At 38.7% G+C, this 72,089-nt stretch overlaps 1 protein-coding gene across 1 annotated transcript; it reads right to left on the reverse strand.

The window, feature by feature from the left end:
• Positions 1-23,719: 23,719 nt before the first annotated feature.
• On the reverse strand, positions 23,720-50,373 carry LOC134311567 (cytochrome P450 26B1). The gene is made up of 6 exons (XM_062993201.1): positions 50,081-50,373; positions 32,841-33,065; positions 26,274-26,549; positions 25,972-26,127; positions 24,681-24,962; positions 23,720-24,562 (listed from the first exon to the last, which is right to left on the reverse strand). The coding sequence occupies exons 1-6, from the start codon at positions 50,282-50,284 to the stop codon at positions 24,170-24,172; spliced, it is 1,536 nt and encodes a 511-aa protein (XP_062849271.1). The 5' UTR covers positions 50,285-50,373; the 3' UTR covers positions 23,720-24,169.
• Between the last annotated feature and the right edge of the window lie 21,716 nt (positions 50,374-72,089).

A 72,089-nucleotide genomic window follows, 5' to 3' on the forward strand; every position in this document is an offset into this window, starting at 1 on the left:
CTTTAGCAGTCCAGCCTGCTTGGAGTTTGCTAAATGGCATGAAAGACTGCAAACACAAGGAAAAAAATGGTCTGAATTAATAACTCTAGCCTAGTGAAAAAACAGACAATGAACATCACCTGGCTAATACCATCCCAACAGTGAAACATAGTGGTGGCGGCATCATGCTTTGGGGGTGCTCCTTAGCAGCAGGAACAGAAAGACTGGTAACAATTGAAGGATAGATTAATGCAGCCAAATACAAACAAATATTTGAAGAAAATTTCTCGCAAAGTGTACAGGAACTCAGACTATGGCAACAGTTCACCTTGAAGGGCCCAGCCAAAGTCCAGACCACTGAACATCTGTGGAGACCTGAAGATTGCATTTCACAGATGCTCACTATCCAATCTGATGAGGCTTGAGACAATTTGGCATGAAAAATGGAAAAACTGTCAAACCCTGTTGTGCAAAGTCTGTTGAGATGTATCCAAGAGGACTTGCTGCTGTAATTGCTGACAAAGGGGCTTCCACAAATAGTATTAAATAAAAAGTCCAAATACTTTTGTGAATAACTGGTTGTACCACAACATTATCTTTAATTTGACATACAGTTTGAGCCATTCATTTTAGTATAAAACACATTAGTAAGTATTTATTTATAAATCACATTCAAAACCTTGTACTGTTCATAGTAATACATAGTAAAACAAACATAAAATTTAAAACAAAGCAAAAAGTCAGTTTTGAGCTTTAGCTGAGCAATGCTGATGAAGTTTTTAAACATCTCACTGTCACTGCTGGACTGAAAATAGTCCACCAACCAAAAATATCCTATGACCACTGATGCAGGTCTAGAAGATGACCAACTCAAACAGCAGCAATAGATGAGCGATCGTCTCTGACTTTACATCTATAAGGTGGACCAACTAGGTAGGAGTGTCTAATATAGTGAACAGTGAGTGGACACGGTATTTAAAAACTCCAGCAGCGCTGCTGTGTCTGATCTGATCCACTCATACCAGCACAACACACACTAACACACCACCACCATGTCAGTGTCACTGCAGTGCTGAGAATGATCCACCACCTAAATAATACCTGCTCTGTGGTGGTCCTGTGTGGGTCCTGACCATTGAAGAACAGGGTGAAAGGAGGCTAACAAGGTATTTAGAGTACAGTCAGTAATTGTAGAACTACAAAGTGCTTCTAAATAGTAAGTGGAGCTGATAAAATGGACAGTAAGTTTAAAAACAAGGAGGTGTTTTTAATGTTATGGCTGATCAGTGTATATTTACAAAATGTGTTGCATTTTTTTAGGTTTACTATTGTGGCATATAATGTTTTGTTTAATTATATAAATCATTTTTATACAAGTGACAGAAAAAATGCACTGTTAAATTACTGCACCCATTAGATTTTTTTTGTTTTTGTTTGTTTGTTTTTTGAGTAGGTTAGACCGAGCTGGTAAAGCGAGAGCAGGCAGCAAGAGGGAAGGTTCATAGTAATATGAGTAATTGAGTGTGTTTAGGGTCAGTCTAATTCTGCTGACCCGAGTCTGCACCCCCTCTGTGACCCCACCACCATATTTTACAACATTTAAGTGAACGTCTCTCCGGGCCAGATAGATTTCCGCTTCTCTCCAAGAACACCTGACCCACACACTTTCTTCACTTCCCTTTCACCTAATGACTCCATAAAATACACTTACTGTAAATTCACATGAAACATATTCCACTTCTTACACTCTGTATTTCATACCTTCTGTACCTCTAACTTTCAGGGTGGCTATGCACTTTAATCATAAATTTTACATATTTAAGCTGTCTCAATTTCATCATCAAGGCAAGACAGTGTACTGACATCATTAGGTCCTCGCTTTCTATGCAACATGTCAATTTATATTCAGTTTTAATGCATTCTCATCTATTTTTATTAAAAATTTATGACATAATGCAGTCTTATTTTGTGACTCAATTACATCATGCATCTCAACATTTTACTGCCTTTTAACACCTTATCACGGCAATTAATCATGCGACATGACAGCTATGACCAAGTGAAAATGTTTAAGGTCCCCACCCTGTGCAATTTAGGTTTATAATGTCTGAATCACAACTGAGTGTTTGACATGTTCCCCTAAATTCAATACCACAAAACTGTGGGTGGAAACTTAATCCCTAAGACCGTCACTGTTATTATTTCCTCTTTGTATGCTCAGCATATGATTAATGGTTTGTCAGATGAAAGTATGAAGGACATTTTAGTCAGAAATACAGAAAGTGTTACACTGACCACAGACCTTGACCACATATTTATTTACACTTTACATATTCTAGAATTTGCAAACTCTAATGAGGTTACTAGAATTGTTTTTCTTTTTTCTTTGGAGTTACAGTTAAAGTCAAAAGTTTACATACATTCATAAGCAGTCCTGAAATTCTAATAATTTTTGCATTTTTTTCTGTGATTGAATAATAGGAACAATGTACACACTCAAGAAACTTAACAAAATTACACATGACAAACACCAGCGCCGAGATTCTGAACTCCTCAATTCGAAACTCTGTGCTGCCACGGTCGGCTGGGTGCCATCTAGCGAGCATAATTGGCAGTGCCTGCAGGGAGGGATGCCACACTATGTGGGTGGGGTCTTCAAATGCTGTGTAAGGACCCTGATTGGCAGATACAGACGCACCTGTGCAGAGTGCATAGATAAAAAAGGGTTCAGCAAAGGGCTGAGAAGGCATGAGCAGCAATATACCCACCTCGACTGCAATCAGGGATCCCCCAGCAGTGGAAGACAAATTGACAACGCTAAATTGGGAGAAAATGCATAATAAAATAAAAATTACACAGACTGCTGTGCAAAATTTAAACCTGTGCTTTAAATTCAGCATTGTAAAGTGTAACTAAATATTTTTACTGGTCACATGGCAAAGTTTTTCTTTTATTTAACCTACAAGCGTTCTTCAACAGTGACACATAAGCCATCTGCAGATAATAAAATTAAGCATACACTGATCAGCCATAACATTAAAACCACCTCCTTGTTTCTACACTCACTGTCCATTTTATTAGCTCTATAGAAGCACTTTGTAGTTCTACAATTACTGCAATTACTGATTGTAGTCCATCTGTTTCTCTACATACCTTGTTGGCCTGCTTTCACCCTGTTCTTTAATGGTCATGACCACCACAGAGCAGGTATTATTCAGGTAGTGGATGATTCTCAGCACTGCAGTGACACTGACATGGTGGTGGTGTGTAAGTGTGTGTTGTGCTGGTATGAGTGGATCAGACACAGCAGCGCTGCTGGAGTTTATAAATACCGTTTCCACTCACTGTCCACTCTATTAGACACTCCTACCTAGTTGGTTCACCTTGTAGATGTAAAGTCAGAGACGATCGCTCATCTATTGCTGCTGTTTGAGTTGGTCATCTTCTAGACCTTTATCAGTGGTCACAGGGCGCTGCCTACGGGGTGCTGTTGGCTGGATATTTTTGGTTGGTGGACTATTCTCAGTCCAGCAGTGACAGTGAGGTGTTTAAAAACTTGGTTTTAATGTTATGGCTGATAAGCGTTGATAAATCTTCCATACAATACTTTATTTGTGTGGTCATTGTTCCTTGCCAGCTGATGAAAATTAAAGAGCCAATGCTCATGCTCAATGAGAAGTCCATGGTGATGTGAACTGTGTACCAGCAGCTACTAATTCATTTTAGTTTTTTGGTTTGTTTATTTGTTTGTTGTGCCCTTTTTGTGGTTCCTGGCTATCCGGACAAAATTTTTACACACACACACACACACACACACACACACCAACATTTACTAGATATTAAAATGGTTTATATCATGAATATCACGATTTTTGCCCTGATTTTCGCTCACCGACTAGATTTGCTAGATTTACTGGCTCAGGAGCAGCTCGGCGTTCACTCGGGGATCGAAACTCGGCTCTCAATCGCTGTGTGTGAACTGCTCAACAACTCGATCCGAGCGCTAGATACGGGGTGAGGGGATACGCAGGGGAGGAGTTGTAAAAAGGTGGGACAAGGACACACACTCAAGTTTTACAGTATTTCTGACCTTATCGTTCTCTACAAAACATAACAACAACGTTGCATTGCAAAAATATTTATTAACCTCCAACTTACTATAGAACAATCCATCCCTTCTGGCTACGTAGCCCAATCCACTCAGATTCATTTATTTTTCCTTCTTGATTTTACTCTGCACATCAGCGCACAAACTTTGATCGCTCGCTACTTGTTGACGTGCATTTTTGGACATGGTATCATTACACCCCTCGTCACTTCTCGCGTTTGTTTTCGTGACAAAACGTAGTTTTGGAGACCAGAGAAGCTCACTTGCAATTCCAGTTGGTGATATATCGTGTAGTGTGAAACCCCCTATCGCCGATCAGTCGTGTAGTGTGAAAGCCTCACCGAGTGTGAACTGTACAGCGACCTGACAACTTGAAAGTCGTGTAGTGTGAAGTTGGCATTAGGAAAAGTAAAAATAAATAAATCCCCATTTTAAAGTCTTTATCAGCACTTTGGTGATCTTTGTATTTTGTTTGAAGTTGATTTTTAAACAGCTGTTTTCCATATTGAAACTGTGAGAAAAGACTATTTATTGTCTAACATAAGCAACCACATACTGAACAAAAAAAATAAACAGTTATTTGTTGTCAGCAGTGTTGAAAAGTAATATTGACAGTCGATAAAAGTACAAAGCCTTACAACCTCACAAAGATTGATATATGCATGCAAAAATGCATGTTCTCGCCCTCATTTTCCTCTTTCCCTAATTATTTCTCGCTTGCTGGTTCTTTGGTCTCTACTTGCTTCTCAGTTCTGAGAAATCCCTCCTCTCGGCACTGCCTCACAGTGGTTTGACTGGATGTAAACCCCCTCAGGGCTCTGAGAGACATGAATAAACCAAACCAGCACAGCCGCCAAATTACTTACAGATTAGCCCAGCGTTTTTCACTATACTTTCCTTCAGTTGTTCCCTTTCTTTCCTCTCATATGGTACACAGTTAAAATTTACTGTTAATTATGTTAATAGATAGAATATGTGATCAGTAGGCATCAGCTATTCCGAGCCGAACATGCCGAACATGTATACTATAATTTCATTAAAGGTTGAGAGCCGTTTTAAGGGCCTCATGGTGTCAGTTTGGAGAAGCTGGGATTTGAACTCAGAACTTTTCAAACAGTAATCCAAAGCCTTAACCAGTACCAGTACAAGACCAGTACAATGTTGTTGTCATAGGCTTGGTCGCAACCACAGGCTCTTATTAAGGCACAGAGGCTAACATATTGCTTTGGTTTAAAGAACAATCAGATTGGGAGAAGGCCAACATGTTTGCTGATCACTGTGTTGGGGACATGAGCAAATAATATATTTATTTATGTGGAAATTGAAAACACACAAACAGGATGTAAGCCTTCAGAAGGATTTTTCTATGAAACATCTGCTACAAAAAGACCACAACTGGTCATTGGTGCAGCACTGGGATGGGAACCAGTGACGCTTTCCACTTCAAAGAATATTACACAGATGAAAAAAAATTCAATAAACAGTAAATACACCAAAGCTTGTCTACCTTAAAAAAGTAAAGATTATCTGATTACAGTTTTCATTGTATTTATTATCTTATAGATATGCTTTATCTTTTAGGTACTTTATTCAACTTTATCACATTGACATAGAACTGCATTTAATAGATTTTACCCTCCTTTTGCTACTCTAAATCTTCTGTTTATCAGACATTATAGAATCTCTTTTTCCATTGCTGTATGTATGGACATTAGAGGACACAATTTAACTGGTAAATGAAGGTCAAACACCACTTGGTCTGCATTCAGTTCTTACAAGTGGCTATGTTAGTAGCAAGACACCATCCTTCAAGGTGTCCTGTAAAAATGTAAAAAAAAAACAGCTTTACACTGTGTTTTTTGCTTCTACCTCCTAAGTTATTAAAGCAGAATTAGAGGGTAACAGAGATTAGTTCGTTTAATTTCAGGGCATCATCTGGATCCAATCCCCCAGACTGGTTCTTGTGATGGAAGCCTACAGGCAAGTGTACATGTTTAAGTAGGAAGGATCCGTGATGGTTGAAGTTCTGTGGAGGTGATGCAGAGTTCCTGTACTGCCCTTTGGGAGGTTTCTAGTATCAGAAGCTCATCAAGGATCAGGGGCACTTTCTCAGAATCAACATTTGCCTCTCTTGTTATTCCTTTTCTCTCTTTTCTGTTCTTTTTTTCTTTCCTCATCACAGTGGCAATTGTCAATGCATGCTGAGCATGGCAGCTTACTACATATCCATATTGGAGTACCATATGCACCAAAATATGCATTCAATTACAAGTTTAAAAAATGTATTGGTATGACTAGAGAAAATAGTCTTTTCCGCCACAATTTTCTCCACATCCCCTGGTTACTCCAACAGTTCTTAATTCTTTATTTAGCATGCATTCTCTTAAGTTCTTCCTTTGCTCAATCTTTCCTGTCTTATTCTCATCCTTTTCTAATTTTCAAGTTTTTTTTCACTATTTTAAAGATGCCTTGGCTCCCGCCCAAAACCACAGAAAATTTTAAATAACAATTGGGAAGCAACTATATGAAATGTGTTTCTAGTACAGAAATAGAAAGCCTCTTTGTTAAAGATACCTGCCAGCAAAGAAGTCAACCACATTAATAAAAACGTAATTCATCCAAGGCACTAGCGCAGCATCTGAAAATTATACTAATAAATCAAAATCCATAAGGCCATGAGAGTTTATTTTTAACAAACAGGGTGACTACTAAATCCAGAGCCAGAGAGGAATAAGTCATCAAATCCTTTTAAAGAGCACACATCCCAGGCTAGCCTCCAGACATTTTGGCTGCTGGCTTTGAATGTTGCATAGCTGTACTTTAAATGTTTGTCTCACAGATGTTTTTTAATCAACCAAACTAAGTTCATTTTCAGTTATGAATTCCTCCAAGGTAGGAAACATATTCACTTTTCCATCCTTAACCTGGCAACTCGATTTTGTCAGAGACTGTTAGCAAATTAGAAATTGAGCCTTGAGGTGACGAATAAAGGGTATTAAGCCTGTCAAAAATGTCTGACATGTAAGCAAAATCTGTGAGTCACTTTGAGTTGCTCAGATACACCACATAGAAAGATGCAAAACTGAGAAGAAAATAGTTAATCTCATTCATTAAAGATTTTTTCCTCTGGAAAGCCATCTCACCTCCATGTGCAGGAGTAACTATTCGTGTTCTTACCCCATTTCTTTCCACATCAGTGCAAACAGTCCTGATCTCACTGGATGAGTTTCAATTATTAATTATCTACATAGCTTTCTGTAGCACACTGCACAACTTTGAAAGCAGAGGTTTGGTTGCCAGGGCCTCTCTGTGAATTATACACTAAGTGAAATGCACATGAGGACCAGCATCACAAACCATTACCATTAGTCTTTTGTTTTCCCCCATTATAGCACCTGCTCTGTCTGTGCTATGTAATAATGAAAATAATAAGAGAGAAAGAAGGTTGGATGATATAGAGCCAGGGAGTGCCTCAGATTAGCAAGGAGGAAGTGAGGGCAGCTATAAAGAGTGGAAAGGCAGTTGGCCCAAACAACAACCACTATAGGTACTGTGGTACATAAAGGTGCACCACAGATGCGATGTTTGCTTTAAGAATGTGCAGTACAAAGGACAACTGGGTTTAAAATGGAAGTGGGACTGCATTAGTCTGAGTCCTTTCTTGTTTGCAGTGGTCATAGACAGGCTGACAGACAAGGTTAGGCAAGAAACAATTTACCTCGGGATTAATAAAGTTATATCTATCTATCTATCTATCTATCTATCTATCTATCTATCTATCTATCTATCTATCTATCTATCTATCTATCTATCTATATATATATATATATATATATATATATATATATATATATATATATATATATATATATATATACAGGGGTTGGACAAAATAACTGAAACACCTGTCATTTTAGTGTGGGAGGTTTCATGGCTAAATTGGACCAGTCTGGTGGCCAATCTTCATTAATTGCACATTGCACCAGTAAGAGCAGAGTGTGAAGGTTCAATTAGCAGGGTAAGAGCACAGTTTTGCTCAAAATATTGCAATGCACACAACATTATGGGTGACATACCAGAGTTCAAAAGAGGACAAATTGTTGGTGCACGTCTTGCTGGCGCATCTGTGACCAAGACAGCAAGTCTTTGTGATGTATCAAGAGCCACGGTATCTAGGGTAATGTCAGCATACCACCAAGAAGGACAAACCACATCCAACAGGATTTACTGTGGACGCAAGAGGAAGCTGTCTGAAAGGGATGTTCGGGTGCTAACCCGGATTGTATCCAAAAAACATAAAACCACGGCTGCCCAAATCACGGCAGAATTAAATGTGCACCTCAACTCTCCTATTTCCACCAGAACTGTCCGTCGGGAGCTCCACAGGGTCAATATACACGGCCGGGCTGCTATAGCCAAACCTTTGGTCACTCGTGCCAATGCCAAACGTCGGTTTCAATGGTGCAAGGAGCGCAAATCTTGGGCTGTGGACAATGTGAAACATGTATTGTTCTCTGATGAGTCCACCTTTACTGTTTTCCCCACATCCGGGAGAGTTACGGTGTGGAGAAGCCCCAAAGAAGCGTACCACCCAGACTGTTGCATGCCCAGAGTGAAGCATGGGGGTGGATCAGTGATGGTTTGGGCTGCCATATCATGGCATTCCCTTGGCCCGATACTTGTGCTAGATGGGCGCGTCACTGCCAAGGACTACCGAACCATTCTGGAGGACCATGTGCATCCAATGGCGGTGCCGTATATCAGGATGACAATGCACCAATACACACAGCAAGACTGGTGAAAGATTGGTTTGATGAACATGAAAGTGAAGTTGAACATCTCCCATGGCCTGCACAGTCACCAGATCTAAATATTATTGAGCCACTTTGGGGTGTTTTGGAGAAGCGAGTCAGGAAACGTTTTCCTCCACCAGCATCACGTAGTGACCTGGCCACTATCCTGCAAGAAGAATGGCTTAAAATCCCTCTGACCACTGTGCAGGACTTTCCAAGACAAATTGACGCTGTATTGGCCGCAAAAGGAGGCCCTACACCATACTAATAAATTATTGTGGTCTAAAACCAGGTGTTTCAGTTATTTTGTCCAACCCCTGTATATCTCCATCTATATGTCTCCATCGAATATGATGTTGGCAGGTGACATTTAAAGTGTAGTGAGAGTAGGGAACAGGTTGAGGAAAGCCTTGAGAGATGGATGGATGATGGATGTCCGCATTCTCTTTATTTTCCTGGTGGTTTGGGGTCTCATGCCATGCTTGTTTTAGGAGAGCAGAATGCCCCAACTCACAACGAGATGTCCCGGTTTCTGGAGGTGATTTGCCCCGTAAATGCAGCACAGTGGTGGATGTGAAGCGTGAGTCCAAGGCCAAACCAGGAAGCATCCATCTTTTATCTCTTTGTTGTCCTTTGAGATTCTGCATTATAGCATAAATTTCTTCTCTTCTAAGTGTGGGCTTCTCTGTTACAGGCCCGAGGTCCTTTCTGTGTGGAGTTTGCATGTTCCTGTGTCCGCTTGGGTTTCCTCCAGGTGCTTCGTTTTCCTCCCACAAAGACATGCAGTCTGGCCAATTGAAAGGATTAACCAGTGTTAAAAGAGACAATAAATTAATTCAATGACAGAAATAGCTGTCATATAATCAAGTTATGTTTGTGTTAATCATTTAGAGAACGTAGAGAAGTAGACGGAAGAAACAAATGATTAAAAAAATGGGTTAGAAGTGTATTTCAAATTTGCTACAGTTCCATCAACCAAGTCAAAATAAAATTTGTGATGATTAAGATAACCACAGCAGAAATCAGTTGAGAAATAAAACATCAGAACATGCTCGGACAGAGCATGTTCTGATGTTTTATTTCTCAACTGATTTCTGCTGTGGTTATCTTAATCATCACAAAGTTAAATTTTTTTGGATAGACATTATAAAGTTGTCACTCATCTGAACTGTTTGAGAGGGGCAGCCAGGCTCCTTCTGCATGTTTTTTTTAGACGCAGCTTCGCAAGAATGAGTGCTAGGCTAATTAGCGCTACACCATAATTTCCCCCTTTTTTGTCTAACTAGCACTAGCACTCATTCTTGCGAAGCTGCGTCTAAAAAAAACATGCAGAAGGAGCCTGGCTGCCCCTCTCAAACAGTTCAGATGAGTGACAACTTTATAATGTCTATCCAAAAAAATGTCTGTACTTTTAGTTCATAACCATTTTAGTTTTAATTCTGGGAAATCTGTCTTTTGTTGAAAGCCAGTTCTTGCTGCCCAGTCATCAGTAGAAAGCTTAGAGGAAGAAGAGGTACACACATCTGAAATGTATTTTGTGCGGATCATTTCCAGAAAACTGTGTTGATTTGGGTTTGGACTGTGACCTGACGTGACGCTACTAAACATGAACTTATGAACCAAAAGTAGCAGATATTTATTGAAGCTGACTTAATTAGCTATAAACAGCTGTGTGTGTGTGTGTGTGTGTGTGTGTGGGTGTGTGCGTGCGTGTGTACGTGTGAGTGTAAAAGAGAGCTAAGTTACGATTGGTAGGCATCTGTAAAATCATTAACTACAGTTCTTTTTAATTTAATAAAAAAAAACAATGAAACTAGTATCAATTAAACTGATTTTGCTGAGAGTGTTTATGTTTACCTTACTGTCCTACCTTTTAAATGAAGCAGAAAAGCTTAATGATATAAAACCCGATTATGGATTTAATATTTTGATATTTTGATGGAATACTATGAGCTTGTCAGTTATAGGTTAACCATCGCATTTACGCTTTTAATAACCCAAAGACACTTACAATTTTCAGTGCACAAAGCATCACAGAAAACAGGTGCATAGGGCATCACAGACAGCAAGTACATAAAGCATCACAGACAGCAAGTACATATAAATAGACAATAAGAAGAGTACATACAAGAAGACAATAAGGAAAGACCTGATGAAGGGGTAGTTAAGGCTTATGGCAGATTATATGCAAGTGTGAAGAGGTACGTTTTAAGATTAGATTTAAATATAGACAGAGAATTGGACTGTTTGACCAGTGGTGGGAGAGAGTTCCAGAGTCGAGGAGCACATCTAGAAAATGCTCGGTCACCAAAGCCGTGGAGGTTAGATAGAGGAATTGTGAGTAGCCCGGCTGAAAATGAGAGGGTTTGTAAGGAAGAAGAAGATCAGACAGGTAAGAAGGAGTGAGACTGTTAAGAGCTTTATAGGTTAGTAGAAGCATTTTGAACTGTATGTGATGTTTTTCAGAAAGCCATTGGAGATGTTGGAGAAAAGGGGTAAAATGGTCATGTGGGCGAGTGCAGGTGAGGAGATTGGTTGGTTAAAGTGGTTAAAGTAACTTTCTTTTATACAGTATTCTGCAATTATGTATATGAACAACACCTTAGATTATTAATTGGTATCAGAGCAATTTCTATAATATCATTCAACTCTTAAGGGAGGTGCCAGATATAACCCCGAAATTTGGTAGTGGATTGCAATTGTACTTTCATTACTTTTTACTGCACTGCTTGGACTGAAATACAAAGATTGTACTGCGTTTTGTTTTGCCACATTTAAAACAGCACACAGTGAAATGTAGTATGGCTGCGAGCTGATTGCATTTTAAGCTGATTTTTATTCATTTCTAACATAAATACTGCATTTCATTCTTTTAAAAGCAAACCTATATGTATTGTCAGGCGGTCATTTGACTTTTAAATCAATGCAGTGCATCTTTTACTCTTAATTTTGGCACATTTTCTTATTGTCTTATTTGCATTGCATTTAACCTTTTTTTACTGTCATGATTGCATTTTCACGAGACATACATGTTTGAAGCACAGCATAGTGGAAAGCAATAAAACTGTGCCCTGATTTAATTTCACAGTTGAATGTATACACCGAGGCATAACATTATGACCACTGACAGGTGAAGTGAATAACACTGATTATCTCTTTATCACTGCACCTGTTAGTGGGTGGGATATATTAGGCAACAAGTGAACATTTTATTCTCGAGGTTGATGTGTTAGAAGAGTTTTACAAGGGCCAAATTGAGATGGCCAGACGACTGGTCAGAGCATCTCCAAAACTGCAGCTCTTGTAGGGTGTTCCCGGTCTGCAGTAGTCAGTATCTATCAAAAGTGGTCCAAGGAAGGAACAGTGGTGAACCGGCTACGGGGTCATGGGTGGCCAAAAACTTAAATTGCTGAAGAAGTTAATGCTGGTTCTGATAGAAAGGTGTCAGAATATACAGTGCATCACAGTTTGTAGCGTATGGGGCTGCATAGCCGCAGACCAGTCAGGGTGCCCATGACTTGATGGGTCAGGGCTGTTTTGGCAGCAAAAATGGTCCAACACAATATTAGAATTACAATTAGGTCATAATGGTATGCCTGATTGGTGTAAAATTCTAATATGAATTCAACATTTTGTTTTTTAAATGCAAATCATCATTTATTGTATTTTAGGAAAGAGGTCAAGTGACATGTAAACTACTACTATGGAAAAGCAATGACTTAATGTATTGCATTTGACATTTTTCCACTGTAGTAATTGCATTTCAATTTGGCACTAATTCCACACCAGCGGCTAAACTTTCAAAAAACAGATCAAGGGGGCCGGCAAAAGAACTGGCAGAAAAAGCCACACGTCAAAACTTTAAACCAGTACAGCAGCAGTTCATGCATTTGCCTAAAATCAATTTCTGCAAAATTAAAATGAGCCATCTAAGATGTTTTATTTATTAACCAATACAATATATGGACAAAAGTATGTTCATGTCTGACCATGATCTTGTTGGACTTCTGCTAGCTAAGAGTGAACATGGATTTGGATTGTGGATTGTGAAAAAATGGTCCTGGGAAGGTTTAGGGTTGCCAGATTACAGCCATGCCAAATTAAGGCCTTGCATAAGATTTTTGTAGACTTTACTTAGCGTTTCATTGCAAGCACATCTGTACTGTAATTTGTTGACCAAACTATGCACATAAACATCTGTAGTTGTGTATGAAAACTGGACTATCTAGTCAAACACCATATACCTGGCAATACTAACTAAAAATGTTAATGTGTATGTCTATGTGATATAGATATTCTATTGTGCCTGTTTATTTGTCTCTGTTTGTGTGTGGTCCTTGTCCACTAATAAATACAGAGACAACATTCTCAGTATGACACACACATACACACACAGTGCAGTGAAAAAGGCTCTCCATGCTTATTCAGAAATGGAAAAAGAAAATGAGAGCAAAAGACTAAGTGAGAGGCAGATGTAAACTTTATAGATGGAAACTTCTGGGTTTTTTAGTGGTTCTGTTTGTGAGAGCCCTAATAGAGATGGGAAAACCAGTGAGTGTTGTTGTGTCATTAGTGGTCATATATAATGGGTTTAAACCTGTTTTGCATGCCCCTTGCTTAATCAGGGAAGGAAATTACTTGCCATAATGAAAGACTGATTTGAGGTGAAAGGTTCATTCTGATTTAAGTTGGGTAATTCTTTGATTTTCAGTGATTGTAGTAGTGATGTGTTTGCCTTTTCCACATTAGAACTAATAAGCGTCGATTTTAGCATATGTGCTAGCATCTGTGTATATAATTTTATGCTGTTGGCCTTCTTGTTTACTTATAAGGTGTAGGTCTCAATAAATTACTATTTACACTCTAAAAATCAAACCCAAATCAGAAAAAGTTGGGACAATATGTAAAATGCAAATAAAATAAAAATGCAGTGTTCCTTACATTTACTTTGACTTTTATTTGATTGCAGACAGTTTGAACCCAAGATATTTCATGTTTTATCTGCTCAACTTCATTTTATTTGTTAATAAACATCCATTCCTGCATTTCAGGCCTGCAACACATTCCAAAAAAAGTTGGGACAGGGGCAATTTAGGGCTAGTAATGAGGTGAAAAAACTAAATAATGATGTGAATCCAAACAGGTGATGTCAACAGGTGATTGTAATCATGATTTGGTACAAAAGCAGCATCCAGAAAAGGCTGAGTCTTTGATGAGCAAAGATGATCAGAGGATCTCCAGTTTGTCAACAAATGCGTGAGAAAATTATTGAAATGTTTAAAAACAATGTACCTCAAAAAAAGATTGGAAGGGATTAGCATATTTCTCCCTCTATGGTGCATAATATCATTAAATGAATCAAGGAATCAGGAGGAATTTTAGTGAATAAAGGCCAAGGGTGCAAGCTTAAGCTGAATGCCCGTGATCTTCGATCCCTCAGACGGCACTGCATCAAGCACCGCTACTCAACAATAGCTGATATAACCACATGGGCAAGGGATTACTTTGGCAAACCAATGCCACTTAAACAAACACCACTTAAAACTTTACTGTGCAAAAATGAAGCCTTATGTTAACCAAGTCCAGAAGCGGCGTCGACTTCTCTGTGCTCGGAGGCATCTAGGATGGACCATCACACAGTGGAAACATGTATTGTGGTCAGATGAATCAGCATTCCAGGTCTTTTTTGCAAAAAAATGGACGCTGTGTGCCCCAGACCAAAGACGAAAAGGACCATCCAGACTGTTATCAGCAACAAGTCCAAAAGCCAGGGTCTGTCATGGTATGGGGCGGTGTCAGTGCCCTTGGCAAAGGTCATTTACACTTCTGTGATGGCAGCATTAATGCAGAAAAGTACATTAAGATCTTAGAGCAACATATGCTGCCTTCAAGATGTCATCTTTTCCAGGGACTTCCATGTATTTTTCAACAAGACAATGCAAAACCACATGCTGCACACATTACAAAGGCATGGCTGTGGCCTGTGGCCTGCCTGCAGTCCTGACCTGTCCCCAACAGAGAATGTGTGGAGAATTTTGAAATGAAAAATTCAACAACGACGACTCCGTACTGTTGCACATTTTAAGACGTGTTTGCAGGAAGAATGAGACAAAATATAACTTGAAACACTAAATCACTTGGTATCCTCGGTGCCAAAACGTCTTTTAAGTGTGGTGAAAAGGAATGGCAACATTACAAAGTGGTAAATGCTTTACTGTCCCAACTTTGTTTGGAATGTGTTGCAGGCCTGAAATGCAGGAATGGATGTTTATTAATAAATGAAACAAAGTTGAGCAGACAAAACATGAAACATCTCAGGTTCATCCTGTCTGCAATCAAATAAAAGTCAAAGTAAATGTAAGAAACTCTACATTTTTATTATTTGCATTTTCCATGCTGTCCCAACTGTCCCCACTTGGGGTTGTAATTATGGAATTTTCTCAGTTCCTAATGACAATTTTTGTTCTCTCTGTGGTTGTGTGGGCTTTTTACGCTTGCTCTGTTTTTCTCCCATCTATAATGAATATGCAGAAAATGGATTGGACACTAATTTCATTTTATTTGTTTACTTAATTTTACAACTCAGTGTGCAATTTATGTAATCATTTTATGCCACATCCCAGACTATTTATCTTGAAGTGTGAACATTTTTATAAATAAACCAAACCGCCCCCTGCTTTTAATAGTAAAATGAATTCACTGTAAGGACTGGTGTGATTTTCATCTTCAATACTTCACTGCAGTGTTGGATACAAGTTTTTTCCTGGTGAGTGTTTATGAATCATGTAGTAGGTTTCCAACTATTAATCCCAAAAACGATCCCAGATTGAATCATTCTAAAAGTGGACCGCAGACGATTAGCAAAATTCAGTTTCTTTTCCTCTGAATGATCTTGTTCATAAGCAACTTTAAACACACACGCACATATATATAAATGTGTATATACACACACACACTTATACAGACTTGTGCAGAGCCCAGTCGCTGTCAAAATACAATTAGAGTTAGAGGCTGGACACTTCGTCTGCCAGATCTGGAGGACAATGGAAGAATTGTGCATTGTGAAGTTGTACAAGGCCTATTTTGAACTTGTTGGTGTATTTTATATGCAGATTTACACTTCTCTATATTTCCTATTTTAATTCCTTCAAAGAGCTTTATGGATCAGCTGAACAATGTTCATCAAGAAAATTGATTTGGGTTTTCTGTCCTAGTTTCAGAACATTGCTGGTCTGCAATGAGGGTCCACAGGGTAAAGAGTTAGACAGAGCTTATGGAGCAGGATTTACCTTAATAGTACCTCCTTAGGGAATGGCCACGATTCAAATATGGTTCAAACATGGACTTACATCTTAAAGTCCTGTCAACACTCCTATCTGCCATTTTAGCTGAGCGTTTAAACTTCAAATCAGCTTGTAGCAATTACTTCCAAATTGAAAATTGCTATTGCTTTGTGTTGATACATAATTATTCTTTTTTGGAATAAGCTTAATTTCTGGGGTCTTGATACATGAACAGTATCAGATTACAGGTAATACACAAGGCAAGTAAATTAAAATACTTAGAATGGCTCCATATCTAATCCCTCATTTAAACAACAAAATTATAAATATATAGCCTACATTAAATTGCGAAATGGCCACATCTTTTCCATTTTAACTCTTCTTAGAGGAAGACATAAGTAAGAATTTCAAATATCATAGTTTAAGTTATTTAGTATTAACCAATCATAATTAATAGTAACTAGTTATGTTAATAATTACAATACAACAAATATACTTAAATGAACTTGAACATCCATTTACCTGCCTTTCACATGGCAATCAAATTTGCTTAATAGTGTCAAATTGGTACACTACTGTCATAAATATTTTTTCCTCCCATTTTCTCCCAATTTAGTGTAGTCAATTTGTCTTCCACTGCTGGGGATCCCTGATTTTTTGCAGTTGAGGAGGGTATATTGCTGCTCACGCCTCCTCCGACCCACGCACAGCTTTTAACGGGACCCTTTTCCACCCATGCACTATGCACAGGCACCTCTATCCACCAATCAAGGTCCTTACACAGCGTTTGAAGACCCTGTCCACATATTACGATCGTCCCTCTCTGCAGGCACTGCCAATTATGTCCGCTAGATGGCGCCCAGCCGAGGCAACGTCGAGTTTCGAACCGGGGATTTCAGAATCTCGGCGCTTGTGTGCTACCGGAATATCCTGGGCGCCCTGTCATAAATCATCTGAATATCTTACAGACAGTGACCCATGGCCATATTCAAACCCAGGTTCCCAGAACCATGAGGTTTTGCAGCACCCACAGTACCTGCTGCTACATTTTGCCCCCTATTTATTTAATTTACTTATTTTTATTAATAGATGTTAAAGTTAAGCTTAAACAATAACAAAATCTAAACTTACTTTCTGGCTCTAGTAAAATGCAAAAGTTAAGATGCTCATTTATTTTTTTAAAGATAGAGTTAGTTTAACACAAATTATACTTATTTCTGGATTTAAAACTATTTTCCCTACATCAGTCTTATGCCTGGGTGTATCTTATTACAAAAGGTACATCCATGAATAACAGAACACAACATTATTCCCTCATCATAATGCTGCACTTGAAAGCGTAAGGCCAGCAGGCCCAAGGATCTCTATATCTGCTCAATGAAACCTTTGTGTGGCTAATTGAGGAAAATTGGCAAAACGTCTGCAGAAGAAATACAAACATTTAAAATCTCCTCAAGAATGTAATGGAGATGAGGGACTCGCTAGCTCAGAGGGGTCGAGGCTCGGCAGGGACCATGGCTTCCTTCAGGAACAATCTCCTTTGAGAACAATGAAAGAATCTAATCGTCCTAAACGCATCTACCCTTTGTCCAAATAGCTGCTTGTAGGCATACTCCCAAACACTGCGGTCGGAAATCACATTCCTGGCATGGAGGTGTAGGTTTGTGGGGGGGAGGCTGAAAGGAGTTCATTGTTCTTCATAATAGCTGATAGGAAGCATAGAGCGAATAAAGACACTGTGGAGAATGATACTGATAAATACAGGGGTTGGACAATGAAACTGAAACACCTGGTTTTAGACCACAATAATTTATTAGTATGGTGTAGGGCCTCCTTTTGCAGCCAATACAGCGTCAATTCGTCTTGGAAATGACATATACAAGTCCTGCACAGTGGTCAGAGGGATTTTAAGCCATTTTTCTTGCAGGATAGTGGCCAGGTCACTACGTGATGCTGGTGGAGGAAAACGTTTCCTGACTCGCTTCTCCAAAACACCCCAAAGTGGCTCAATAATATTTAGATCTGGTGACTGTGCAGGCCATGGGAGATGTTCAACTTCACTTTCATGTTCATCAAACCAATCTTTCACCAGTCTTGCTGTGTGTATTGGTGCATTGTCATCCTGATACACGGCACCGCCTTCAGGATACAATGTTTGAACCATTGGATGCACATGGTCCTCCAGAATGGTTCGGTAGTCCTTGGCAGTGACGCGCCCATCTAGCACAAGTATTGGGCCAAGGGAATGCCATGATATGGCAGCCCAAACCATCACTGATCCACCCCCATGCTTCACTCTGGGCATGCAATAGTCTGGGTGGTACGCTTCTTTGGGGCTTCTCCACACCGTAACTCTCCCGGATGTGGGGAAAACAGTAAAGGTGGACTCATCAGAGAACAATACATGTTTCACATTGTCCACAGCCCAAGATTTGCGCTCCTTGCACCATTGAAACCGACGTTTGGCATTGGCACGAGTGACCAAAGGTTTGGCTATAGCAGCCCGGCCGTGTATATCGACCCTGTGGAGCTCCCGACGGACAGTTCTGGTGGAAACAGGAGAGTCGAGGTGCACATTTTATTCTGCCGTGATTTGGGCAGCCGTGGTTTTATGTTTTTTGGATACAATCCGGGTTAGCACCCGAACATCCCTTTCAGACAGCTTCCTCTTGCGTCCACAGTTAATCCTGTTGGATGTGGTTTGTCCTTCTTGGTGGTATGCTGACATTACCCTGGATACCGTGGCTCTTGATACATCACAAAGACTTGCTGTCTTGGTCACAGATGCGCCAGCAAGACGTGCACCAACAATTTGTCCTCTTTTGAACTCTGGTATGTCACCCATAATGTTGTGTGCATTGCAATATTTTGAGCAAAACTGTGCTCTTACCCTGCTAATTGAACCTTCACACTCTGCTCTTACTGGTGCAATGTGCAATTAATGAAGATTGGCCACCAGACTGGTCCAATTTAGCCATGAAACCTCCCACACTAAAATGACAGGTGTTTCAGTTTCATTGTCCAACCCCTGTAGATAATAGCTGATTGGCTATTAACATTGTTTTTATATAAGCTGATGTATAGTTTTTCATACTATTCTGCTTAATAGATTTTCTTGTACAATAATTAATTTATTTTTTTAAAAAGCGGTATCCTACACTGAGATACACCCTGGACAGTCTACACTTAGGCACAATTCAAAGTAGTCAGTTCAACCTACCCTTTGCCTTTTCTTTTTTATAGAGGTAAAAAAAAAAAAACAAGGTCTTAAAATTAGAAAAGAGGCTAAAACTTGGACCTTGGACCCTGGTGTTGTGCAGCACCTACACTATATTGCCAAAAGTATTCACTCACCCATCCAAATCATTGAATTCAGGTGATCCAATCACCTCCATGGCCACAGGTGTATAAAACCCAGCACCTAGGCATGCAGACTGCTTCTACAAACATTCGTGAAAGAATGGGTTGCTCTCAGGAGCTCAGTGAATTTCAGCGTGGTACCGTGATAGGATGCCACCTGTGCAACAAGTGCAGTCGTGAAATTTCCTCGCTACTAAATATTCCACAGTCAACTGTCAGTGCTATTATAACAAAGTGAAAACGATTGGGAACAACAGCAACTCAGCCACGAAGTGGTAGGCCACGTAAAATGACAGAGCGGGGTCAGCGGATGCTGAGGCGCATAGTACACAGAGGTCGCCAACGTTCTGCAGAGTCAATCGCTACAGACCTCCAAACTTTATGTGGCCTTCAGATTAGCTCAAGAACAGTGCGTAGAGAGCTTCATGGAATGAGTTTCCATGGCCGAGCAGCCGCATCCAAGCCTTCACCAAGCGCAATGCAAAGCGTCGGATACAGTGGTGTAAAGCATGCCGCCAATGGACTCTAGAGCAGTGGAGACGTGTTCTCTGTCTGGCAATCCGATGGACGAGGTCTTCTCGTCCAACGTCAGTGTCTGACCTCACAAATGCGCTTCTGGAAGAATTCCCATAAACACACTCCTAAACCTTGTGGAAAGCCTTCCCAGAAGAGTTGAAGCTGTTATAGCTGCAAAGGGTGGGTCGACATCACATTAAACCCTATGGATTAAGAATGGGATGTCACTCAAGTTCATATGCGTGTGAAGTCAGACGAGTGAATACTTTTGGCAATATAGTGTGCACTGGTAATGTTAATTCATTTAAAATAAATTAATATGAAATAATACACTATTGCAGGGGTTTTCAACCTTTTTGGACATGCGCCCCCCTTCGTGTGCCATCCGTGAACTTGCGCCCCATCCCCCCCTCCCCCAACCTGCCCACGCCCCCCTCCCCTTCGTCAACCACCGCACAGAAATCATTGAGAAAGCTTCTGACAAGCTAAAAGAACGTAATTAATGTTGTGCACATTATATAATTTTGCTGATTGAAAATATTATTTTAAAAAGATAATACAGTCCGACCCCATCTGAGCCGATTCTATCAGCACATTATATAAATTCGTGGTTCACTTTGGTAAATCATAAGCGGTTCTTGCTTTTTGATGTAGATGAGAGCAGAAAACGTTACTTCACAGAGCATAGACAAAAGTTCATCAATTACTAAGTGGGTTAGTTCGGGATCATCTGCTCTGACTGAAAACGTTTAGCTCCACAGGCAGAACGACTCTGACTCTGTGGTAATACTCAGTATAATTAAGCCTGAGCTTTTTAAGGTAAGCGAGTCACACAAAATGTTCTGTAGTAGTTGGTGTTTATTTACAACCGCAACATTCATTATAACAGTAAACACGGAGAGATGACTGAGAAAAGAAACTTACGCTGCGCTTAAAATGAATTGACTCCCGAGTCACTTATAATCGATACTGTGAACAGAGCGTCTCTCTTAAAGACACAAACACGTCCTATAACAGCGGTCGTTGCTTTTGACACCGGTTATCTTCGCTGTTAGCTCTATTTTGAAGGTTTTTTTCAGACGGAACTAAATAACATTAAACGTGCGTGTGAGCGTGGTCAGTTAGAGTAATGAAATATGTCTCCCGTGGGTGAAAAATGAATTGTTTTAGAAGTAAAAAAATCTCGTAATGCCACGCATTTATTAAGGTTATCTAACTGGAAATAAACTGCAAAATATTATATTGCAATATGTCAATATCAGAGTTGTATTTTTTATAGAGTGATTGTAATTATAATCTCAGTCACAACAATGACTTTTATCCACAGTTAGAAGGCTGTTAGTCTTGTTATAGACAAGCTCCAAGGGTTCTCACTTCGTACATGCAAGTATAGCAAATCCCTTTGCGTTGCCTGCTGAAGAAGTAAATACTATTACATAATTTGTAGTTTACCTTCACCTTGTGACCACTGCATAATACAAATTCATGTTTAAAGGTCTTAATCCATTTTCTTGGGTGCAACTTTTTGACTACCTATGGCAGTCATATGTGCACAAAATGCTACTTTATTTATACTTTTTATAACAGTTAAATATGCAGATACATAGATATTTTTTATTATATGTTTTTAATATATGACTTAACTGATGAAAAACCAGTCTTTCTTCTATTGGATTTGGTTTGCTGAACTGAGTTCAGTGGCTGTTCCATTCATCTCAAACATGAAAGCAAAGTGTTAATTGAACAAATGATTACAGGAATACAAGTTTGATGCTGAGAAATGTTAACCTCCCATGCATGAATGTTTCTGGTTTATTATAATGACACAGCACAAAAGGAAGCAATGAATTTAAACTAATTACTTCTTTCTTTGTCGCTGAACAAGAATGAAGCTTAGGCGTCGTTTCACCACAGATCATCAGAAGACTTGTTCTGTGGTCTCCACATAATGTGGGACAATGACAAATAGCTGTGGTTTACAAATAAATGTGTTTAATCATAATCAAAAACTGAATGAAAAGTGGTGCATTGAAAAAACTTCCGAGAAACTTCAGCTTTAGTTGTGCAGTTTGTAAGTTCTATAAATATTTTTGTTGAAGGAAAATCAGTCAGAATAGCAAATAAAAGTCAGATGTTGAAGTAGTGGTTTTTCACATTATAGTTTATTACAGGGGTTTATAAAATTGCCAAGTACATTTAGGAATCATTGTAACAAAAAGGAAAGGGGAGAAAAATCATATTTTAACTAAGTGAAATGTGGATTTTTAAGAAGAAATAAAATATAATGTACAGACCATCTTAACAATCAAAATGTATTCAAATGGCACTCAATATAAAAATACCCCAGAAGTGCTTCCGTTTTTATTAATATTAACTAACTGCAAAGATGGAATTATTGATAACAGAATAATTACAATAACATAAAATATAACTGTCATTCAAATCAATCTAAATACAACAATATTTACCAACAAACTTTCTTTATACTAAAACTCTATTCTGAAATATAACAAAAATAACACTTAAAATAATTTTATTACAATAATATTAATAGTAATAATATTACGATATTAGACAATGCAAATAGCCGTTACCAAATGGCTTTCTAAATTGATTCCCAAGACTCTCTTTGCTGAAACAACCAACAGGCAAATTAAACTACAACTGTAGTTATCTACTTCTTGTTAGAAAGCGGTACATTTAAAGCAGCAGACTTATTTTTTTATATCAGAAAGATCAGTGGCATGTTTTATCAAAAGAAAATTCCTTCACATGCTTTGTGGAAGAAAGTGACAAAGGTCCTCCATAGGGTTTCATGTTTCACCAAAAACTTTTAGTCCCCTCTATTAAAATCTCATTTACATAAATAGTTTGTGTCAAGTGGCATTGAAACTTCCATTCATCGAATTTCTGACATACTGATGACTGTATTGTCAATTTTGTATTTTTATTGTCCATTGGCATTAGTGTTGCAAAGTGGAGCAGCTGGGAAAAAGAACAGTCGTCCTCAACAGAGAAAGAACTGGTATATGAATAATAATAACCTGATGCTCAAGCAGCAAATATGGTGTCCCACAACCTCTGTGTTCTGTAGTGATGATACCCTCCCTGTGTTAATATTCGGAATATACTTAGCAGTATAAATGATTTTCTTTTTCAATACAGCTAAGAGCCTATACAAGCACGCACATCCACACACAACCTAATATAGCATCACACAAAACTTTAATAAAAGAAAAGAAACACAGGTTGAGTGTTTTTATGCTATCTCTCTCTCTCTCTTTCTCTCTCCCACTGTCAAACACACACTCACTCACTCACACACACACACACACACAAACACACACACTCACACATACTGCCTTATAGAATAATATTATAATGAATTGTGACTTATGTGCAGGTACAGATAGAACATAGTACTGGGTTAGTCTAAACGATCCTTCTATTCTACATACACACCTGAGTAATCATACTTTTCTTTCATTTTTTCTAGCTTACACTGATTTCTACATTCCTAAATGCCTAAATGAACATCCCACCCCTCCAAATACATACACACTAATTCACACATACAGTTAGCATTTGTTTACACACACACACAGCACACACAGACATATATATATATATATATATATATATATATATATATATATATATATATATATATCACACACAATAACCCTGAAAATACCCCTGTACTGAAACTCTGGTTTCAGACCATTTTAACAATGACTCTTTAACTCCACACTCAGCATTTGTGACTTTCCTTGCCCATACCCTGTGATATTTATGCAACTGGACACATTTAACTTTTCTCTTTTAGTTTGAACCTTCCAGTCCTTCTTCAAACATTCAGAAACAGCTTTTTTGTTTTAATATTGTGCCCTTCCTTTCACAGCATTGCTTAATGGTCTTAGCCTTACATTTATGTTGTTTTTAACACTTTTACATTTTCGTAAAGAAAAAAAGATAGACTGTACATTTTTGGCAGACAAAGTGACATCTTGAAAATGACAAAGAGTGTCTCTTCCAACTCACTCGAATTTTGCCACTTGAGAGAACGATATATTAACAGAAACTGTCATAAAATTCCTCTCATCCACCACCTCCACTTCCCACACAAACAATCACACAGTGGCACCCAGCATCTCATCTGACTTGGCCATGATCTGATTCTGGTTGGAGTCCAAGCCAAAGAACTTGACTCGGAGGCCATCGGTGGGGTGCACAACAGGGACGGAGACCATGCGGGGGTATGTCCGTGTGGCCAGCTCAAAGCGGTTTCCTCCAGCCAACTCCACAGCCAGTAGCTTGAGGAAAAGAGTGGCCAGCTGCTTGCCCAGACATGAGCGCACACCACCTCCGAAGGGAAGGTAATGGAAGCGGCCTTCGCGGTCTTCACTTCGCTCTGCGCTAAACCGGTCAGGGTCGAAGGCTGCCACGTCTTTAAAGACGGCTGATGTGTCATGAGTGTCTCGAATGCTGTACATGACACTCCAGCCCTTAGGAATTTGTAAGCCCTGTTTAAAAAAAAGAAAGAAAGCAAGAGGAGAAAACATTGTGAGACTATAAGTTAAAACACAATTTTACTCTTACTGTTTCTTACTAAGTTAGAAATTTGGCAAAACTGGTGCTTACGTCAAGCTCAAAGGTCTGCATGGCAATGCGGTAACCCCCAGATACTGGTGCATAGAGGCGCAGCACTTCCTTAATGACACAATCCAGGTACTTGAGGGTGCAAATGCTGTCAAGTCGCAGTTCACCTTGGCACAGGCAGTCATCATGAAGCAGGCCACAGCTGTGCAGCTCCTCACGTAACTTTTCCAGAACAGCAGGGTACTTTAGTAACTGCATGACCAGAGAAGTGCTGGCACTGGCTGTGGTGGCAAAGGCAGCAAAGATCAGCTCGATGGTGGACTCCTGTAGGGCAAAGGTTATAAGGACTGAATTAGAGACAACGCATCCACATTGAAATTAATGTACTAGTAAAAATATGCCATGTTTTGGCATGTAAGAGGCTAAACTGGAACCTTTATGTCCTCACAGAAAAAAGCTTGGCTTTCCCAAAGCTTGGTGTCTGACTACTCCAGCCCTAAGGACTCTAACTATGCTTTCTTTTTCTTCTTGCTGAGGCTTGGCTGCCATCTTGCATAGGCCAGATTTTGCTTTCATTTATTTTAAAGACATGCCAGCAAGCCAGTGCTGACAGGCCTGAGGGATACGCCTGTCTGTCCCACTGTAAGAATGGGAACTCCTATGTAAAACAGTGCCTCCCAACCAGGGCGGTAACAACTACAAAAGTTCAAGTGTTAGTGTAAGGAAATGAGTTGTTGGCTATTCTTTTTGTAGGAGCCAGTGTGACATGGGATTTAGACATAGAAGGTGTACATTTGACCTTTCTTATTAAGCTCATCCGAGGGCCAGCAAAAAAGAAAGAACAAAGATTTATTGATGTGGATTTGGGAGTGGCCCAAGTGAAAGTGAAGTAAAGATGGGCAGGAGTGAGAGACTGATTTTTACAGCTTGATCACATTAGAATCAGTTTTTCAGTTTTTTTCGTAATTGGCATTAATGAGTTAAAACTGGGAGCTCTGTGCTAGCAAAAATGCTGTATTTTAATTATATAAATTAATATGCTTTAATTATAAGCAATAAGAAGAAACCCCATCTGACAATTCCTCCCTCAGACACCAGCTAATTATGTCTGTTAAGCACCCAACCAGGTAAATAGCACTGCCAAGATTTAAACTCAAGTGCTTAGGCGTTCTTAAGCTGTGCTAGCTGAGTGCTAAAACAAAGCAGTCCACAAGTGGCACACAGTGTTCCCTACAAACATTGTAACTAAATATGACAATATAAACAGAGTTAGCACATTTATATGCATGCTACATATAAAACAAAGGATTAATATAAGAGGTGTGGTTCGAACCTTAAGCTCTTGCATGTTGAGCTCTATCCCATTCTCTTTGGCGCTCTCCATAAGTACATCCAATGCATCCATATAGTCTTTTCCTTGAGTAGACAATGGTTTCTCCCTGATGGCTTTCTCTATAGCCTTCTGAAGAGTGTCTCTAGCACGAATTCCCTAAATGGACAATACATAAAAACATACAGTACTGTAGTTATAATAGGGTAATATTTAAGCCAGTGTTTTGAGGCTAAGCTGGCGTAATTTTTGCAGGATTGCATGCAGAATGAAAATGAAGATGCATTGATGTTTCAGCCACTTACCTTTCTGTAGCCACTGAAGGGCAAGTCAATGGGCAGCGAAAAAACATTGTTTACGAACTCCTGGAAGGTTTGGAAAAGGAACCTCATCTCATCGTCAGAGATGCGGAAGCCGAGAAGAACACGGATAGCCATTTGAAAGGATAGGTGCTGAGACTCGCGGTACACATTAATGGGTTCTGGGTTTGAGCTCCATAATCGTAGCGTCTCCTGAATCACCTGCTGGATTTTAGGCAAGTAGCTCTCCAAAGCTTCATGGCTGAAGACCTTGGCAAAAATCTGTCCAGAAAGAAACAAAAATTAAGTTACTATAATAAATATGAATTTAAACTATACAAACAGTCAAACTGTAGATATTCAGGCATATGTGTTGGAATCTGTGTGGCTCAGCAATTCTCATCAGTGAGTCAGACCAAAAAGATTTGAGCTCTCAAGATCAGGCACCTCTCCAGATCTCCCACTTTGACTTACAGTGTTTTAAATTATGAGCACACCCTCACAAAGACACATCACTCCGCCAGCAGTTCTGCCTTATATGCACTTCAGTAATCTTAAATAAATATACAAGCATCAGTGTATGAATGAGACATCCTGGAAGTACTTGGAGCAAGGCAGGTGTGTGGATCACCTTTTCAAAACTACACAGCCCACAATCCCACAATTCCCCTGGCCTCAGCATGACTGTGCTAAGCTCAGGAGAAATATGGGTAGAAATGTCATCTAAATATTATTCTGAGCACACAAATCAGCAGCTATAGAACAGGTTTATTTTCCTTTTAGAGTGGAACATGGAACTTTCTTATTAATTTGCAAGTTTAGACTACTTCTGAGCTCGCCTCCTCTCCATATCCATCTATTATAGTGGAGCTGGATAGACAAAGTTCCTTCTCCTTTAGCAAAGAGAGAGAGTGAGCAGGAAAGGTAAGATGCCACAGCAGTGCATTTCTAATGCGCCTTGGTCGCACGGGTTTGTTTGGTAAAATAACATCCATGTTCCCCCTTAAAACTCAGCTCTGTCAACTAACAATAGTACTTTTTATAGACCATCTCACCTCACATACTTTGGCTCTGTACAGCTTTTCCAAAGTTGTAAAGATGAAGGGGTGGAACCGGTGACAAAACCCTTGGGCCCTTCCTACGTCTCTGTTCTCAGTGTGTCTACCTATGAGAGTAATATTGTTTCTCTCCTCTCCTTAGCACCTTCATTTATTGTTCACTAGTCTTATTTCTTCTATAAAGACTTCATAATCTAGCTCTCATTTTTAGAATGAATAGCAAAAAACATCATGGATTACAGCTGACAGATAACAGTCCATGTTAGCAAGAAAAATACTTTCACAATTTCTGCGTATTGGTCATACCTGTATGTTTCAGATCATTAAACTATTATGTTAGATTATGTAAACTACTATGTTAAATAAAGATAACCCAAGTAAACACAAAATGTTTTTTGTAAATGCTAAATTAATTAATTGAAGAAAAATATTGTTCTCTGTGGAAAAAGTAATTGCCACCTTAGCAAATAAATCAACCAGTTAACCAAATTCAGTTGACAAAAATCTAAAGAAATGCAGGCCTTACTTGCTTTAGTTTAGGTCAATGTACACACCTCCACAAAAATAAATACACTGGACAAAAATGGCATCCATGGATGAGCTGCAAGGTGCAAACTATTGCTGACCAAAAAGAACACAAATGCTCCTCTTGGGATTTGCTCCAAGAGTTTTGCAATAATATTCTGTGGATGGATGAGTTAATGTTGGAATGTTGGATTTTTTTGAAGACATAGGTCCCCTCACAAATGGTGTAAAGCTAACAGCGCATTCCAACATTAGAACATAACAGTCAAACACGGTGGGGGTTGTGTGATGGTCTGGGGCTGCTTTGCTTGCACAGGACCTGGACGACTTATGATAACTAATGGAACCATGAATTTTGCTTTCTATCAGAAAATCTTAAAGGAGAATGTTCACCTATCAGTTTGTGACCTAAGGCTCAAGAGCAGTTGGGTTACGCAGCAGGACAATAATCCTGACTTGAATTCCATCAAAATGCTGTGGCAAGACCGTAAACTGGCAGTTTGTGCTCGAACATGAACAAACCCTCCAGTAAAGCTGAATTAAAACAATTCTGCAAAGAAGAGTGTGTCAGAATTCCTCCACTAGAACGCCTTTATTTGTCATATATACATATACAGATGTACAGTACAATGAAATTCTTTCTTCGCATATCCCAGCTTGTTTAAAAGCTGGGGTCAGAGCGCAGGGTCAGCCATTGTACCATGCCCCTGGAGCTGTGAGGGTTAAGGGCCTTGCTCAAGGGCCCAACTGTGGTAGCATGGCAAAGCTGGGATTCAAACTCTCAACCTTTCAGTTAATAGCTCAAAGCTCTACCCACTAGGCTACCACTGTCCCTAAGCCACTGTCATGTAATTACTGCAGGTTATCACAAATGTTTAATTTTAGTTCTTGCTGCCAAGGGTGACTCAAACAGTTAGTAGGTTTAGGGGGTAATTACTATTTTACATGCTTAATAGAGATTTTTAATAAATCTTTATATTCAATAGATTGATCATTTAAAATCTGCATTTTGTTGTTTTGATCATATATTAAAATAGTTATAAAACATGTGACAATAAAAATAGAAGAAATTGATTTTTTTTACCTAATTACTTCTTAGCCCTTTGCTAGTATGGGTATGTGAAGGTATCATGAACATGGTACTTATAATTAAACATCCATTAGCTCATATTTAGCTATGCTCTAAAGAACACGTGCAAACCATAGGCTCATATTTCAGTGGCACATTACATGCTTATTTGTGTATGGATCAGAATTAGTGTCCAAAAGGCCATTAGTTTTGCCAAAGTGAAAGTACTGTGTCTGCCATCTACTGTACAGACATAAGTAAAATACAGACTATGCAAAAGCATTCATATAACACTATACATATTGCTGTGGAACAGTCAAGCTACATCTGTGTCCTTACAGTTCTCTTATACACAGACACACACACACCCTTCTGAAACGTCCCTGCCTTAATAATTTCCATATGTCTTGAATTATACCAAACAACTCGAAGCTGCTGGTTTGAGCAGAATGTAAAGGCTTCTTTCTTCTTCTCTCTTTTTTTTTTTTTCTCACCCCTCTTTGCTTCTCCCTCACTCATACTATGCTCCATACTCCTCCCTCTCTCTCTTTCAAAACTAAAACACAATCCCTTATTCAGAAAAGAAAATCTGCAGAGAAGCTTGGAAGCTGTAGGATTAAAAGACTGCGCCCTCTACTGGCCATACTGGAACATCTCAAGATCCTTATTAAGTCTTTTTAAATACACCAAAATTAGCTTCACTGCAATAATGAATAGGTGCTGATTGATATTAGTAGCATGGAATGTTCTGTGGTTTTATATTCAGATCTTTTCAGCACACGATTGAAATTTACATTTGTCTCCATTTTTGTCCCGGTCACTACCTGTTTCTGTTTAGCAGAGCAGAGAACGCTCGGGCAAACTGTGCCAGAAGTACAATGAAAACAGGTGGAGGAGATTGTGGTCCAGAAAGTACAAGATGAAAGAGTACACTTAAATATTAAAATGTATTCTTTAAATTTTACATTTGAAGAGTTAAAACATCTTAGAAAATGACTATATGGAACTCCAAACCATAAATGTTTATTTATTTAACAGTGTATGTCAAAAGAAACTTTACTACATATATACAGTATGTATTTTTAGAAGAAGATTTTTAGATTTGTAGAAATTATTATTATATAAATAACGGCATGTAAAGCATTAATTGTTTAGTTCCACATGCCAATGACAGTCATGCACTGGGGGTATTGTTGTTTCTCCTTTATAATGTTTCTACCTTATTATGTGTTCAGCAGCTACTGCATCTATTAGTGGACAGTGGTAGCTCAGCGGTAAAGGTACTGGACAAGTAATCATGAGGTTGCTGGTTCAAGTCCGACCATTGCCAAGTTGCCAAGGTTGGGTCCCTGAGAAAGGCACTTAACCCTCAATTGTTTGTAATGCATTCAGTAATAACTGTAAGTCGCTTTGGATAAATGCCGCAAATGTAAATGTATTATTGATAAGCTTCATGGTGTGATTACTTATATAGTAATTTTATTAACCTAAACAGGTATTTATTATTCAATGGAAAAGCTTTAAAGGATGTTTAATAAATAATAAATACTGATATGCCAGTTGTTTGACCAGTTTTTATTTGCATCGTTTCTGAGCTTGTTTTCTGAAAACATAAATGTTGTGTTTTATGTGCCAAAGATAAAAAGGACCATCCAGACATCAAGACATTATCGGCAAAAAGTGAAAAAGCCAGCATGTGTAGTGATATGGAGGTGCGTTAGTGCCCACGGCATGGGTGACTTGCATATGTTTGGGATACATTGGGATGTTATATTGGGATTTTAGGAAAAAAATATGCTGACACCAAGGCAAAGTCTTGATCGAAGCATGGACATCCAAGGGTTTTTAGTAAGAAATTGCCAGGCCAGACTGTGCACCTGCTATAACAGCATGGCTGTTGTATGGTGCATCATGAAGAGGCAAAAAAGACACTGACCACCATGGACTGCTGTGCAGCTGAATGCTTGTATCAAGCAAGAATGGGCAAAACTGCAACAATAAGTATTGTCAGTTCTCAAATGAGTAAAAAGAGTAAATAATAGAAGGTAAAAACGTGATGTAATTGTTTTACACATGCCCGTGTCCCAACTATCTGTCTATCAAAAACTGCCAGAAAACAAAATTGCCAGAACTAAGCAGAGCACTGATGCCACCACAGACGGTTGTAAAGTGGGTAGCATGGCTCCAGCCTGCCACAGGCCAACAACACGATAACGTGGTCTTTGTGAGCGTGAGGGAGGCTGACTAATTAGTGATCATTAGTGGGGCTTGCATGAGGCCCCAGGCCTGCAGGATTTAGCAGACTGATTACACTCCTCTGACCCCTTAATGGGACAGGTGTGTGGGGGAAACCTGAGCCAATGCTTGCTTGAATGGGATCAGCGAAAGCAAATGAGCCTCTTTTGGCCCTGGACAAAGAGTCAGGGTACATAATAAGTAATACTTTTGATATTCTGGAAGTGGATGAGCCAGGACAGAAAGGATGAAATGTACACCTCTGTCTCCATCTGACCTACTATCTCTGTCTTTTTACTCACTGTCGTAGAAGTCCTGTTTATGTTACAGGTAGGGAAAAGTGCAACAAAAATATTTATCTAAAACAGGGGTCACATATAATACATTATTAAATCATTTTATATGGAATTTACTTTAGAAGTCCTGATATTCTCAGAAACTGTAATAATAATCCTATATATTGCTCAAACCCAGAACAGTGACTTTATCCTGCGTTAAACAAGCGTAAGATAAGTTGCTGATGTTGGTCAGGGTTTGCTTTTATGTGGCAAGTCACTACGGTTGTCTGGTGGCCATGTCTTTTTAACAAGGAGTGGTAGTACAGGGCCCTAAGTGGTGCAGTAGGAAACACATTTACCCTATAGTTCAGACCAAGTTGATTCAAACCCATTTATGCGACAAGTTGTATGTGGCTAGAAGCTGGATGCTTACTGGCCACGTTCTCATGTTGTGAGAAATAGCATTTCTTTTTATCATATTATTTATATCATATTGTTTATTTATTTATTTGGATAGCGATATTCTCAAGTGATGTAGCATGAACCACAGTCTGTAATGATGCTGCTGACTGGCTTCAGGTGTCTCAGAGAAAGCTTGTACCAGTCTTTCAGATTGGTGGCTATTGTTTAATTAAATGTATTAAAATAACATTGTCTAAACTCATAAGGAGAAGAATGATGAGTCTATATATTATTTAAGTTTTTCATTTATGCATATCAAACACTGTTAAATTATAATTAAATGCAGGTAAGAATTAAGTTATAAAGGTAGAGATGGACAGTTTCTCATGCCATAACCCTGGCTTATGGATTTTACTAGAGTCAAGAAATTAAAAGAGATTTTTTGTTGTTGTTGTTTCTTGTCACGGCTGCCAGGTTACTTTCCACTGTATTTTCAAATGCTGCTTTGTATTGTAACCATACATAGAAAGTATATGGGCACCTGTTGCTTTGCTACTTGCTAGTGCAAATGCAGTGTCTTAGATGCACAGTTACTAACTTGTATTTACACATATCTGTTCCTGGGCTCTCACACACTAGCTGTCAACACTAAAGTGCAAAAACGAAGGTTATTTACAACGCTATTTAAATGGCACCCTCTTGCAGAAGTAGGTGATTCTTGTCCATGTTCAGTTATAAAAAGTACTACACCTTTAGAAATAACTAAGGGCCTATCTTACAAGACCACGCTAGCCTTTATAGATTCTTAACTACTCTGATGTCATGTTTTTTATGAGTTTGCAATAATATACTTATAATACAAATTCTTTACAGTGCTGTAGAAAGTCATGTGTAGTGGAAGAATAGGCTGATGACTTTATTCTAACCTACATCACGTGGCTGTGCACACATCAGTGCAAAAACCTACAGTCTGTTCTTGATTAAAAGTTCTGATGAATTATCTTACCTTCCTCCTTTTGCGGTGAATGTCCCCAATGGAGTTTGCTAGGCTGTTAGGTCCCAGCAGAGTGCTGGTGCTCTGGGGCCAGTCCACGCTCACCAGGGTGTGTTCTCCCATCAGCACCTTCCGCACGTTCTCTGCTCCTGTCACTCGGATCACCGGACGTCCCAGCAGATGAGTTTTAAACACGTTACCATACTTCTGCCTTCTTGAGGCATGGAAACCTGCACCCTTTCGAAAGGAAAAGACAAAGAAGGTTAAAATATGACTGTTTATTGAAATAAATCAGTTTCTTATACTTGGAACCACAATAATAAGTTATGATATGTTATAAAAAAGTGTTAAGCAATTCCTAGTTTAACGACATGGAAGAATTTCATTGTGTATTTTCCAAGTAAATAAGCTCAATAATGTAGGGTTTATAAACAGGGTTATAAACCTAAGCCTTTCCCCTCTAATAAGATCTAGTAAGCTAGATAGTATGTAAACTAATTATACTATTATAGCATGGATGAGGTATTAGCACTGTTCCCTGTTTTAAGGAAAGGGTGTGAACCCCAAAGGATTAAACCACGCATTTGTTTCTGTTTTGTTAGGGTGCAAAGGTCCAGTTCGTGGCAGACTTTCTGTAAGTGGATTAGTTTTAGTGATTAGCAGGAAGGAGCTCTAGCTTAGCCCCCAGGACCACAGGGGAGAGCTGATTTAACATCTGTAAGTGTGTGTGCTGTGCTGGTGTGTCAGCAATGGAGTTGATGCAATATATCCTATGAACGTAGGTCCCAGGTATAAGATTTAAGCACAAAACCCCTAGTTACCTGAATCATTAATGTCAGTGTTTGGACATGTAATTAACTAAACGCATTATAACATTTAACAAAGGTTTACTTTTGATGTTTTATGGTTTTCCCCTGCTTCTTTATTATTATGGGAATAATTACTCATATAGGTATAACTTCCCTCTTAGCTCGCAGCTTTACGTCAGCCCAGTCTGTCAAATCTTGTTTGCTGTGGTCTTAACTAATAAAGTTGCAATAATTGACAAATTCAGGACTGTCATATGTCCTTTCCACCTTAATCCAAAGATACTTTATAGAGCCTAGATCTAGGAACTGTGCGGGCCACTGAACAAATGAAAACTCGCTGTCATGTTGCTGAAACCATTTAGAGGCAATGCATGCCTCGTGTCATGGTGCATTATTATACTGAAAGTGATCATCCAAGTGTGGATAAACTACAGCCACTACACTATGGTGTTATGTTGTGCAGTTCATTGATTCTTCAGTGGGTTTTAGGAGCCTAATGTAGCTAGGATAACATTCCCCACACCATTATTGTCATCACTGGCCTGAGATGTCCATACCAAACAAGCAGGCTGCGTGGACATTTCTGATCCAAATGCAAGTGGAACCTGAATGTGTTGGTCCAGTGTTGATAATTATGTACCAACCGGATTTTCTCAGACAGCATTAGCACCTTGCATGGTCTTTAGTTTATTCAGAAGCATGATGATGTTCTGTGTTCTAAGATCTGAGTTAAGAAATCACACACAATGTATGCATCTTATGTAACTTATATATAAATGCATTTATGTTTATGTTGGGTACAGTACGATGTGATAAAAGCCAAGATATGCAAGGCAAGAAAACACTCTGGTCAGAGTAAAAACTCATTACAAGGCAACACTTATAAATTTACTTATTTTACTCACATCTAGAGGCAATAAGGAGTAACCTATCCTATATGTCAGTGTACTTTTTTTAAGCAACCCACATTTTGTCCATGATTTTTACCGCTGCCCAGCAGGCAGCACAAACAATCAAAACAAAACACCAACCAAAATATACTTAAGTAATATCAATGGTGTCACTCTGACCTAAAGCCTCCACAAAGGGTGTTCAATACTTGTTCATTTTGTGTTTATGTACCTGTTAAAATTTATTATTATTATTATTATTTCTGTGACCCATTTTATTGGCTTGCAACCCACCCAAGGGTCACAACCCAGGATTTGAAAAACTCCGCTCTGTGTGAATGTTTTTGGAAGGAAACCCAAAGCTCACACAGACAGAAATGTTAAACCCAGTCCACAGGATAAAAATTACTGTGTGACACCTATGCTCTCAGCTCACTACCATGGCACCCTACATCACTGCATTGCACACTGAATATTGACAGACACAAAATTAATATCTTTGGCTTGTCATTTTGCACCCTGTTAAAATAATCATTATTCCATTTTTACATAACCGTTACACCCTCCAAGCCTCAGTATTTTGTTGGTCCTTTGGCAAGCATTTTAAAATTGTCAGTCAATGTAGGTGGTTTGTAGCCACAATGACCTAAACAATTATTACCACTTTTTAGCTGTCACTCTTTTCAGCTGTCTGGCTGAAATTCTTGAGTGATGCAATAAAAAAGCATTTCCCTATTATCTGGGAATTACAACCTAAATTTGTCAATGATGTCATAACCACCTGGGAGTGGGTAATGGAATGGCATTTCTTGTTTTCTACAATGGGGACATCTCAGGTATCTGTGAACTCACAAGTATTGTGGTGGGAACTTATACCCGCAAGTGCAGCTGTTTTAGTAGAGGCAGTGGTTAGCTTAATGTGTCCTGGAGGATGCACATGCACAGTCCTCATCCTCCTGTGTTTTCATGGAATCGAAAAGTGGGAGAAAACTGGTAATGACTTTATTCAGAGAAAAGTAGGATCAAGTCTTAACCTGTTTTACCAGCACTTTAACATGATCAGGGTTGCAGTAGGTCTGATTCATTGGGCAAAAGGCACAGGGAACACACATACACAAACACAATTTTGGCTTTTTTTAGTAGCTCCTGTTGTCTTTGGACTTGTGGAAGAAAATCCATGTGGACACAGGAAGAACATACAAACTTCACACAGAAGTGGCCCAGCTGGAATATCAAACCCAGGCCTTTCTTGCTGCGAGGCAACAGCGCTACCCACTGCACCAACTTCCCACCCCCAAGCCCCCAAACATGATGACCACTATTCTAGGGCACCCCAAACACAGACATTAGGATAAGGACCTTATAAGAATTTAAAACAGAGAAAAGCCCCATGGCAAAAGGCCAGTTAGGCTTGATTGGCACTGCCTAATCAGGGTAATGGCTAATGCTTGGTGCAGGGTGCGGCCGGAGGTAAATAATCAGCGTGCAATTAAGGCTTTCCCAGACAAAAATAGTGACATAAAGCAGAAGACAAACACAAGCCTCTGAGATTTCTGATTTACTGGTCAAAAATAAGAATACATGCTGAGTGAAATATAAACTTCCTATTTAATCCTACACAGGCAACATGTAACATGATGTACAGTTCTACTAGACAAGGCACTTTGTGTTAAGCTCTGAAGGTAAGGGACTATGACAGAGCTCTTAGTAGCAATGACCGTTGCTTTCTATAATACACAGTAATTAAGTGCAGCCCTTGGGAACTCTGCAACGCACAAAAAGACCCACTGTAAACTCACACAAACACACACACACATGTACGCGCTGATTCCACAGCAGGGAACCTGACTGGAGCTATTTGCTCTCCTTGCCCCCTCCTTTTTCACTAATGCAAGATTTGTGACCTGGTTCTCATAGCATGCTACATGGGGCTCCAGCACACAGATACTTCATTTGGGTGGATAATTTTAGCTGCACGAAGGGCTTTTTCCTGTTTGTTTGGCTGATGGAGAGTGCTGGCCTAAGTCTACTTCACCTTGGCGCACTGTCACTGAAGTGTGTGTGTTTGTACTTTAAAAAACACTATTTTTAAGAAGCGAGGGCAGCGCGAACAGTGTGGTTGGATTTCATTTAATCTTATAGAATATCTTATACATTATTATTTTATCTTATTTAAAAAGCAATGGAATACAGTACAAATGATAACCTGACTCCCAAACCTTATCTACATAATTTAAACTTTGCATACTAAGTCTAATTTCAGACAGATTCATTCTGTTTATACATTTTCAAACATACAACTTAAAGTCAGTAATTTATCAATCAATCGAGGAAGATATTGCATCTATATTTTATGCTGTTTGTGCTGTTTGGGCTGTTTTTGAAATGTTATAAATGTTATATAAACCATCCCATGTAAACCTAGCTCTGTTATCTCGGCTTGAGCGGTGCGGTAATATGTCATCAAAGTGCAAATATGAGACGAATCTGCATTTGTGTGAAATAACCGTCAGATTCACTCTGAAGCACAACATGTATCTGTGTTTATCTGGATTTTTCTCACTGTTTCACTTTTAAACTTGCGCTACAGCTCAGGGTTCTGAGAAATTGTGAGAATTAGCTTTTTATTTCAGTGTATTTATATTATATTTGTATTATTTTCAGTGTATGAGTGTCAAAAACAACCCCATTATTTTACATAAGCCTAAAATATATGCAGTTCCACGGGACCATGAAAAGCTTTAACAGGTTTCCCACACATTCTTATTGGAAAAAATACCTTAAAACTCAACGCCTTTTAAACTCAACGCCAGTCCCAAAACCAACTGACGTTGAGTTGTAAGGTGCCACTGTATAATCAAATGAAAAAGAGCTTTCTTGTTATGCCTTACACACAAACCCAAAATCCTGCCTTTTTCATTCCTGATGTTTTTCTTAATTAATATTGTTCATGTCTTGTCTAAACCTATTTTTTTCAAGTCTATTTAATAGCTTTGGTTTGCAAATAAGCCAATATTATAACCTCTGCTATAAAGGTACTGTAATTTAAAACAAAAACAACGACTTGTCTGGTGTTAGAGATTTGGAAAAAGTCTGATGGGCACTGAGGACTGAATGTTTTAGAAACTTTATAAACATGACTGAAAGTTCACCTTTGTGAATTGCTGAACCAGTGGCATGTTGGGATGTAGCAGAGTCAGAGCAGGGTTAAGCACATACAGTCTACAGGGGTGATAGTGTATGCAGTGGGGGTTAAATGGTCACCAGTCAGCTCACGTGTAGTGTTAAGTTAATGTCGTCGACAAGTTAACATATCAAGTGAGTGTGAGGGCAGGAGGTAACTCGAGCGCACCCATATTTTACACAAACACACGCACATATGCTCCCGAATTCCTCCAAAAGCAGAACCCAGAGACGCAAATGTAGCATCTTTCACCACATTGTGAGAGTTGAGATGCAGTTTAGCCTTTTGCTGACACTTAAATCCCATCAACACACTCTCCACGGTGTGTGTGTGTGTGTGTGTCTGTGTGCTCTGCGCTCAGCTGTAACAGAACGGAGAGGTTTTCAGAGAAATATCATAGGCTGGGGGACAAGGCCGTCTTTCACAAACACATACAGCATTGGAGTGCTGCCATACAAACACACACACGCCTACTTAAATAGAGAGAAACCTCATAAGGTGTGTTGCATGTTTCAGATGGGTGACAAATTAAAGTAAAAAAATCTTGTTATGGGGACCCCGGCTGCAACATAACTTTTTGGCCCAAAGTCAACAAGTCTGTATAACTTTACTTGACGAATGGGACACCATTCTTGCAAAATATGTTCATTACATTTGTAGAAATGTATTTATTTACTTTAGGTAAAGGTCACAGATGCAGGAGCAGAAATACTCCCTGAACAGGGCACAGATTCAGTGCATGGCAACACACACTTACCCTTTCTCTCGCTCATTCAGTAACACCTGTGGGCCATTTAGAGTAGCCAATCCACCTTCCATCAAAATATACAGAAGGTGGATTGGCTATTAAGTGGAAGGTGGAAGGACGCTGGATTGCCTATAACAAACCCACATGGACAAAGCAAGACCATGCAAACTTTTTACAGACAGTGAGTGGAGACAACGGTTGAATGAAGGTCCACAGGGCCTATGTTTTTGTCAAGTCAAGTTAAGTCAAATTTATTTGTATAGCGCCTTTTACAATAGCAACTATACAGAATCCAGGACCGACAGACCAAAAACCCCTGTTAAGCAAGCCAAGGATGACAGTGGCAAAGAAAAAACTTCCTTAAAATTACAGGAAGAAACCTTAAGAGGAACCAGACTCAGCAGGTGGGTGGCCTTGCAGTGCCATACCCACTCTATTGTTTTTTTTTCACAATGTCACCTGGAGAGTCAAGACTTACCAAAATCTCCCATATCTGTTTAATTGTGACTGTAAAGGACATAGCTTGTAATTGACATCAGTTTCATTCTCATCATACCATTTATTCCCCTCTTGTGCCCCTGTGGATGAGGGCATTTTTATCCTGGATGAAACCACTCCTATGAGGATAGTGATGTTTCTACATGTTTATCAGGTGATTAGTCAAAATAATCTTGTCCAGTGGTCCTGCTCAGCATCAGACATGCCACGATGCATGGTTGGATGTCAAGTGATTAACTGTATAATATGGTACACCTCTATAAAAGCATCTGCATTCTGTTTCTTCACTCATGTATTTCGGTTTTTCCCTTTATTTGTCACCTGTCTTGATTTATGCCTGCAACTGCAAGCCAACAGTAATGCAGGTTGCAGAGAGAAATATGCAGGTTGACAAGGACAAACGTACACACATTTGAAAGACTTTATTATGTAAAATGCCTAAACATGTTCCAACAGCAGAATAGTTGTTTCCTTTCAGCGAATAAAAATAGACTAGAACTGTTTTATGTCAGACATAAGACTAAATAAACCTGTTGGCGGGCAACTAAAACCAGGAGCCAAGAATAAATAAATTAATTAATGAAAATGTGAGAGCAATGTTAATATAAGAAGAAAGATTAGACAGACAACAGACAATACAAATATGGCTGCACAATACGTGCATCTGAGTAAGACGCTTGTTTGGAAATAGCAGATGCAACATGGAGGCAAAGTGGCTGGGGTGTGGCAGCACATGACATTTGGCTAGAAGGTGAGAAATGTCCGCCCCCTTCTCGCGAAGGCACCGGAGCACAGACGTGCAGAGAAAGAACAAGAAAAAAAGAAAAGGAAAACCCCAAAAGGGCGACTGACGCACGAAAGTGCCACACACCCTGGAAAAGCAATGAGGTAATAATTTGTAGCTTACTCCCTCTCTTACTCAAATACACACTGTTCTACACTTGCCATTTATTAGTGCATTTAGCAATGGGCAGTAATATTCAGAATACAATTTACGAATACAAAAATAAAGCATTTGTGTTTCTTTGTGTGACGCCCTGAGATGGGTGGCTAGCTGCTGGCATCGCCCCTTCTTAGATTGCAGAACTGCCCCTGTCTATAATCTGAGTATTTTTATTTACGGGATTAAGGTTTGGCGATATGTGCGGTGCCACCTAAAAACAATATGCACATGGCACAACCAGCTCATACCACAATATGCTCATATCAGCACAACACACACTAACACACCACCATCATCAGTGTCACTGCAGTGCTGAGAATGATCCACCACCCAAATAATACCTGCCCTGTGGGGTCCTGACCATTGAAGAACAGGGTGAAAGCAGGTTGAAAAAGTATGTAGAGAAACAGATGGACTACAGTCAGTAATTGTAAAGGTAAAAAGTGCTTCTATATGATAAGTGGAGCTGATAAAATAGACAGTGAGTGTAGAAACAAAGAGATGGTTTTAATGTTATGGCTGATCAGTGTATACAGAGATGCAAGTTAAATGCTTCACCATAGGTGTACTGCATGATAAAAATAGGCAATCAACATTCTGTAAAACTATGAAGCATGTATAAAATGCTGAGCCTGCACAGTTGACCTCAACTTTGAGAAAAAAAAGGTGGTCTTTAATGGAGGTACAGATGGCAGGAGCTTCAGTCACAAAGACTCGTCTACCCACAGTAAAACAGGACCAGTGACGTTTTATCTATGGGGGGATTTTGCTTGCATGGTATAGCCACTTGGGGTCAATGTGGGGTGGGGTTGGGAGTGTCAAAATTCATACAAACTTTTTTAGACTGTTGAAACACCTCTATATCAATAGGCATGAAGAGTAGCTGAAAGGTTTTATTACTATAAAAATGATGTAAAATCATAATTTACATGATCCCGATCATCAATACACTTTATGATGGCACCTTACTAAGACAGTTGTTTGGAGGGGAAGGGTGTTTGTTTTTTCATTTTTTATAGTCACCTGTCTGTAAATGCACAGTTGTAGTTGTCAAGACCATGCAGTATCAAGCCAGTTGTTAAAAAAAGTTGAATGTTCTGCACTAGTGCTGAATCAGCCCAAAAGTCCATCTTTCAATACCAAAAAGAAATGATTCTTTCTGGGAGTGAGTTGGGTCAAGGGAATACGTGATGAACATTGATTAAGAGCATGATGTGAGTGGGCTTTGGTGAAAAGGAAAATTAATCTCATGGCCTGAGTAAAGGTTTTGTTCTTTTGTTTCAGTCTCATAACCCACATGTATTTAGTCTGTCAAACTTATTTATGTGGAAAGCTTAAACCCCACTTCTCTCAAAGGATTGAGGGGTTAGTAACGGTGGTAAAGAGAAGAAATGAGAAAACGGCCAGATTGAAAATTTGTTTGGAAAGAGAAATGAATAAGATGGATAGATGGAAGAACAAACAGGGATGGACTATGCAGTACTGGATACTGAAATTGTACCAAAGACCAGATGTGTGTGAGTTCATGTGTGTGTACGTGTCTTCAAAACACAGACAGCGTCTGTTCTGTTCTAATCTGGACTGGTGGTGAAGAGGTTAACCCGCCATGCTCAATAGTCTCTTTTAGGTTTGAAAAGAAATTTATCAGATATTTTACAAGAGGAGCAATAAAGGGAACTACTTTTTTCCACTGGACCCGTCACACACTGTGCAGCCTAAAAGACAAACTAAAAATACAAATTTTTGTGTAAATTGGACACAGCTCGAGTCTCCTGCTCCATAAATGTAGCCTTTGTGTGGCAGTGGAAATGTTATACAAATGACCCCTTTATTACAACCACAAAAACTCTTTTAATTATATTTATTCAGATCAGCATGGGGTGACCCAAACATAAGGCTGCTTGGTGAAAGGGGATTGGGGAGGAGATTTTTTTTTTGTATGCTGTTTGAAGCACCTCAGAAAGACAGACGGAAAGGGTCACATAGGAAAATGAAGGAACGGAGGACAAAGCAAGGGATTTTAAAAGAACTTAATCCCTGTTTAGATTGGCACTTGTGTAGGGTGCCAAGAAATTGCCAAGCATTTTTTCTCACCTTTCATAAGTGTGCTCATCTGATTCTTAAATTCCGATCTCTCCACCCAAATGCATGTATTATTTTATTTATTTATTGATAAGGATTTTAACGTCATGTTTTAAACACTTTGGTTACATTCAGGGCAGAAACGGTAGCTACTCAGTACAGTGAATTAATCAGTTCACAAGTTTAATGTCAAACACAGTCAAAGACAATTTTGTATCTCCAATTCACCTCATCTGCATGTCTTTGGACTGTGGGAGAAAACCGGAGCTCCCAGAGGAAACCCACACAGACATGGGGAGAACATGCAGACAGAAAGGACCCGGATGCATGTATGATTTTAAATGGCTAGATCAGTATTTAGTGATGGATTGCTTCATGCAGGCTTGGGTAGAAAGGATTTAACATGCCATTTGTAAAAAGTGGGTTGAACTTGTCATGTTTTGTTCACTTAATCACATGAAACATGAATACAAATGTGAATGGGGGTGAAAGGACATAACAATCCATGTTTAAAAGAGTGTGAATTAGCATACTTGTCAAAAATCCACATGTAAAAAGTAAAGTGTCTAAAAACATGTGAATATTACAATGGTGTTAATATGAGAACGATGTTTTTCACATCTGAACTTGATTACATGACTTTTATTTTAGGAAATGCACTCCACTATTTGTTAGTGTAACTTACAGAGGTGGTTCCAAGGGATGGGACAACTGTCAAAGTGTCATTTAGAGTTTATGAAGTTATAGAGTATTAATCATGAATCAATGTGCAGTTTAACCTTATTGCTGGAAGTACCTCATTTTATAATGGTGCGTCTGGCAACCCTGGCTGTTTCACTGTATGACAACCTGCCACTCTACTAACTCAGTTTGATGGTTGTAGATATGAGCTTCAAAAGTTACACAATTAATGTTGGTGAGGTCCAAAAACCAATTTTTGAAGCATTCATCCTGCCAGCTGTAGCAGTAGTGTTCATTTTAAGTCACTGGTGTCATATTTGGTGCGAGATTTGCATCACGGATTGATGTCCACAACCATAGGCCCTAACAGAATGCATTGAATGTGTATTGACTCTGACTTGCCGTCTTTTTCATTTTCTTTTCAAAATGTTAATGTATTTCAAGAACTTGAGTTCTATTACTTTCCAACCCTGGCTGAATGTTTCAAAATGTAAGGGTTGGGGAAGTTATTCATGCAAACCTGCACTTCACTATGATATATCCATGTACTAAAATAGTCTACTGGAATCTCTTTGCATTGGAAAGCCTCCGTTGTGGTATTTGAGGGAAACCGAGAGAAAAGCAGATATACAAGAAAAAAGAGATTAGATGAAGGGGATAAAGGAGGGAGAAGTGGAGCATTCATTATTCTTCCATCCATCACCCCAAAAGAGTCTGTGCACCCGACTGCCAAAGCGGGTGCAGGGGTAGGCCAAGGGCTAAAAAAAAAAGCGTGGATCATACTGTAATGGAAATATGATACAGGGGACTTGCCTGCAGAGCTGTATGCAGGCTGATCCATAACTGTTAGAAATCACCAAAAAGCTCTGAACAGGCACATTAATTGAGTCTAAAGCTGGCTGAACAAGGACCCAGCTAGGAGAATGGGCTCCCCTTTGACCTGGAAACACTATGTAGAAAGAGATTACGGTTGTTCTGAGCACTGTGAGCGTTCACCCCAGGACCTCTTTTATTCTTACTCTTACCCTCCCTCAGCAGCTCTAGCTGTTGCTGCCAAGCCCCTTGCCACTGGCGTCTTTCTTGCCAAGAAGACAAGACAAGAAGCGGTTTGAAAAGTTGGTGCGTTCCAGGGGTGAAGAAGGGGTCCCACTGCAGAGATGCCACTCACTGTTTCATGCCCAGTAATCCTGGTTGATCAGGAAAGGGGGAGTAAAAAGGGATGGGCTAATAGACTAAGTATCACTCTTTCTGTGGTAAAACTGAATAAATGAGGAGTGATTATTATTAAAAGTATTTCTCAGGAATGACGATCAGGCCTCAGGCCTTGTGCCCTTTCTCCCAGCAGGGGGGCTGAGAGCCAGGAGACTATATCAAGAACTGCTTTGTGCCCCCAAACACAAGCTGGGTCAGAGTTTAGGAGATCTGAGCTGGGTAATTGGCATTAAAGACTCATTGCTGGTGCCCGCTAGGTGACCTGTGCTGGATGGCCTGTAGAGTATGTTGCAGCTCTCTCATGTATAATGCCACAGATTGTGCTCATTATTCTGATTACAATACAAGTGTTATTCAAGGCATGATTTAGTAATATCCACCTACCAATAATCTACCAATAATCTGGCACAAGGTTTATTATGATGTTTCTTTTAATTATTTTTTAAATGTATTCAGGGATTAAAGGATTAAAATAATTTTTTTCTGATTTATTTACTTTATTTTCATTAACAGCTTCATTCTGGTCAGGCTTGTGGTCACTTCAGCACCACCTGGAACCACTGGGATACACTCAGGACAGGTCTGCAATCTATCACACACAAATGTTCACTAAGTCATGTCATGGGTTAATTTCATATATTTGTTCTAATGACAGAGGAGGAGCATTAAGGAGGGGGCGCATGTCAACGTTTATCATTTTCTTTACCTTGCCTAGACAATGATTGCTTACTATGATGTTTCTTTAGAGTTGTCATGGTGCTAGAGTCCTGTTATCCTGTTATCCATAATTGTGATCATAGTAACATACATTAGTGCATAGTTTTTAGAGCATAAATTAGAACTATGATTAAGTTGTATACAATCCCACCCTCTCACAGTGGCTGCCATTTAGAAATATTCATTTCGGTGGGCATAACATAAAGGGTTTAACTGTGATGATTTTAATTCTAATACAGCGTACAAACTGAGGACGTTAGGGTGGCACAGCGGTAAAACATGCTATGTAGCAGAATGTCAGCTCTGCTACTGGCAGGCCGGTAACCAGTACAGACAGTGATTGGCTTGTCCAAGTGTGGAATGTCATAACTGCTGCAATAACGACCTCTGCTGGCTGATTGATGGTGCCTGCACAGTAAGACATGGGATAATGTAGATCAGTGTGTGACTCTCTGTGCCTGATACAGATCTCCATATGAACCTGCCTCGTACAGGTAAAAGAAGCAGTAGGTGACTGCAGACGTGTCCGAGCGGGCATGTGTTAGTTATGGCCCTTCAAGTCTTGTTCGTGTTTCATGATAACAATGGTGGTGTCCCTTAAAGACCTGTCAGGTTCTCAGAGACCTGGCTTGATGAGTTTACTCTGGAGGAACTCAAGCAGAATGTCCAGCCCAGAGTCCTGACCTCAACTCCCTTGAACACCTTGGACTCATCCAACATCTTGTGGAAAGCAATCCCGAATGAATGGATGCTGTTGTAGCCCCAAAGAAAAGTGGACATATTCACATACGTTTGGATGTATAGGGTACATCTAATGTGTTTGTGTTATATAAATCAGAAGACTTAGCTGTGCTGAGAAAAAAAAACAGGTAACACACTATAGAGTCAGTATGTGTGTGTGTGTCTGTCTCTGTGAGTGTGTGTGTGTGTGTGTGTGTGTGTGTGTGTGTGTGTGTGTGTGTGTAAAAGATTCCTCAACATTGTATTGTGCGGCACCTACTTGGTTGTGCTGCCTCTAATATAAATATGTAAAGGTACCACATGTGGTCAAGTGTAATAGACGTAATATGAATGTGAATGCATTATGCAATCGTACTACTAGTATTATTCTAATGGTGTTTTAAAAATAGCAGCGTTGAACCACAGTAGGTGAAGTGTGTCTTGTGTGAAAAGCCTGATGGTCTTGCATGTGTTTAAACTGTATGAAAATATGTCTGCAGTCCCAGGTACACAGACATGAGATTAAAAATCTAATCAAAATACACTCTTCTAAAAAGTGGCAATTGTTTGGCATCAGTGGAAAATCCTAACATGTACTGACTTATATATAAATATAGCATTGAGAGTCAGAATGGTTGTGCTTTTTTGCACAGATGCTGCCAAGATTGGAGAGTTTACTCGCAGAAAATCTGATCTGTGTTTAAACTAAGCACACTCCAACTAGTACCAAAGTGCAGTAAGCATCTTTTTGTGAAATGATTTAATTATGATTTACTTTAGTAATAAACTCCTGAAAATATGTTAGTGCCGTTATGCATCGATTAGCAACATCTAACACCTAAAAGAACGTTCTTCATTAATTTATTCATTTATAGTTAGAAGTGATTTCATGCTTGATAAATTATAATAAGCAAATGGTTTTATGGGAAGCATCATACTTTTAACTTACCGTGAATTATAACTGTATTAACTTTCCATATAGCACTCAAAGATATGGATCAACAAGCGTGCAGCTGGCAGAGTAGGTGCTGCACATCAACATGAAGCCTTAAAACCTGAGCTGATTCTTTTCTTTAGTCACTATTTAAAAACAAAAAGTTTTGCATGTTCTACCCATGTCTGTGCGGATTTTCTCTGGTTGCTCTGTTTTCCTTCCACCTCTCAGATAATGGCAACTCTAAATTGTGCTAGGTGTGATGAGTGAATGTGAAAGTGTAATGTCCTGCAACAGACTGCACTTTTCCCAGGGTTTTAAGTGGTCCAGGACCCATCATGACTCTGACCAGAACAAAGGGTTAACAAAAAATTATGAATAAATGATGTCACAAACAAAGAGGTTGGCTTGGGCTGCACAAAGCCTCCAAAACCTGCAACTGCATTCCCAGATGAAAATTGTTCCACATTGATTACTTGCCCATGTCCATAAGTACCGTGTGTGCCACAACATTGCACTTACTTTGGCAGAAACTTGGCAGGTTTTTCAGTTGCAAACAATGGACATCATTCTTCGCTGTAAGCTTGGACTTTCAATATAGCATTGCACATATACTGAGTCAATGTTTTTGTATGAATCTGCTAATTTTGTGAAGTTTTACGCACAGGAATCCAATGTGTGTTTGAAATGCACATATTCCAAATATTGAGAAAGCCTCTAAAACGTATTACAATTTATAATCTGTTAATACATTCCATTAAGCCTTTTCCTTGTGCTTTATATTCATTGTTCACCATTACTTACCATTATTTTGGAATAAGGAGCGCTTGTAGGGTTTTTTTTTTTAAGAGCAAAGAAATTGACCCAAAACTTAACTAGGCACTGACTTTATTTATAGCACTCAGAAACTGAATCGGGCTGCTTGCTTTCTGACACAATGCTGCCAAGTTTAGAGAGAATTGCGCAATAGGGTTCTGACCTATTGGAAATACAGAAACTCCAAATATTACTACAGTGCAGCATTAATTTAATAACAGCTAAAAGATACACACTTCATGTATTGTTCCATTATACTGTACTTTCATAAGTTGTCACGTAGAATAAGCGGGGCGAGTGCGCATGTGCCGCGATGTGCGCATTTTCTTAAGGGAAAACCTTCTCATAACTTTTTAAGAGGCAGGCAGTGGATCTTAAGATTTACTGTTGGCTCTGAATTAAAACACAGCCCTAAGAGAGACTGAGACAGACCGCTTGCGCTTTTTAGCACAGAAGCTGCCAAGTTTGGAGAGTTTTACGCGCATTGATTCTGATCTGATAAAAGTACGCACAGTCCAAATATTACTACAGCGCAACAAAGATTTGAAAGCTATTATAGATTTACAGCTTGTTCATTCCAGGTTTTTACTGCAGCTGTTTTGTCAGGCTGTACATTCATTTCTTGACAGCCAGATAAGTAGTACAAGTGCGCCTGTACCGCGTAGCATATACTTAGTCAAGAAATGTCTTTAAAGTTTTTTTTCTTCAGATGAAAACAATAGACCTAAAGATTTTAAATAAACACTGACTTCATTGATGGTTTTTTAAATTAAGTATGGCTTTTGTATGGGAGCTGAATGTTTGGAGAGTTATAATATGCAACGTTATGTGAACGTTGTTCATAAAGTTTTATTCCTTACGTGCTGGTTTTACATGTACTTTCTTGCCCGGCAATAGATTTAACATATAGGCACTTACTTAAAATGTAGCAGAGTTTATGTGCAGGCAATCGGTTCCGTTTGAAGTATGTTCGCTCCAGATATTACACATAGTACTCGAGCTCTAGGTCGGGCTGCTTATGCTTTTTGGCTCAGATGCTGCCAAGTTTTGAGAGTTTTACGCACAGGGAATTAGATCTCGGTTGATGGTAAGCACCCTCCAAATGTTACAGTTCAGAGCATCTTAAACCACAGGGAATACATCATAATCATGGATCATCATGTTCACGATCCCTTGTATGTGTCTTTTTATTATGCTTTTATTTGGACCCAAAGTTTTACCCCTATCTATACACAGCGCTCAGTGACGGTTTGAGATTTTTACGCACATTGAAGCTAACAAATGTTTCTAACTATTTTTAAAACCTATTCAGAATAAACGGTTTCCAGTTGAATCGTTTCATTATGCTCAATCTGTATTACTTGCCAGTCGGAATACGTGGCCCGTATACCGCAAATATTAGCAGAAAAGTCCTGGTTTTCTTTTTTTTCGGTAGCACACAATGGATCTACAGCTTTACCGTATGCTCTAATGTGCGCTTATTTTCCAGCGGTCTTGGGCAGCTGGCCATGACTGGAGAACACCCAGCTGCACTCACCAGGAAACGTGGCACTTGCCCGCGTTCCTCCACTACAGTAGCACAGAGAGGCACTACGGCAACTCATTACTCAACACATCATCTCCTTTCATTTAGGTGAAACCAAGTAATGAGTACCACCCGGGAGCTCAAATACGCAAGAGGGAACCGACGCTACTTCTTACCTACAACTCGTGAGCAGAGTAATTGATTGGAATTCTACCAATGTTTATCGTGTTTACTCTGCTTTACGCAATGAGATCTGGCATGCATCGATAATTTAACACCAATTGGTCAGAACTGCACTTTTTTTCTACAAGTAAATTCCACGTGGAGCGACTCTACACTATAGAAGAGTACCAGAACAAACTCTGCCAGGTAGCGAGGACGTCTCTATACGTAATTATGCTTAACACACAGCGTGCACTCGAGCACTGGTATTTCGGGGCATCCCTCACAGCCCACAGCTAGAGATTTGTCCTCTCAAACTAAAACAGCATTTGCTATAAATAGCAAGCTGTTATAATGTGTTTCTCAATCCTCGTCTTGGAATACACCTAGCCTGCGCAATTTAGTGTTTTTCCTCTTCAAACACACCCAATTCAAGCTTGTTAATAAGCTGTTGAGTTGAATCAGGTGTGTTGGAAACAGGGTAACCACTAAAATGTAGAGCAGGGGTACTCCAGGAGGAGGATTTACAAACGCTGCTATAATGTATTATAATGATTATTCCAAGCACATGATGGAGCGCTCGTTCTGAGCACAAAAAAATCTGAAACTGAAAAATAGAAAGTGACAGAAGTTTGGCATGAGTGGAAGAAACTAAATGGATTTAAATGTTTCTGCTCAGACCGACTCAGGCTGTCTGTGCTTTCTGTACAGATCTCCAGTTTTGAAGAGTTTTACGCGTGTACTTTAGACGAATTATAGATAGATTTGTATAATTAGATTTATTGATACTGTTGGCAGTATACTTACTGCAGATAATTGATGCACATATGTCTGATACATATTAATAAAATTACGATTTAAATACCATTGTTGTGGATTTTTTTTGCGTAAAACAGCGGATGCCAGTTTTGGAGACTCTTAAGCGCCTAATGTAAATTATAGATGTTTGTACGATGGCATGATATTGTTGGCAGTAGAATCATCATACATCACACTCATTAGTATATTAATAGAATAATGCAAATGTTCATTGTTATATATTTTTACACAGATAGTACCAGGTTTAGAAAGTCTTATGTGCGTAATAACCAAATACTCAATAAAACATGTATTATAAGATGCCAGAATGTTATTTGGCAGGAGATTCACCATAGATTATCATTAGTGGTTAATACACAGATATCTGATACAAATTGTAAAGGTGCTGTAATGCAAGAAAACAATGCAGAAGTTGAGAAGTCCTATAGAGGTGTGGTGGCCGGTGAGCACGGAGCGCACGTTGCTCTTGGACATATAAGTAAAAATATAAACCAGAAAAAAATCGCGCTTACCTGGAGGACCCAGTGGCACGTCTCGCCGATGATGGGAAAGCCCATGGAGCCCTTTGGCATAGGTAGCTTGCAGTTCTTGTCGCGGGTGGCGGTCCAGCGGAGCTGCCAGAGCTGCTGAGAGACTGCGAGCAGTAGCGCTAATGAAGCCAAGCACGCAGCCAGCGTGGCCAGCGCAGACACCAGGTCCAAACTCTCGAACAGCATTGCAACTGCAAGCAGCTGGGTTCCAACGCTACTCAAACTGATTTCAGCCTTTTTATAGGATGGAACAAGCACGCCGATTTGAACTGATATTTCTGTGGCTTTGTAAATTCTATTAAATTTGATTGAGAAGCACCTTTCTAAATGAAATAGACGCAGAGCTCTATATAAAGTGCTGAATGACAGTTATTAAGTTTTAATGAACTAAATGCGAAAAGAAGGCATTTAAAAGTTGGTGCATCATTTTAAGTAATGCCTATCTATATGGTTATTCTGGAAAAATTGTCAATTAAAGTGAACTTGTCAAGCCAGTAAAAGCACGTGGGGATGCAAATCAAGGTAAAAAAAAAAAAAAGTATGTACTAAAAGTGACTAAAGTGTCTAAATTAAAAGAAAAATAAAACACTCATCAAGAATAAGAAAAATAAGCCTAGAATGTGTTTTAAACACACTGAAATGAAGCACTGTTCACGAATGAAAAATGAATGAATAATGAATAATCCTCTGCGGGTTGTGCACGGATGCTGATGTCTACAGAAGGCTGAAAAATCTGCAAATGACTCGAGTACGTCTGTCTGCCTCCTTTTTTAAATCTCTCTCTCTCTCTCTCTTTCTTTCACTCTCTCTCTATCTCTCTCTCTCTCTCTGTCAGACTTGACTGAATTTGAGTATATGACTATGTGAGTATGTGAGTAGGAGCTCACTATGTGTGTTTATATAGCGGAGGCAGTCAGGCGGCGGTGGGCCAGGGAGCGCGCGGCCTTTAGCCCCCCCCACCGGAGCGAGGCGGAGCGGGCTGGAGCGTGCGGGGTCTGGCCTCATGCCCAAACCCAAAGCCAAACCTGAGAGAGAGGGAGAGAGAGAGAGAGAGAGAGAGAGAGAGAGAGAGAGAGAGAGAGAGAGCGCAGGGAAGGTTAAAAGTTTTCTTCTAGTCTTTAATTCCATGCCCCCCACCGGTATGAACTTTCCACCTGTGACCCAGTAATGTGACTGCGCTCTCTGAAGAGGTCACTTCATTTATTCATATGATTTCTGCTCTGCTACTGCTCTTCCACTCATCACTTCGTTTGGTATTGGTTGTGGTTGTCACTCATACCTACAGGGGCAATTAAAAGCAACATATCCACCATCTATATGTTTTTGGAAGATAAGAGGAAACGTGTTGGCATAAAGAAAACATGCAACTGGTCAGTGTCATTCTGGACAGTGATTAAAAGCAAGGATCAAACTCACTAGCACTCCCAGTACTCCCTTTTCCAGATGTGCATCAACGATTTCGTTTCTTGTATTTGGTCAAGCTTTCCTCAGGTAGACTGGGTGCTGCACATCAACACGGATCCTCAGCACCTGGGTTCAAATCTCACCTTTAATGTCTGTATGTTAAGAGTTTAGTGTGTACTTTCTGTGTCCTCATGGGTTTCATCTCTGTAGTTCAGATTCCCATTTACTGTCCCAAACTTGTTGTCCTTAGAAGGTAGTGTGTAAGTTAGTAAACATGTAAATATGTGTTGCAATGGACTGAAGTCCTTTCCAGGATGTGTCTCTGTTTGATGTCCAGTGTTTCATTGAGGTGCTGGACCAAGCCAGAATAAGTCAGTGTGTGAAAGAATGAGTGGTGGCCTAGTGGGTAGAGCTTTGGGCTATCAACCGTTAGATTGGCGGTTCAAATCTCTGCTATGCAGCCACTGTTGGGTCCTTGAGCAAGGCCCTTAACCCTGTCTGCTTCAGGGGCGCCGTACGATGGCTGACCCTGCGCTCTGACCACAGCTTCCAAACAAGCTGGGATATGCGAAGAAAGAATTTCATTGTACTGTACACCTGTATATGTACAGTGTATCACAAAAGTGAGTACACCCCTCACATTTCTGCAAATATTTCATTATATCTTTTCATGGGACAACACTATAGACATGAAACTTGGATATAACTTAGAGTAGTCAGTGTACAGCTTGTATAGCAGTGTAGATTTACTGTCTTCTGAAAATAACTCAACACACAGCCATTAATGTCTAAATAGCTGGCAACATAAGTGAGTACACCCCACAGTGAACATGTCCAAATTGTGCCCAAATGTGTCGTTGTCCCTCCCTGGTGTCATGTGTCAAGGTCCCAGGTGTAAATGGGGAGCAGGGCTGTTAAATTTGGTGTTTTGGGTACAATTCTCTCATACTGGCCACTGGATATTCAACATGGCACCTCATGGCAAAGAACTCTCTGAGGATGTGAGAAATAGAATTGTTGCTCTCCACAAAGATGGCCTGGGCTATAAGAAGATTGCTAACACCCTGAAACTGAGCTACAGCATGGTGGCCAAGGTCATACAGCGGTTTTCCAGGACAGGTTCCACTCGGAACAGGCTTCACCAGGGTCGACCAAAGAAGTTGAGTCCACGTGTTAGGCGTCATATCCAGAGGTTGGCTTTAAAAAATAGACACATGAGTGCTGCCAGCATTGCTGCAGAGGTTGAAGACGTGGGAGGTCAGCCTGTCTGTGCTCAGACCATACGCCGCACACTGCATCAACTCGGTCTGCATGGTCGTCATCCCAGAAGGAAGCTGACGCACAAGAAAGCCAGCAAACAGTTTGCTGAAGACAAGCAGTCCAAGAACATGGATTACTGGAATGCCCTGTGGTCTGACGAGACCAAGATATACTTGTTTGGCTCAGATGGTGTCCAGCATGTGTGGCGGCGCCCTGGTAAGAAGTACCAAGACAACTGTATCTTGCCTACAGTCAAGCATGGTGGTGGTAGCATCATGGTCTTGGGCTGCATGAGTGTTGCTGGCACTGGGGAGCTGCAGTTCATTGAGGGAAACATGAATTCCAACATGTACTGTGACATTCTGAAACAGAGCATGATCCCCTCCCTTCGAAAACTGGGCCTCATGGCAGTTTTCCAACAGGATAACGACCCCAAACACAACCTCCAAGATGACAACTGCCTTGCTGAGGAAGCTGAAGGTAAAGGTGATGGACTAAACCCAATTGAGCACCTGTGGCGCATCCTCAAGTGGAAGGTGGAGGAGTTCAAGGTGTCTAACATCCACCAGCTCCGTGATGTCATCATGAAGGAGTGGAAGAGGATTCCAGTAGCAACCTGTGCAGCTCTGGTGAATTCCATGCCCAGGAGGGTTAAGGCAGTGCTGGATAATAATGATGGTCACACAAAATATTGACACTTTGGGCACAATTTGGACATGTTCACTGTGGGGTGTACTCACTTATGTTGCCAGCCATTTAGACATTAATGGCTGTGTGTTGAGTTATTTTCAGAAGACAGTAAATCTACACTGCTATACAAGTTGTACACTGACTACTCTAAGTTATATCCAAGTTTCATGTCTATAGTGTTGTCCCATGAAAAGATATAATAAAATATTTGCAGAAATGTGAGGGGTGTACTCACTTTTGTGATACACTGTATATATGATAAATAAAGTATAGCTTCTTCTTCTTCTTCTAAACTCATCCTCACATTCCAAGAATTAGTAATAAAATATATATGAAATAAAATAAATGTGATCTCTGTGACCACTGCAGGGTTCCACTGAAGGAAGTGTTAAATTAAATTTAATCTCGTTCAAATTTGTAAGATGGTTCAGGTAATGTGGGACATTTTTTTTACATTTAACTAAACAACAAGACAACACAGTGATGTCCTGAAACTCCTGTCTTTGGTCTCTGTCTGTAAGGAGTTTGTCATGTTCTTCCTATGTCCACACAGGTTTCTTTCCACCTCTCAAATGTATTTCAGTAGGTTTATTAGCTGCTCTAAATTGCCCCAAAGGTGTATGTTGTTTTGTGATGGATTAGCTTTCTGTTCAGGTTGTATTCTGGGCTTCAGAGCCACTGTGGCCCAGACCAGAATAAGGCAAGTTACTAAGGTTAAATGAATTAATGAAAAGCAAAAGGTGTTCCGCTTCGTCTGAAATTCTGTATGATACTAACATAAAAATTATATTACATAAACTTAACTTTAAAAGTCACAATTTTTAAAATGTTACATTTTATGTTAGAGATATTTATATTTGGCATGTTTTATATTAGAAAAGGCTTTGTAATTCTACAGCATTTAAAAATAGTTTTTAAAAAATAGCTAAATAGCCGCTCAGGTGGTGCAGCGGTAAAAATACACGCAAGCACACCAGAGCTGGGATCTCAAATAAATCGTATCGAGTCTCAGCTCTGCCTGCCGGCTGGGCTGAGCAGCCACATGAACAACGATTGGCCTGTTGTTCATATAGGGGTGGGGTATTGAGCCGAATAGGGACTCTCTCATAACTGATGCAACTACGCCCCTCCACTGTAAAGCAGCCAATAAACCATAATGTTAAAAATCACCTACTGTGAATTACAATTTAAGATTTTATAGATTTTAATCACCACCGACTGAGCATTACACATTTTACATGATTGTTTTTCAAGTAACCAGTGCACAATCTCACCTTTGAATGGTCTCTGTTTATGGTGGTGACAGGCGTAGTACACAATATAAATTACTAGATAGATGTAACTAAAGTTTCCCCATGTGTATTAATTTTAGATTTAGACAAATGTTTGAGTTCAAAAGCACATTTAATTTACCAAGCATTACAAAATTAATGAGTTTGCAATATAAATACAAGCTTCATAGTCCAGCCAAGAGCTCACTATGATTTGCTTAGTGCTTAGTCAAGGTAAATTAACATAAAAAGTGTTAGTTTTAGGTGCATTGTACATACTCGTTAAGACAAAAAACTATATTTAAACTATACATTTAAAATGTACAATGAATTCACATTAGTTACATTAGTTAATTTGTACTTTCTCTACAGACCCCATTTCTAGAAAAGCTGGGGCATTTTGCAAAACGCTAAATTCCTTTAAATCATTATCTAAGTTGAAAAAAAAGATTCCCAATGTTTTTACCAATGCACTTTACTGTATTTTGTAAATAAAAACACATTTGGAATTTTGATGCCTGTAACACTCCTATTAGTGCAACTTACACTTGAGGTCACTAATTGTTGCAGTTTTGCAATTGGAATCTTTCTCAATTCTTGCTTGATACAAGACTTTAGCTGCTCAACACCCCATGGTCGCCATCATCTGACTCTCCATGATGCACCTTACATTTTCAATAGGAAACAGATCTAGACTGCGGGCAGGCCATTCAAGCACACTTACACTGTGTGAATCTCCGCTGTTGTAGTGCGTGCAGAATGACGCCTGGTACTGTCTTGCTGAAATAATCATGAACTTATCAGGAAAGGTCATCACCTTGATGACAGTATGTGTCGCTCTAACATGCCAATATACACCTCCATATAAATGTTACCTTTACACATATGCAAGTCACCCATGACTTGGGCACTGATGCACTCCTATACCATGGCATATGTTGGCTTTTGCACCTTGTACTGATAAAAGTCTGGATGGTCTTTTTCATCTTAGGCGAAGAGGACTTAACATCCATTTTTTACCAAAAACAAGCTGAATCGTGGACTCATCTGACCACAGCACACATACACAGACCATCTGAGATGGGCTTTGGCTCAGATAACTCTGTATAGAATTGATGTACAGCTTTCTCTTGTGTAATATAGTTCCAGGTTTCATTTCAGGTGGCCTGTGTTAAGTGACAATTGGCCCATGTTGATATATTCATCACAGTTGCAAGATGGTTTCACATGCAGTGCCGTCATGGACTGAGATCTCCTCAGATTCCCTGAATCTTTTCACAATATTATGTACAGTTAATGGTGAAAGGTTAATAGCCATTTGTTATTGATAAATGTTCTTTTTTATAGTGATTGGTGATTCTCTCCTGAAGTTTGGTCTAAGGTGCTGAGCCACAACCTGTCCTTGCTTGTATAGACTGATTTTTATTTACTTTTTTTTACTGATTTTTTTATACTTAGTTATGATTCCCTCACCTGTTACCAATTTACCTGTGGAACACTGTAACCTGAATATTCTATAAACTTTTCACTTATTTTGTTGCAGGGATCAAATTCTAAATGTATTTATTGTATATTTACAAAATACAATGATAAGTGAAAACGCTGGAAATGTTTTCTCTTTACTTTTATCAGTTGAATAAATACTTACAAGAATGAACAAATCACAGATTCTTCTATTGCGTTTTTAAAAAATCATCCTAACTTCTTTGGAAAAGGGGTTCCAGTGGTTCCAGTTTAACCGTATAAGTTTGAGAAGATACTGCCCCATTTAAAAATATTTTAGGGCAACAAATTACATTGGACTTGTCCATCGGTCATGTCATATGGATGCACGTGTTCAGGGGAATGGCTTTAGTGAAAACACTAAAAAACAGCGACTAAATGTGACTGGTTACTGTGCTTCAAAACTGTAAGCTTTAGTTTGTTGTCCTAAAGATCATGCACAAATTGCTCAGTCATTAGCCCCACTAGATCATATTCACTGCTGGGTCAGCATAGGTGGATAGAAAGAGTGTGATTAACATGATATATACAGGTCATAAATTACCAGTTCAAGTGGTCATGAATTGGTCAGGTCAGTGGGCTGGAAGAGTCCAACTTTTTTCCTTCATCTATTTATTTATTAATTTACATGCATTTATCCTGATCAATGTAGAAAAGGGTATACTACTACAACAACTACTACTACTACTAATAATAATAATAATAATAATAATAAGTAGTGTACAATTATTGTTTGCTTGCTTATTTGGTATATTACAACAATATAGCTAAAACAAATTTAATAGACTGTGTGCGTAAGGATAGCAAAATAGAACTGCTTACAGGTCAGATTAGCATTACTCTTCATAATAAGATAAAACTATATGAATTTTGTTAAAAGCAAACCTAGTGCAGAAAGCCAGTTAGGTTCCAGTGTCGCCAGTAGGAGTGGGGATATGGTTTCAATTAGAGTTAGTGCAGGAGCATCATTCTGTGCTGCGGTCAGTTATGTAATGATTCTGATCCTGATCCTAATGCTGATCCTGAAAGAAAAAGAGAGAGAGCGAGACAATGACTGTTTAAGGTCCAATATTTAGAACAATTTTACGATGAAATGGTAATTAAGATTAGTAAATAATATAAGAGAGTAATATCTTTTAACATGCTATACATGCAATGATAATCATTACTTTGCAATAAAGTGATTCTAATTAGACATAAAGATGTCAGATTTTATCAGACTTATCTAAATTTCCAAATTATTCAATTTAGTGTCTGTCTTAGAACATGTATGCATACTGGATGTCCACATGACAAAGACACCTAATAATTAAGTAATAATAATAAAGACATAATAATGACATAGTAAAGACATAATAATAAAGATATCTTTGATGCCCTTTATTAGGGCAGTTGTAGCCTAGTAGTTAAGTAACTGGACTAGTAATCAAAGGGTCGCTGGTTCAAGCCCCACCACTACCAGGTTGCCACAGTTGGGCCCCTGAGCAAGGCCCTTAACCCTCAATTGCTTAGACAATATACTATCACAGTACTGTAAAAGTGTCTGCTAAATGCTGAAAATGTAAATGTAATGTAAATGTGATTGCACAGCCGGTGTCCTTCCTGTATGGAGTTCTCCCTGTGTCCATGGGAGTTTTCTCCGGGTGCTCCCACAAGTCCAAAGACATGCAGTCAGACCAGTTAAAACTACTAGAAATTGCCCTAACTATGATGAACTGGTGACCTGTCTGGGATGTTTCCTACCTTTCACCTCATAAATCAGACTCACCGCAACCCTGACCTGAATAAAGTGGTGTTAAAACAGACAAGGAATGAATGAATGAAGGTTGACGCTAAAGCTAAAGTTCAGCCAGGTTATTTGTGTTTATTTAAAATAATCCTCAACCAGACTAAACTAAAAAAAAAACCTGCTATAACAAGGATGGCTGAAAGAAATGATCTACAAATACAACTTATGTTTTATGTCAAGAATATGTCTGTATTATTTTATTTATCTTTGGCAGCAGCCTACCCTGGAAAAATTGGGCACACACGATTAACCTTACAACTCACTCATTTATTTTTTTTCTTACTCATTATATATACAAATTAGAAATTCCAATTAACCTTGCAATGAACTGGGAGGAGTACCAAAGGGAAACCTAAATGGCAAATGAGCAGAGGTGGAAAAAGTACTGAAAAATTGTAATTAAGTAAAAGTACCTTTACTTTGCTAAAATTCTACTCAAGTAAAAGTAAAAGTACCCATCTAAAAATCTACTCGAGTAAAAGTAAAAAAGTACTCAATTTAAAATTTACTTTGAGTAAAAGTTACATAGTTACTTTTAATTATTTGATGTAAAAAAGTACAAGTCATAAATTAAATCATTTTTAATGAACTTTTAATGAACGAATTAAAGTCACTAAAGCAAACTTACTAAATAACACATATGAAACTTGACTCAACCAAACTCAAAGTGACGGCTAAGCGATTCCTTAGTAACACTATGCTCTTCCTTCTTTTTACAGATAATATAATTCACAAATTAACTGCATAATGTTTACAATCTGTTGAGAGATATAATGTGCAAACTATGTTCAGGTCACCCCCAACATTTTTAAGCACAACTGAAAAAAGTGCAAAAGTCTGGACTGTATGATCCAATTCAAAAACCACAATAAAAAACAAAACCAAAACCAAAATCAACAGAGAAAATGTGTGGAGCAATTCCTTATTAACAAACTGTGCTCTTTTTTGCTTTCTATAAACATAAATCATAACAAACTTACATCATATCAATTGTTTTAACTGAGTGTCCTGCCCCACAGAATACTACACCATTAGACTCTAAAGCTCTTGTTCAGTTGAAGTGAAGTGCCTCCCTCTCCATATTAAAAACCATCATAGCATCCTTCTAACATTTTAACGTCACATTTAATGAACATTCTCAAAGGTCTGCAAAGCTTGCATTCCCAATCTAGCTGTATTTTTTATCACTGTCTAGCCAAAGCTGTAGTCTGTGCTACAGCTAACAACCCAGGAGCTAGTCTATTATAAATTTAATTAAACAAATTATATCTAAAATCATACACTCGTATTATTTCTGACTTTCGTTCTGATAAAACCAATTTGTAAATGAGGTGATTAAATTAATTTAGGCGTCTTCGTTTGAAACGTTATCAGTAGCTTATGGATGCTAGGCGGTTAAACGAATTGATATCATGAAGGCACATTTTACATGGAGGAAGATTTTAACCAAACAATAAATATAACATTTGGGATACACAGGCAAATATACATGTACTCTACTTACCACCACATGCTTTCGCAGGTTTGATGTGGAAGTTTTGAAAGCTGACAGCTCTGTCCGGCGGGGCAGGCACATTTTGCATTGCATGAGAACGTTATTGCCTCGTTTGCGTTTGAAAACAAAGAACTGGCTTAGATATGGCCAAGGATTTCCTTCGCTTTCCGATTCCTCTCCTCCAGCGGAATGCAATTTCTCTGCTTGGCAATCCTCAACCTTCTCCATGTCCTCCATCTCTTGCTCGTCTGTCTCGGCACCAGCCATCTTCCAACGATAGGCTCAAGTGGAAATTCCGCGCTCGAGCATCCGTGCACCGGCGCATCCGCGCCAATTTTATTTATTTATTTTTTTAATTCAGACAATTAGTTTTTTTCCCCAGCATTTAATTTTTTACTCAGTAACGGGGAGTTTTCCAAAGTAGCGAAGTAAAATACTTGTGTCAAAATGTACTTGAGTAAAAGTAAAATTACCTATTTTAAAAACTACTTTAAAAATTACAAATTACTCATAAAATCTACTCAATTACAGTAACGTGAGTAAATGTAATTCGTTACTTTACACCTCTGCAAATGAGAACATCTCAAATTCCACACAATGAGTAACCAGAGGTGAGACCCAAACCCAGGTCCCGAACAACACTACCTGTTGCACCACTGTAATGCACTATATGTCTGTATGTTACTGTAATCTAAATATGTGTGTAACATAAACCTGTGACCCCGAACAGGATAAAGTGGTTAGTGGAAAAGAATGAATGGCTACATAAACTCAAATAATTAATAAATATAAAACTGAAGTAAATATTGAGAGCGACACAATCACTGCCTGTACTAAAACAAGGAGCATAAAACAGTAGTTTTCTATATTGTAGTCGTAGTCTTTTGGTCTCCCTGTTGGGTTTGTATAGTGGGGAACTGTTTGAGCTAAAGAACTTTATAACCAGAGTCTGTACATTAATGACAGATTTAAACAGAGCGATCTCTCTGCAGCGCCTTTGCATGAGTGCTTGCTGCAGCGCCGCAGTGCCGCCTAGTGGACGATTATGTAGAGCAACGATCCGACTGATTTACTGAAGCCCTCATGGTCGATATTTAAAATGTAAAATGCAGTCATATACGGCAATACACAAACTTAACTTAATGTAGATTGGAAGTATAAGAGTTAAAAATTGCAGAGTTTAACTGATTCAGCTCATCAGCTGATCACCCATCTCTAGAGGAGCTTAATAAGAACGTAAAATTAATTTGAGTATCCTGTTCTATATTTATGGTTCTATAAATTGGGTCAGTAATGTATGGTCATGGGGTACATGGTTTTAATAACATGACATTACATGGCATGACCACCATTATTTTTATTATATACTCACCAGCTACATTAAAAGGAAGACGCAATAAATACTGGGTAGAACCTCCTTTTTCCAGAGTTGCCTTAAAGGTTCCTTTAAGCTGTTGCTTAAAAATCAAAAAATGAATCTTTTCAGATGTCATAATAATTCAGCTCTCAGTAATTTCTCTTCTAATTGTGTTCACTAAATGTTTAGAAATCTTAATATATAATTTTGTCTACTTGGCAAAATACAACTCAAATTTATCGATTACATATTCAAAAATGGAGATCTTTGAAATGGCATCTTTTGGGTTTTAGAGCATTCTGCAAATGTTCTTTAACTGTGTCTTAAAGATTAATTCCTCCTAATTCATAGTTTATGATTTATAACTTATATAACTCTTGAAGGGCTTGCCGAGTGGTAGAAAAATGTGTAGGCTAATACACGAATACATTGAGATTAACAGCTTTCAGTTAATCATTGGAGATTTTGCCTATTTGAAGTGATTGATAAATTATTAAAATCCACATTAACACAACAAATTATTCAGAAGAATAACATGGTAGTGTAAAATGAACTTATTCCAGTCAATAAAATTTTTTATAGGTTTATTGTAGTGTTTTTGTCCAATTTTGACCACTTGCATATACCTGCATTATTTAAATTTAACCCACATTGAAAAAATATAGTGGTCTATATTTGACCCATTTCTCATGGCAAAGTTGATGCTTGATGCTCTTAGTTTCATATACTTTACTGTCAGTATAATGTTTTAGGATTATATGAGCAATGCTTCTTTTACCAAATTTGATGAGCTATTCTTTATTTTTTAACAGATACGATTTGATTATTTTTAAAGTATTTTAATTTTACTGTAGTCTCTTATTCTTTGTAGCAGAGCACTTTTATTTGAGACCTAGAGACATAGACTATTGCTGCACTCGGGTGGTGCAGACATCTATTACATTAGCTCATCATTGCCAGAGAATTCTAGCCTTGAGTCTGAATGTCAGCATTGCAACCGACCTGGCCAGGTGCCTTACAGACACAACTAAAAAAGGGATGATTGGGTGGGGTTTCTCCATGCTACCTCTACATATACACTTACTGGTACTGGTCAATACGTGACATGTGTGAATCATAGCTTGACTCTTTAAAAGACTGGTTGGTGAAAAGAAGTGGCCAGTGATTGCATTTGTAAGTCTGCATCTTTCCCAAGCCACAACGGGGGTATTACAATGAGGTATTTAATTGCATTTAATTGCTTCATGCTCTATGAGTAAATATTCTTCAACTCTTTTGAATCTTTTAAGTTCCTCAACGTTAGTCTGAGAGCACATTGTAAAAGTGTACCAGGGTCCAGAGATCATTTCTGATTCCTCAAAGCCTCAATTTGTGGATGACTTTGTAGCTTTTTCCATTTAAATGCTGTTTTATTGCATCATATTTATTAATTAACACTAGTGCAATTAAATATTTTAATATTTTAAATATTTAATTAAATTAAATATTTTATCAGTATTTATATCTTAAACGTGATTTATTTTTGTGCAATATATTAACAATTATATAAATTTTGTTTATTTTTTTAACATATTGAAACTGGACATTAACATATTGGACCTGGTTGGAACACAGTCACTTGCTTACTCACTCACTTTCTCACTTATTTACTTACTCACTCTCTCAGATTAGTGGAAATGTCTTAACAGAGAAGAACTATTAGCACTGTAGTGCAGTCACACTGGTACTTTGCATCAAATGTGTGCTTTTTTACATTTACAACCAAAAAAAAGGAAAAGGAAAAGATAGGGAACCCTAAGAACCAGCCAGGACCAGCAATACACAAGCAGCACACTAATGCCACCAACTTGCACACCCCATGCATAATGTAGACACCACAACACTGCAAGTTTCCAGAAAGAGATAAGCATGCTGGCACTGCTCGTCAGCAGAAAAACTGACCTGGGCAAGTCTGGTATCATGGCTTTAGAGAAATAGCAGGTTTGCCAGCTATAGGAGCTGGCAAATGTGAGAAAGAGAAACCATGATATATAAATATATAAACCTCCACATGGAGCAAATTCATGCTCATAAGATGCAGGTAATGGTGAAGTAGGAAAAACTGACACATCAGTAATCTGCACCTCTGTGCTCCCTCCGTCATTCTAAATGGCAGTGCAGAAGGACAGAACTCGTAATGTCACTTCCAAACTATTTTAGCAGCTGCCATGTTACAACTTGCATTCATAATGTTGTACATATCATTGCTATTTTAATTTCAAGGTCGATACATAAGAATTTTTGTGTTGAACGTTAATGGTTACAGCTTTTTTACTACCAAATGTTTTACAACTGTGCAAAGTGTTTTATAGATTTATAAAAAGATAATAATTATTGAAATAATAATTACATTAAAGGTATTTTATGTGGTTTGATGATAAAAAAGATTAAGATTAAGCCTTATTTGCATATATAAATGTATTTTTAAACCCACAGATTTCCTGTGACAACACTTACTCAACTATAAAAAGAAAATCATCATGTTGTACAGTATATTGTTAAGAAATTAGCCTATTCACCTGTAGTGTGTTGCCTTAAGTGTTATTTTCCTTTGCTTATATTAGTTTCAGTAAAATCAGTAATTACCAAGTTGGCTGTTAAATAAATGAATAGAGCATGGGATGCACTGTTACTCTGTCAGCACAAGAATTAAAGTCTTATAATAACAAAAACAATGTTTAAGGTAAGCTCTTAAGCAAGTCAAACATGACTAACATGTTTTCAGTGGCAGCTCAGAGGAAATGAATGGCTGTAATGTGGGAAAGCCCCCAGCAAACACTCACACACACCTACACACACTCACACACACCTGTAGGTACATGCAGGGATTTACACATACTGTCCCTCCCTACCTCACCCCATGCCCAGGCTGCCCTTATTTCCTCCATCTGGTTCAAGGTAGTTCATGTGAAGAATTTTATTGGTTTGGCGTGACTGCACTCAGTCATGTCTTACACACAAAACACACTTGTAGTTAGCGCATAGTTCACTCTATTTAAGTTCACTATAAATATGTAAGGGGAAATGTTAGTCTCGGTGGACGTGTTGTGTGTTTGGGGATGTATATATCACGGCTCGAGAATGAAAAAGTGTTTTGGCTGACCCTGCTTAACCCAGATGAATGCAACGGTGATGACATAAAGGAGGTGGAACAATAACTTACTTTAACCTTTCTACTGAACCTACGAATGGGTTTGAATTGAAGCATTTATGTAACAGCCTATCTGGAAAATTATAGGTAACAGAGGTAACATTGTAAATCTTCCATTGTTGTCTATATTGACCAGTTAAGCTTTTATTCTATTTACACGATAAAATTGGATTTATAATATGCATGATATGGAAAAAAGTATGTAGACACCCTCCAGGTTTCAGCCCCACTAATTGCTAACAGGTTTATAAAAGGATTTATAAAGGAACTTTAGTAGTCTGCACAGAGCTCTAACCTTATCTCCATTTCACACGTTTGGGTTGTTGAAATTTTGATTGTGGGGAAGGTCTTTTTGTCCAACATCAGTGTCTGATCCCTGTAATAATTTTTAAATAGGTACACATTTTCACAGGCTCACTTCAAAATCTTAACGAAAGCCTTTACAGAAGGGTAAAGGCTGTTTAACATGCAAAGAGGGGCTGACTCTATATCCTTTATTCTTTTACAGTCTTTATTCTATATCCTTTTATTTTTTTTAATAATGGACAAAATGTTCTATGGGCCAAAAAGGAAATGGACCATTCTGACTGTTACAAATGCACAAGTTCAAAATCCAGCATCTGTCATGGTATCAGAGCACATTAGTGGCATAAGTACCTTGCATATCTGTAAATGCACCATTCAAGGGGGATAAATACATATTTTGAATCAACAAATTTCTTTTTTTTCAGGGATGCTTCTGCTAGGTTTAGAAAGACTAAGTCACACCAAGCCTTCACAGTTAGAGAGTGCAGGTGCTAGACTGGCCTGTCTGCAATCTAGTCGTTACAATGTGTGGTGCACTACATTTACATTTTCAGCATTTAGCAGACACTTTTTTTAATTGAGGGTTAAGGGCCTTGCTCAAAGGCCCAACAGTGGCAAACTGGCATAGGTGAGGCTTCAACCGGCAACCTTCTGATTACTAGTCCAGTACCTTAACCACTAGGCTACAGCTGCCCACACTATGCACTGTAATATCACCTGCACCTTAAGCATTCATTTGCTCCAGGTAGAGGTTTTTCTAAATATCATGGTTCTCCCTTTCACACTAGCTATTTCTCTGAAGCCATGATACCAGACTGCTCACTCCTTTCCAGTTTTACACTGGCATGTAATGCCAGCATACTTGCTGGGAATTCCCTCGATGTCACAGCATCTTTGGGCCTCATGATGAAATCGCCCTTGGAGAGCAGATTGCCCCAGATGTGCCGTGAATATTGTTCTACCTTGGTTAAAACATCTTGGGTTAAAACAGGGTTCTTTTTTCATTCTTGAGATGCAGGGCTTCACCTCACACTTCCCTCAGAAGGCATGATCTGCCTTGTTACAAAAACAACACATTTTAGTATTACTGTGTTTTTTTTCTACAGGATGGGAGGTTTGTATCATTAAAATAAATAACTTTGTATAAACAATCAACTCCACAAGCTTACCTTAGTTCTTTAATCATAGTGTTAATATTGCTTATATAAAACATGAATAACAGTATCACAAAACATGTGTTTTGGAACCCTGTCACCTATGTAGTCATCTTGCTTCTTGACTGAGTGATGCTATGAACCCTGCAGTCTTCATGAGCTTCCCTGATCAGTTTAACAGCAAACAGCTGTTGACCTGCCTCTAATAAAGACTATAGAGTGCACTGCATAGCCATAGGCTGCAGCAGTCAAAATCATTACTGGGAACGGTGGCTGAGTCACAGTGGTTTTCTCGTGTAAATAAAACCAGGACATTTCCTGGGTTTTCAAAACCTACAAATTACTAGGAATGGGAACCATGATGTTACTAAACCAAGCTACCACAATGCAGTCAGTGGTACATGTGAATGATAAAAGATTGGATAGTCACTTACAAGTGGTTACGTTTAACCACAAACCTTGTTTGGCAACAACAAAAAAATTATTTATGCATTGTAACATATTACCTTATCCTGGTCAGGGTCACTGTAGGTCCATTGCCACCTCTTCACACTGGGCAAAAAACAGAAAGACATGAATTTATATATGAATCTATGTGCTTCAGCCACAACAATTGCTATTTAAAGACTAATTAGCTATGCTAAATTGGGAGGAACATGAAGACAGTACATAAATAAAATAGCAAAATAAATAATTAATTAAACCCATTATTTACAGAAATTATATGTTTCCAACTTTGCAGCAACAGTTTAGGGAAGGCCCTTTCCTGTTCCAGCATGAATATGCCTTTGTGTACAAAGTAAGGTCTATAAAGACATGAAGAAAAGCTCAGTTTAAAAAAACTCTAGTGGACTGCACAGAGCCCAGACCTCAGCCCCACTAAACAGCTTCAGAGTGAACTGGAACATCATTTGAGGCTTTCCTAACCAACATCACTGGCCAGTCATACAAATGATCTTTTAACTGAATGGGCACAAATTCCTACAGACATACTTCAATTCTTGTGAGAATGAATCAAATAAAGAAAAGTCATCTGAGCTGGTTCTTACAGCTGCGCTGTGTTAGGTGGCAGAAAGGGTGTGAAACTTACTGTGGTTTTGCTTTTCCCATAAAATGATGACGTAAATATCAAAGCTCAGCTTCCTACTTAATTTAACAGAAAGTGAATTTGCATATTTGCGTATACAAACGTGACATGTCTGTACATGTACTGACTGAATGATGGTGAAGATAAAAAAGGATGTTTTTATAATTGCCTGGCACACTCACAAAAAAAACAAGAAGATAAGAGAAACAGACACCTACAGTTGGGTACTACCACAGGTATGACTAATGCCAGATGAGAATTCCTGCACTTATTCCCTTGACTAGTGTACCAAAAGGCACAACCACAGCCATCCAAAACTGGCATATAAACAAGTTTGTGAGGTTTGCTTGTTTAACTAAGGCAGTCCTGCCAACTGGATAAAGTCTCACAAAAACTCTAGAGCAATACTTAGAACCTAGTGGAATATTGTAAGTCTTTACTTTAAGAATACACATTATTGTTTAATGGTTGTTTGAATCTTTTAACAACAATAGAGAAAATATTCTTCAACCTTAGTTCCGTCATTGGTATCATATGTACAGTTATCCACAATTATGTATATTTAGCTTATCTCTTTTTGAGTTAATTCCAAATTGAGCCCCCAATTGCAGCCAACTTTATTTTTATAAAATAGATATAACAGGTAATAGTCAGTCTATGCCCCAGGATCATACACAAAACACACATAATGGTAAGATAAGATCTTTCCAGGATGCAAATAGTTGCTAAGAGTTGCTATTGTAGTCTTTCTCAGCTTGATGAATCACTATAATTATTTAAGCTACGTTGGAATTTACTTTAATTAGGCCATGCTTCACATCATCATAGTCTTTGCTGAGTAATGCAGATTACATTCAGCAGCTGCCAAATTACACCAACAGTGGCAGCTTGGCAGTGGTGGGGCTGGAAGCAAAGACAGTAACCAGCAATATTGCATCAATAGTCCTGTAACTAAACCACTAAGCAACCCTTGGATTCACCATTACCCTGACCAAAATAACAAATGTAAAATTATAAACGTTTGACTACAAATGAGAGATTGTATGAGCATTCTATTAAGAATTAATTGCTTATTTGTAATAAGTTTTTGTATCACTTACTGTTTTCAGAGCCTGATATGAAGGAAATTGTAACATTAAATATTTAAAATATTATTATTAAATATCGGCAGTGTAGCCTAGTGGTTAAGGTACTGGTCCAGTATTTAGAAGGTTGCCAGTTCAAGCCTCACCACTACCAGGTTGCCACTGTTGGGCCCTTGAGCAAGGCCCTTAACCCTCAATTGCTTAGACTGTATACTGTCACAACTGCAAGTCGCTTTGGATAAAAGCGTCTGCTAAATGCCATAAATGTAAATGTAAATGTAAATGTAAATGTAAAATATAATTGTTGAAGGCAAAATCAGCTTTTAACAAAAAAGTATTTCCTCCTAAAAGGGTTGTTACTAGTTGTTACTAAAGCAACAGCCACTGCAACCAAACACCTCCAATAACTGAAGATCTGTGTTTGCTAAACACAAAATGTATCGTGACCCAGGTTTACTAAAAGGTATTTTTAGCTTTTCGTCATGTCTTTACAGACCTTAAGACGTTTGAAATTCAGTAAGGGGTTTTTTTGTTTTTAATGTGAGAAAAGCCTTTACGTTGCTCATTGTTAGCAGTGTTTTTACCCTGCAACTCTTCTATGGAAACTATTTTTGCTCAATATTTTTATAGTGGAATCATGAACACTGACCTTGAAGTGAATTCTGTGATCACACTCGATGTTTGTCTGGGTTCTTTTGTGACATACTGAATGAAGTGTCGTGCTCTTTTGGAAGAATTTTGGTAGGCCAGCCAACTCTGGGAAAATTTACCAATGTTTTTTTCCTCTTTGAAATAAAATCCCTGAGCCTTAGAAATGACCGTGTTACTTCTTTCCAAATATATTTCAGTACTTATTTCTTTTGTATTCTGAAAGTTCTTGATTGTGGCATATTGTGCTGCTTGCTGAGACCTACTTCATATTCGGTTCAAATGATATTTAGATTCAACAGGGCTGGCAGTAATCATTACTGAGTGTCTAGTTTAATAAAAAATTATTCATTCTATTGGATAATTGACCCTGTTTTGTGTATACTTTGGTCTTAAATTTTGTTTAAATATTCAAAACAATTATACTGTATAAGCAAATTAGTTCAAATTCAGAAGGGACAGTTTTTACAGCTCTATAGTGTCTTATTTTAATCATAAGTAAATGTATGCATTTATTTATGGAAGTAAAATAGAATGATAGTGGGGATTTGGAATAAGGTAAACACTGCATGTGTATAATTTGTGTATGCTGGATACTGTAGAGCAGAGGGGAACCATCATGACCCACTCAACACTAATTTTATTTAATCTACTCATAATTTGAAAATCAACATTTACACAAATATAAATCAATTATCAATTTGTGTTGGAACGTGAAGGGTTAAATTAGAGAAGCCCCTATCAGAATTAATAAGTCTCACTATCAGAATTTTGCTGCCTCTACTGTTGCTGAAAAGAATGTTGGTGAATGGTGGTCCAGCGATAAATTTACAAAGGGCCAAGCAATAGCAATTTAATAAGAGACTATTTTGTTATTGCTAGGTTTGAGCCACTGTGTGGGCACAGGTGCAGAACAGGAAAGGTGAGAACAACCTCTTTGGTTGTTGTATTTCTAAGGCAAAACTATCATCTTAGTTCCTGTTTCTTAACTTTTTGAATATTTTAGGAGAGGACACAATAAACTGGGTTGTTTTTTTAAAGGGGGGGGGGGGGGGGGGGGGGTAAAACAGCCAAGGTTTAAGAGTCGTGGTTTGCTACTGCTGGTAGTAGTCAATATAGTAGTCAATATAATAAATAAAATAGGCAAACCAGATTTTACAACTTTTACGTATTCCATATCATTACATATTACAATTTAGTAATTGCCACTAAACATCAGCTAAACAAGGAATTATTTTAATATTTGAATATTTCAATTCAGTTCTTTCTGTATAGCACTTTTAGAAAAAAAAAGTTCTTAGCGCAGGGAACCTTTATAGAGAACCTGGTCCAAAGCCTCTTAATAAGCCTCTTAGATGGCCTGGATAATATTTAAGAAAAAAGCAGAGAGTAAACATGAATTCAATGAACTAAAGAGTCCAAAAATGTTGTGGTCAGTGGTTAGAGGGAAAAAGAAAAAGTTGATTAAGAAAGTACAGTCCAAGACAAATCTTACTTAGAGTAGAAGTTTAATGTGCATAAGATCCAGCAGTATTAACACAGTTCAGTCACTGATAAGTGTCTGGATATCATGTCCAGTGTAGGTGCAGTCCTTACAGAAACCTATGACATCAAGCAGACTCAGTGAGAATGACTTTAGTGGTGGATACTTTTGTAATTTGTAACTGTTTGTAACTGATTTTCACTTTGGTTTTCCCCAACCTTATTTGCCAGTACACTGCCCCTAGGTGTAAATGAATACGAAATGAGTATGTAATGTGGTGTAATTGTTTGGTGAACAATACAGTGCCAAGATGAAGCAAATAATCATGGCAGAGCGAGCAACATTTCCTAAAATTCTAATTTAAGGTACTTCATTGTTAATAAATATTCTTTAATTGGCTCTATTGAGTTTGTTCATAACTATGTATTGCAAGTACTCCAAATAAGCAGCACAATGGTGCAGAAGGTAGTTTGTACCACACATTTCTGCCAAAACTGGTATTCAGGTACTGTTTGAGTGAAAACATGCCAGTAGATGAACTGGCTAATCTGAATTCCCCTAAGGCATGAGTAAATGAGTGAGTAATGCTGTGTAATGGTTTGTATTGGACTGGCCCACTGTCAACGGTGTATTCCCATTTCTAATATCTTTCAGCTGTTATGGCAGTAGGCCTACTGCCACTTTCCACCTCAGACAGGACAAAAGATGAATCTTTAATAAGGGTTTAATTCATAGGTGTGTTAAAAAGCATACTGCTAGTAAAGTGTTAATAGGTTTATTACTATAAAACCACATCACTGTGAAGTGTGCACAAGTCACTTTTTAACTGATTAAAAGACACATGTGATAACCCTACAGTTTTTATTAATGCCAAATGTTCCTCCTGAAATAATAATAATAATAAGTGAGTGACTTTGATAAAGGCCAAATCATTATGGCAGCCATGGCCACCAACAGTGGTCTGAGGAGGGACAAACCACAAACTGCCAACAGGTTGTTGGGTGGCCAAGACTTACTGATGCCAAAACACATGAAGGCTATGGCGTCTTTTGCAGACCAAATCATTGTAATACTGGTTCTGGACTAATAATCAAAAGCTTGCTGGTTCAAGCCCCACAACTGTTAGGTTGCCACTGTTGGGGCCTCAACCCTAAATTGTTTAAATTATATTTTGTCACTAATGTAAGTTGCTTTGGATAAAAGCATCTGTTAAATGCCATAAATGTCATTCTTCTCAAGTTCAACTGGCATATTTGAGGGTGTTAAAAAACAAATCTTTTTTTCCCCACAGTTTATTTTGTACGTGACTAACTGAGCGTGGCACAGAACAGAAATGTACTGCCTGCTGCAGGGCAAAATCAGTTCATTGTCTGTTTTTTAGCCACAACTTCCACCTTTGTATTCGGTAGCCCAGACCTCAGTTCCACCTCTCCAAATTCTGTCTCTGTTTACAACCCTTAGAGAGAGCCCATATCCTAACCCATATGGTTCCCTTCTACTTTATTTCATCAAACATCCATGTACACAGCAATTACCCTAATATCATCAGACACTTTAATTCCACTTGGAAATTAGATCAGAAAATCAAAGGGAAACCTTTTCCCCTTCTAAAAAACATTATCATTTTATATTGTTTTAGTCTCATTTACACACTTGGGTGTTCTCCAAAACAGAGGGAAGGTTTACTGGAAGAGAAAGGGGGAGAACATGTGGAGTCACTTTGGTGATAAACTGGTTTCTCCAGGGGGGAAACCCTATTTATAGTATGTTTCTCAACATTTGTAAAATGTGTCAAGAACATCTATTACTGCTGCAGTTCTGAACGTTCTCCCTTTCAACTTTAGCACAAGAGGAAAAAACAAAATCAAAAATACTGGTGGTTTCAATTCCAGGGCAGATATCTACAGTAGAGATACTGGCACATGTTGAGTAACAGGATCCAAAAGAATTTGAAAATTAAGCAAGTTCAAATCTAATCTAACTAAATTCCGAGTGACTACATTCCAATACAGAAATGTTATACACTGTACCCTATTTCTGTCTGGTAGAGAAGTGGACACTGGATATAAAAGAGATAACAAAAATACAGGTCTAATAAAAGTTAGTGGATACTTTACTCATTAACATGATCTGAACTTAATCCAACTCATGATCATAGAAAAACACATTCTGCCTTAATTAATAACACAAGTAATGGTACTGTACATGTCTTTATGAAACACGTTATGTAGGGTAGAGGCTGGACAGACAATGTGAGGAACACTGCAAC

Source organism: Trichomycterus rosablanca, chromosome 4 (genome assembly GCF_030014385.1).
Source record: "Trichomycterus rosablanca isolate fTriRos1 chromosome 4, fTriRos1.hap1, whole genome shotgun sequence".
Taxonomy (NCBI): Eukaryota; Metazoa; Chordata; class Actinopteri; order Siluriformes; family Trichomycteridae; genus Trichomycterus; species Trichomycterus rosablanca.

Coding starts and splice junctions, on each gene's coding strand:
- LOC134311567 (XM_062993201.1), bottom strand. CDS start 50,284: ATGCTGTTCGAGAGTTTGGACCTGGTGTCTGCGCTGGCCACGCTGGCT. Junction 26,550..32,840: donor TTCACCGCAAAAGGAGGAAG/GTAAGATAATTC, acceptor CTTTCTGGACAG/ATTTTTGCCAAGGTCTTCAG. Junction 26,128..26,273: donor CCTTCAGTGGCTACAGAAAG/GTAAGTGGCTGA, acceptor TTGTCCATTTAG/GGAATTCGTGCTAGAGACAC.